The following is a 72,089-nucleotide window of genomic DNA, read 5'->3' as shown; positions in this document are numbered from 1 at the left end:
AGCTCACTGCAGCGTCAAACTCCTGGGCTTGATCAATCTTTCCACCTCAGCCTCCAAAATCGCTAGGACTACAGTCACGTGCCACAATGCCCAGCTAATATTTGTACTTTTATTTGTTGAGACAGGGTGTCCCTACGTTGCCCAGGATGGTCTCAAACTCCTGGCCTCAAGCAATTCTCCCACTTAAGCCTCCCAAATTTATGGAATTACAGTAATGAGCCACCGCTCCTGGCCTTATTTATCACTTCAGAGTTTGTCCTTCCTTTCTAGGTCTATGACATGAAATGACTTTGCCCGTTCTATAAAACATTCGTCTATCATGGTCATATGAAGCATTACAAAATTGTTTTTGATGTTTCTTCATGTTTTATGTTAAGTATTCTAACATGGTAGTGTGGCTTTTTTTAAAAAGGACAAAAAAAAAACCACAATAGATGGTTGACTAATCACAAACAGGACTTTAACGATCACAGTTGTGCTATCATTTATTATGATATATTAAAAAATCAGCACTTACTTGTAATGTGCCTTGAGACAAATCATATAGCAACTTGATTTCTCAGACCTCAGTTTCCTCCCCTGGGAAATACTAATATCAACTGTGTGTAGTCTATCTTGAAGAATTAGAAAACTTGTAATAAATACTTTATTACCAAGCATGATTGCTGTGGTTACTTTATCGTTGTTACTGTTGTAGCATCGAACCACTTACCACTTTAGATTATTTGTTGAAAGTCAAATATTATTAATTAATACATATTTCATAAACTAGTCTTTTCCATTTTATTTATTTATTCATTTATTTATTTATTAAAGGATGGAGCCTTGCTTTGTGGCCCAGCCTGGATTGCAGTGGCGTGGCACAATCTCAGCTCACTGTGACCTCTGCCTGCCGGGTTCAAGCAATTCTCCTGCCTCAGCCTCCTGAGTACCTGGGACAACAGACATGTGCCACCATGCCCGGCGAATTTTTTGTATTTTTAGTAGAGACTGCGTTTCACCATGCTTTCCAGGCTAGTCTCGAACTCCTAACCTCGTGATCCGCCAACCTTGGCCTCCCAAAATGCTGGGGTTACAGGCTTGAGCCACCATGCCTGGACATACTAGTCTTTAGAGTTGATTGAATGTGGAAGTTTAGTTGACAAGTGGCTGGTTCAAATTGTTAAATTAGAAATATTCGATGTTAGAATTGTAGAGTGCCCTTGTGTTTCTCTTCCATATCATTTGGGCAACTAGTAAACAGTATACTGTTTTATCAACAGGTATGTCATCTATGCTCCAAGCAGCCACAGCAAGTATTCAGGGGAGTCATTTCCAGGAATTTCTAACGCTCTGATATTGAAAGGAAAGTGGACCCATGCAAGGCTAAGGGAGAAGTGAAGAGAAAGCTTTGTTGCAGCCTTCACTGTGCAGGCAGCTTCAGAGGCTTTGAAACAAGTAGCCTAAGAGGATTCCTTAGAGAACCCATATTGAATTTGTGTGGTATGTCACTCAGAAAGAATGACGTTGGGTATATTGATGTATTTTAAAATTAGTATATTAGAAATAAAGATGGATAGTATAGACAGTTATGTGAGTGTTCATATATTTGTCTGTGTATATACTTTTTCTGTTATTTTCTCATTGTGGATTAAAAATAAAAAATCAAAATTTATAATTATACAAGGTTATTCTGAAGTGGAAGTCAGTATTAAATCCAAGGGGAATGGACAAATATCGTAAAACTCTCATCTGGCATTTTCGGGGAATCAAGTCTAATGTGTTCATGTCACTTCACACATGGGAAATCATCAGTTTGTCATAGAGCACACTGCGGAATATGGGCAACTGCTCCAAGCCAGAGGTCTCACACCCTGCCTGGCCTCCCAAGGCTGAGAGGATCACTATCTCAGCGCACTAGTTGGGACACTGATTAAATTACACTGTTAGTATATGTAATCACTCTATAGCATATGAAATCATTATTTTTTATTAAAATATTTTATTTATGTAAAAGACTATAATATAACACACAAGTATAGAGAAAAATAGTAACGAAATGAACATTTGTGAACCTACTAGCCGTATTAAGAAAATAACATTTCCAATATCTTTGGGTTCCCCATGCACTAGTGACAGTTGTGCTTTTTCACTTTCTTGAATTTTGTGTTTATCTTTATTTCCTCTGTTATTCTTTATAATTTTATCACACATGGCTATATTATTTACATGTTTCATGGTTTGGCTTTAGGTAGTTTTGAACTTTTTAAAATAAAATCATACCCTGTATAGTTGTATGGTACTTGATTTTTTTCCACTGGTCTTTAAGTGTTCAGATAGATAGATAGGTAAGTAGATAGATAGATAGATGGATAGCATTTATTCAAATGAAAGGAAGATTCAGGGTCTGTCAAGACAGAGAAAACATGTAATAATGTGAATAGGGAAAGTTAATATAAAGAATGATTAATTATAACAGCATTTGAGCAAGGAAATATTGTCTAGTAGAATGTAAGGAGAAGTCTAAATAATACGTGATGAGCACATATAAGGAATTGCCGTTGTTTCCAGGGTGAAGTTGGAGTAGCCCATGAAGAGTCCCCTCACCCCTTGGCCTCACTGAATGTTAAGAAGTCGCTGTGCTGTTGCACTTGAAAAACTTGCTTTAAATCCACACTTCAGAGCTCCCCGCAAACTTGGCTTCTGGGCCACTTGTAAAGCTGTTTACGAAGAAATGTCATGCCAGACAGGCTCCACTGCAAATTTGGCAAAGGGCAGTATCAGGAGAAGCTCGTGGCTGCTGAGTTCTCCTGGCCACCATGAACTTCAGGAAGTGGGTGCTACAGCAGCTGCCTGAACTACACAATCTGGGCATTGGTGTATCCCGGTATGCCCTCTGGGCCAGACACTGGAGGTGTCATTTCCAAAGCAGATTGGAAGCGCTTTTTTGGAATTTCTCTCCAATGCTTTCTCCTCACAAAGATTGACATCCTAACACGTGGCAAAGAAAAAAATATTTAAAGGGTCCAGATCTATTTATGTAAACAATCAAGAGTGAGTTTGTAGTGGAAAACCCAAAGTTGGATAAATGGTGCATAATAAAATATATTTGTTCATTTTCTGCTGTTGTACGTTTGGAATGATTTTTGTGTTTTGATTTTGTGAACATGTCTCCTAATGTAAATAGCCAATAGATTCTCTTTCCGGACAGTATCTTCCGATAGCTGGAATGTCTGGGTGATAAAATTTGTGGATCATCAATTCTACTGGGCAATGCCACAGCGCTTCAAAGTAATTTTATTTATTTATATTTCCACTGACAAGGTAATCATGTTATACAAAATAATAGAAGTATGGATGATTGTGGCAAGTTAAAGAAGTACAAGGAACTCACCCTTACTAGAATCCAAGGCATTTGTGGGAAGAACAATTCATACATGGAGCACCAAATACATCAAGTACGTTTTAGAAGACATCGAGAGGAGTGTAACTACTTTCTTGTAGTTTATCAAAATCCCATAATAAGGTTAAGCAGGTAGGAATATAGGCACATTTCCATTTCAGAAAGCATTCTGGCCTAGATAGAATAGAAGGATATCAACCCGGGAAGAGAACAGAACTAATATTTTGTGTGTGTGTGTGAGACAGGATCTCACTCTGTCACCCAGGCTAGAGTCAGTGGCACAATCCCTGCTCAATGCAACCTCTGCCTCCTGGGCTCAGGCAATCGTCCAGCCTAAGACTTAGCTGAGATTACAGGTGTGCACCCTCATGCCTGTCTAATGTTTGTACTTTTTGTGGAGACGGAGTTTCACCATGTTGCCTAGCCTGGTGTCAAACTTCTCAGCTTGACTGGTCAAGCCACCTAGGCCTCCCAAAGTGTTGGGATTACAGGCATGAGCCACCATGCCAGGCCCCAAAATCTTTTCTCACGACAACTGCTGTCACTTAGACTTTACTATCAGAAAAGATAAGACTACCCTCATCCTTTGGGTTTCAGCTTAGGTGTCATTTCTTTTAGGAAGACTTTTAGGATGACTGTCCCTTCCTTTGTATCAACTACTGGACCATGAGCTCCTTAAGGATATAGTCTTGGTTTTTTTTACACTTGTTTTAAAAATTTTACTTTAATTTTTGGGATACATGTGCAGAACGTGCAGGTTTGTTACAATTTTGGCTCCAATCTCTACCAGTAAGGAGAGTCCATAGCAGACAATTGTTTTGTGAGTAATCAGAGTAGCACACATAAGAGGACCTATGAGACATTCTGTGCTTTGAAAAGAAGAGCTGCGCTGCACACTAGGATTTCCACAATGCCTTTGTTATGGGGTTTGGCTGAGCATGCTCACAGGCTTTTTGTGATGTCATTGATAGAGGGTTGGACAGTATGGCAGATGTAGGACAGTGTGCATATTACTATTCAAAAAAGTGGACCAAAACCTGCACAATACTTGAAAGCTTTGTCAACTTTCAATCAATTTGGCCAGCATGCAAGAAGCATCCCCCCAAAATATTGTATGTAATTTGGTGGCTTAGGAACATACTTTGGCAACATATTTAATGTCACTGAAGGGAAAACAGTTTTCAGAGACAGACTGCCTGGTTTCAAACCCTAGTTCTCCTACTTAATTAGAGTATGCCTATGGGCAAATCATTGAAGTTTCCTGTTCTTACGTTTCTTAATCTTTAAATGAGTATAAAAGATTATTTATCTTATGGGGTTGCTGTAACAATTAAGTAAGCTAGAACATGTGAAGCTCTTAGAACAGTTTTTAGCATAGAATTGGTAATCAATAAAGTCTGAAATTTTCACTTGAATGACAGAGTATTTTTAGTTAGGTAAGGAAATACTGCTTTTTCTCTCTCACCTATCCTGCATGATAACACAGTTGTAGTAAAATAGATAATAACTTTTTCAGCTTCTAGCACTAAAATTTGCAACTATTTTTTATTCTTTTATATGCATCCCATAAGTTGCTTATTGTTTATTTCTGTCTAATACAGGGCAGTCTACAAAATGTAGAATTGAATTTTTACTGAGAAGTGAGAATGCTAGAAAGTCTTTCTTCTCTACACTTAGGTAGATAATATGCAACATTTTAAGAAGTGTTTGAATCTGTTTTCAAAGAACAACATTTGTGGAAAAATCTGCATATATATATATATATATATCTATGATTACCTATTCTTAACTTTATTGGATATAGTTTTTGAAGCATAATGCTGATTAAATGACACTTCAGAAAACATACTAATTTGCAATGCTGTGGACTGATTAAAAAGACAGCCACTTCATCTTTTTCTAGGCTATGCTGGCTTTTATGAATTTTATAATTTTTTAAATGTCTATTAATATGTAAATGGTGACTTTTATATAGATTTTTACTTTTTCAACTTCTAGCAAGGTTTGTTAATTTTAAGTTTAGAGAAGTGACCTAAATCCCCAAACATTAGATAATTTATGAACACAGCTATGTATAAACATTGGTGATTTATGAAATCATGGTAAACGACAACAAAATCTGTTAGTATGGCAACTGTGTTAAAAATAACTTTCAGGCACTATTAAAGATAATTATGCACATAATTATTGTGTAAATAGGAGCCAGGTGCCATGGCTCATGCCTGTAATCCCAGCACTTTGAGAGGCCGAGATGGGTGGATCACCTGAGGTCAGGAGTTCGATACCAGCCTGGCCAACTTGGTGAAACTTTATCTCTGCTAAAAATACCAAAATTAGCCGGTCACGGTGGCAGACACCTGTAATCCCAGCTACTCGGGAGGCTGAGGCAGGAGAATCACTTGAACCTGGGAGGCAGAGGTTGCAGTGAGCCGAGACCGTGCCATTGCACTCCAGCCTGGGTGACAGAGGGAGACTGCATGTCAAAAAAAAAAAAAGTAATAATAATTATTATTATTGTGTAAATAATTATTATATAATTTTAAAAATATGAATACATAACACTGTTATAGATAGTTATGTACATATATGTAAAGTTTCAGTTTTAAAATGCTTCAAAAAGTGGATAAATAAAAAACAGATTTATTTTCATATAAATCCATCATTAGGAAATAGTCATAAAATAGTAAAAATAAGAAAAACAGGCCGATACAGCTAATTCTATCAACCATTATATATACAATTTCATGAAACACAATTGAGTTCCTTGTTATACTTTTTTAAACAAGAGAGTTATACAGCACAGATGTGTTGGTAATCCATTAATGTTTTATCTTTGAACATATTCAGATAAATAACGGCTAGGCACTTAAGCAATTATAATTTTAAAACAGAGGGAGAAACAAAATCTTAAAGTTAGCATGTGGCCCGGTGCAGTGGCTCACGCTTGTAATCCCAGCACTTTGGGAGGCCAAGGTGGGCAGATTACCTGAGATCAGGAGTTTGAGACCAGCCTGAGCAACATGGTGAAACCCTGTCTCTACTAAAAATACAAAAATTAGTTGGGCGTAGTGGCGGGCGACTGTAATCCCAGCTACTTGGGAGCCTGAGGCAGGAGAATCGCTTGAACTCCAGAGGCAGAGGTTGCAGTGAGCTGAGACCGAGCCATTGCACTCCAGCCTTGGCAAGAGAGCAAGATACCGTCTCAAAAAAATAAATAAATAAATAAAAATTAGCATGTGATAATATTTAGTGAATTAATTGTTATACTTAAAATATTTCTTTGAACAAACTGTGTTAAGTCAACTTTCTAGCATCTCATTCCAAACTTGTCTGTTGAGCTTTGAGCCCTCAAGTGTGGTTTTCAATACTTTATAAACCTAATCAGCCCATTAACCCGTTTCTCTGCAATCTAATCAACCTCAGGAAGTGGGTGTGGTCTTTCGTGGGCCCATATACTTTAAAAGGATGCTTGCCCAGAGATTTCTCTCTCCTTCAGTAAGGACCCACTGGATTTGTGGCTGCTGGGCTTTGGAGCACCAGGAGTTACTTCTAATCTGGATATCTACAGAGCTTCTAGACTGAGACCATTCATAGTAGCCTTGTGAGTATAAAATGTGCAGCAAAACCATCATGCTCACTTTTACTCTTAAAAATACTTTAAATTTACCCGGCAGCATGCTTGGGTCTTTTCTAAACAAACAAATAACTGTCTTAGTGATTTTACAGAAAATCAATATAAAGTGTCTTCAATTTGTAAGATATGGTTTGTGTTCCCTTGCTATTTGATTCTTTTTATGTGACTGTTTTCTGTATTGTTAGGTTTTTCTTAAGTGTGAAAAGATACATTTCCATAGTTTCATGCAATGATGGAACCCATAGAATACCTAAAATGTTCACTAGAATGTGGGCATGTAGTAGTGGTTATAATGTACACCAACATGAATGTTAAAAACGTTGAATTACTTTGAAAATTCTCGTTGCAAAGGTCTTATTTGCTGTGTCTTCAAAATTTGCAGTTTGCAGACTAGATTTGAAAGCCGTTGAAAATAGATTTAATCGGCTGGGCATGATGGCTCATATTTGCAGCCTAGCACTTTGAGAGGCCAAGGCAGGCAGATCGCTTGAAGTCTAGAGTTAGACACCAGCCTGGCCAACATGGTGAAACCCGGTCTCTACTAAAAATACAAAAAAATTATCCTGGCGTGGTGGTGGGTGCCTGTAATACCAGCTACTCGGGAGGCTGCAGCAGGAGAATTGCTTGAACCTGGGAGGCGGAGGTTGCAGTAAGCTGAGATCGCGCCACTGCTCTCCAGCCTGGGGGACAGAGTGAGACTGCATCTCAACAACAGCAACAAAAAAAAGAAAGAAAGAAAATAGATCAATAGATCTAACCAACTGGCAAGGGCTCCCAAGAAGCTGCAACTTCCAAGTCACTAAGGGGAAAGGTGAATTAGTGGCCATGCTTCCATTAACTGCATTTCTGGATTTTCTACTGTAGAGTGGAAAACCTAATACATATCTCCACTTTTTTTGTTATTTTAGAAAATAATTAATTGTTGATTAATTCTGGTTAATTATAGTTGAAATATTGGCTATTTCCGAATGTGAAAGTGTTCTCTCTAATCATCTGAATTGACTATGGGAAAAAACTTTCCTAATTAAAAATAATAGATATTATTTACATTTAATGTATTGAAAGGAAGAGTTTCGATATTAAAGTTAAAAGGACAAATTTAATGATTGATAATTTTAGGAGTTGACAGTCCACTCTGATTTATCCATCTTAGATAAAAGCTACTTTATTTATAATTGTCTGAGCAAACTTCACAGGTGAGTTTGGAGGCAGGGAGTATAGGATAATACCAGAGATACCAAGTGTCTTTCATATATTATCATAATGGAATCATTGAGAGGGATAGAATGACAGAGACAGGATGACGTTCAGAATGTGCTTCTTTGTTAATTAGCTTATATAAGTGACTCAGAAATCATCCTAGCTTTTACCCTCCGCCCAGGCTTTAAGCTTGTCTAAGTAACTGGAAATGACTGAGAGCACGGCTTGCTTAACAAAAATGCCATGAGGACTGTCGTCTCATTTTCTCATTTGCATCATGGTTGTTCATACCCATAAGTTTCATACCCGCGGATTCAACTAATCTCAGATAAAAAATATTTACAGGGAGAAAAAAGCAGCTGTACTGAGCATGTACTTTTTTTTTGTTTGTTTGTTTGTTTTTTTGAGACAGAGTCTCACTCTATTACCCATGCTGGAGTGCAGTGGTGCAATCTCAGCTCACTGCAACCTCCGCCTCCTGGTTTCAAGCTATTCTCCTGCCTCAGCCTCCTGAATAGCTGGGACTACAGGCATGCGCCACCACGCCCTGCTAATTTTTTGTATTTTCAGTAGAAACTGGGTTTCACCGTGTTAGCCAGGATGGTCTCGATCTCCTGACCTCGTGATCCGCCCGCCTCGGCCTCCCGAAGTGCTGGGATTACAGGCATGAATGACCACGCCCTGCCAAACATGTATGTATTTTTAATCTTCTTGCTGTTCCTAAACAGTATGGCATTGCAAGTATTTACACAGCATTTACATTGTATTAGGCATTCAAAGTAATCTAGACATAAAGTATTCAGGAGGATAGGTTTAGGTTACATGCAAATCCCACACCATTTACTAAGAAGATACTTGAACATCTTCAGATCTTGGTATCTCAGGGAGTCCTGGACCGAATCTTCAATGGCTATTGAGGGAAAACTTTATAAATCCAGCATGTTTGCATTTACTATATCTCAGTTTGTACTGGAGCTAACTTATTAGACATATTGGACAGAGCTCAAGTAGATAAGGAAAATTGTCCACTGGCCTTTTTTTCCTTTTCATCAGGGCAAATAAAAATAAGAGAAAGAAATTCTCACTTTTTTTTATTTTAATTTTCAGAAAGATGGATTCAGATGCCCTGTGAGTCTTCCAGAATGAGCTCATCTGCTGCATTTGCATGAACTACTTCATAGACCCGGTCGCCATTGACTGTGGGCACAGCTTTTGCAGGCCCTGCCTCTGCCTCTGCTCAGAAGAAGGCAGAGCACCAATGCACTGCCCTATGTGCAGAAAAATCTCAGAGAAGCCCAACTTCAACACCAATGTGGCACTCAAAAAGCTGGCTTCCCTAGCCAGACAGACCAGACCTCAGAACATCAACAACTCAGACAATATCTGTGTGCTCCATGAGGAGACTAAGGAGCTCTTCTGTGAGGCTGACAAGAGATTGATCTGTGGGCCCTGCTCTGAGTCACCAGAGCACGCGGCTCACAGCCACAGCCCAATAGGATGGGCTGCTGAGGAATGCAGGGTACGTGATGCCTCTAAGGCAGTTTGAATTATACAGAATCCCAAATAAGAATGATGAGGGCCTATGATAATGATGGTGATGAGAATGCAGATGGTGGATGTGGTGATTATTCCATGTCAATCATAACACACAAATGTGTCCTTTCAATGTTGCTGACTAATTTGGCACTCTAATCATAGCTGTGTTGAGACTTCACTAAAGGAGGTTTCCTTAGAAAAATTGTTCAAACGTGTACAATGGAGCTGTGGAGCTGGTGGCCAGCACCAAGAACACTTTTCAAAGAAGTCAGGTTATATAAAAGCCAGTTTCTCAGAAAATTGATAATATTATCCAAAAGGTCCCTTAAAACTCTCTATTATGTTTCTATCACTTTTCACATCCAAGTTATTAGAACCAAATGGGTTTAACTTGGAAAAATCTGACCACTCCACTCTAACTTAATTTATGTTTCTTTCAATTACAGCCTTTCTTTATTGATAAGAGTATGAAATCTACTCTACTGTCTTCATTATTGCTAAGCTTCTTGCTTCTTTTGCAGGAGAAACTTATAAACGAAATGGACTATTTATGGAAAATCATTCAAGAGACATGAAACAATCTAAATCAGGAAACTAGAACATTTCATTCGTTAAAGGTAAGATGAAAATGTTTTCTTTGTTTTTACACGAATAAACACAATGTTAGCTTATACTTTTTAGCTAAATTCAAACTACCAGTTGAAAGATAGTGATTTCATTCCAAGAAAATATAGTGATTTCAATTGATATAATAGGAGTTGCAAACAGAGAAGCCCACACAAGCTAGATAAATTAATTCTAGTATATTGGATAAACGGCATGATGTGTATTCTAGTTGAAATTTGAAGGTTGGCATAAACCTTTTCAGACACTGCAGATGAGACAACCTTTCACTAAGATTGCGTGTGAGGAAGACGAAAGAAATAGAATAGTATATAGAGTAAAAATATGGTAAAAGTAAAAAAATTCTGCATAATATGGTGTATGGCTAAATGTTTTTTAACATGTAGGTGAATCAGACATGGAAAAATCCTAAAAGAGAGATTAATAGAGGAAACAATTGACTCAGTAACAACTGTGAAGAAGTGTCACAGTGACAGAAACCAGGAGTCTTTATATAGGTTTGATTTAAAAAGGGAGAGAAATAGGAACATTGAAAAAGATGGACAGAAGAAGATAGCCAATATTCAAGACTCCTTGCAAGAGTGAGGCAGAAAGTTTATAAGTTTCTTGATTACACCCAGCATATAATTATTTGAAGTTTTCTATTGAGAGTGAGAACATGTAATCCTTTTAACCAAACATCTCTGCAGGACTATGTGTCATTAAGGAAGAGGATAATCACTATTCATTATCAAAAGATGCATGTATTTCTCCATGAGGAGGAGCAACAGCATCTGCAGGCACTGGAAAGAGAAGCAAAAGAGCTTTTCCAACTACTACAAGACAGTCAAGTGAGAATGACCCAACATTTAGAAGGGATGAAAGACATGTACAGAGAGCTGTGGGAGGCATGCCACATGCCTGACGTGGAGCTGCTCCAGGTGAGGAGGGAAGGTCCACCCTCAGAGACAGGAAGCCTTTGCTGGACAATGCTGCCAGGACATGCAAATTTCACCAGCATATGTCACTGCTCTAAGCTAAGTGGCACATGCTGTCTGACTTCCACCATTACATTTCTCCATTCACTTATTACTGCACACTTTGGTAATGTTTGGGAAATTTTTGCCATTTTAGCAGATAATATGTAACAAAGTTCTCTTCAATATAATTTGGATTACTATCCACACAGAGAGATCATTTAACATCATTAGAACTCTAGGCCAGGGGAAGGTTAGTAATTCTCCATTTATATGCCCTAGTTCCTCCTCACTCTGATGTCCCACACAGCAGTGATTTGCTGAAGACATTGAGGGGTTTCCCCTTGCCTGGGCAAGGTTTGTCAAAGCTGCTCATCAATGTCCATGTGCTCTGTTTCTCATATGGTTCTCTGTTTTGTTTTAATAGTTGTCATGTGTGGTCAGACCTTTCCTTGGAAATAAGATTAGGAAATTAATGACACTGGAAACCTAGATATCTTTGCTTTACTCCACCATCTCTTGCTGAGCTCCTTTCTTCTTAATGCCCACTGATGAAGCTTTTCATTGTTTAGTTGAGGTTCTGTTATCAATGTAGCCTTCAATGATTCCTTAGCAGGAAATAAAAAGATACACATTATTAAAACACTAAAACAGAAAGAAACAAGAGGATGAGAAAAGATGCAGAAGGAAAAATCTCTCATAATTAACATTATCTTTCATTTTTTTGCAGGATGTGAGAAATGTATCAGCAAGGTGAGTTTACACTAAAAAAACGCTATTTCTGAAAAATTTGTTCTGTTGTGAAAGAAGGGGATGTATACATTTTGAGTACTAACATCGTTGTCAGTGGCTAATTCCAATTTTGTTTCAAAAGAGGGCCTGAGGTCTTCTTCTCTTTGGTCTGGAAAGTTTTCACCTCAAAATTTGTATGAATTAAAATATACATAAAAACAATTTGCCATTCGGAAGTTTGTTCTTCCCAATCCATCCATCCTGACCGGCCATACCCCACAGATCTTAATACAAAATTACTCTGAGGAATCATAGAGGTGTCTTCTACTCTAGAAGGGTGGGAGGTTAAAAAAAAAAATGACAGAGGGAGGAGAGAGATTCCCTAAGGATGGGCTGAGGAGGGATGTTTTGTTCCTAAAAGCGTCAATGACCCGGGTCTGCTCCATCACCATACACCCAGTTCTAGGAAAGACCTCAGGAAAATGGTTGCCTCGGGACCCTCAGTGGCAGGGTTCTCAGGCTGGAATTAGACTCCTTTGTTTTGCACGGAAGATTAAAGCCTTTTGTCTCAGTGAACATTCTCTGTTAGACACTGACTAGCATTAGTGACAACTGCAGGCTGAGGTCCCAGAAGTTTTTGCCTGAGTTTTCTGCTCTCTGAAATATTTCCAGGATTTCTGCATACCCTCAAGTGGTGTGATGGGCAGAGGGAGGCAATGACTTTTAATGACTTTAGAAGTTGTATAATGTCTGAGAATAACATATCTGGGGAAATTGGGTTTTTATGGAAGTAAAGTTTAGAAAAAGTAACATCCTTATGGCCCCTAGAGTGTGGAATAAAATGTACACCCAGTTAATCAAAACTGGCAGAATTCTGAGGAAACATCTTACATGAAAATATGATATCTTCGTATGACTATGTGATTAGCTCTGGGCCTGGAAATATAACTGAGGCCATTTTCTTTGCAGGACTGATTTGGCACAGATGCAAAAGCCCCAGCCAGTGAACCCAGAGCTCACTTCATGGCGCATAACTGGAGTCCTAGACATGCTCAACAACTTCAGAGGCAAGAGCCAGCTGCTTGGCAGTCCGGCCTCAAATTACTTCCTTATTGGGTCCCTTGGTTGAGGCTTTTCCCGTTTAAGTTTTATTAGGTTTGACATGTAGGTAATACATAGTTTTCCAAAACATGTGCATCTTCTCTACCTGCATAGTAATATTACAATGATCAAAGCTCAATTTCCTGACTTACAGTTTGATGAAAATGTAAAGCAAGATACATACTTTATCTGCAGAATAAGAGGACGAAGAATATTCAGATCATGTAGTTATGAAGACACTAGTTCTCATGGTGGCATCAGTATTTCGTGTTTGTTCGATTTAATTCAATTTTGAAGGCTTAGATTTGGCATAATGGTTTTTAATTTTTTCTATTCTTTGTGCATTTACATGCATTCTACAAGCACCCTTTATTATTTACAAAATCAGAACATTTTGATCAACAAAGAAAATGACTAAAATATCCATAACCAGGACAATTCTAATGCCATCAGAAACACCTTGTAACAAGTGAAAGGTGAGGGATCTGTGAACGTGGCTTAACCATGTTAGGCCCATTCTAGAGAGCAGGTCTAAGTAGCAGAGGGCAGGAACCCAGAGTGGATTGAATCAGGAGATAAACAGATAATGTAAAGCCAGAGTATTTTTTTTAAGAAACTTATAAATTTTACATGTGTTAATTTCTACCAAATTTTTGATGTTTGAGACTATAACAGGCATAACTTACATTCCAATAAATACTCACATCACAGCAAATTGATGTCTACCTGTTGATGATCTTAAAGACAAATAATACAAGAAGAGTTTTCTATTGAAGAAAAAAAACCATTTTGCATATGTCCTGAAACAAACTATGCAGATGTAGACATTAAATCATTATTTCCCCAGTGACATGGTCACATTTTTTCTCTATTATTTAAGGAATGATACATAATTGTATATGCTGTAGAGGTGTAATAACATTTCATCTTCATGGATGCATGGGGCTGAACTCTCTTGGCTTCCTTTTTTCTGTATTTTCTAGGAAGAAGAGCAAATGAAGTAAATAATTGGGCCACAGAGCCTCTGTCCCTCATAACACTCACTAATATAATATTTTTTCCTTGTCAGTGGATAATGCTCTGAGCACGGAAATGACTCCTTGCTATATAAGCCTTTCTGAGGATGTGAGACATGTGATATTTGGAGATGACCATCTCAGTGCACCCATGGATCTCCAGGGAGTGGAGAGCTTTGCTGTGTGGGGAGCGCAAGCATTCACCTCCGGCAAGCATTACTGGGAAGTGGATGTGACCCACTCCTCCAATTGGATTCTGGGAGTCTGTCGAGATTCCAGGACAGCAGATACCAGTATCGTTTTTGATTCTGATGAAACATTTTTTTCAATTTCCTCAAAGAGGAGCAATCACTATAGTCTCTCCACCAACTCTCCACCTTTAATTCAGTATGTGCAAAGGCCTCAGGGTCGGGTTGGGGTGTTTCTGGATTATGATAATGGATCTGTGAGTTTTTTTGATGTTTCTAAAGGTTCTCTTATCTATGATTTTCCTCCTTCCTCCTTCTCTTCCCCTCTGAGGCCTTTCTTTTGCTTTGGTTGTACATGAAAATTTGGTTTCATGATGATTTGTTGTGACCTCCCATATATGAGGCAAATAGCGTCCTAAGACCCTATGTGTGAGAGCCTGTGAGCTCATTGTAACTTCATGGAATGTAATTACTTTACGGTTATAAATGGGATAACCACCTTGAATGTGTACATTTGTTAATTAAGTTATTTTAATTAATAAATTATTGTGGAATCTTTACTAGAACATCAATAATGGTTTTTTTTTTGTACTAGTTTTTTTGAGATTCAGTCACTTACTGTGAAAGTCATGTTCTAATATATTTAATTCAGAGATTGTTAGTGTGTCACACTTGTGCAGGCATCAGAGCTCTCTACTGCCTGTGGACTTCTATCACTTCCAGAAGAATCCCAATACACATTAACACTTATTCTCCATTCACCTTCCCCCATTCCTTGACAGCACTTAATCTACTTTTTATGTTTTTGCATTCAGGTGAATAAAATCATACAATGTAAGCTCTTTTTTTTAATCTGATTTCTTTTTCAGAGAGTATGTTTTCAGTTTGTACACACTGTAAATCATTTGTCTTAGTTGTATATTTGAACCAGGCTGGGGTAGAATAATGAAGTGGTGGATATCTTATCTGACAGAGAATAAAAAGAGTGCTTATTTTCTTTCTAAGTCTAAACAAGTTAAGTTGACCTCACAGACTGTATTATTTCTCAGAATCCTAGTTATTAATCACATTTCAGCTCATACAACAGTTTTTCAGTGCTGGGTTGCTCTGCTATTACATCTTCTCTGAATATATTATATCAGATTAAAATATTCAGAAAACTCTTATACTTGTTACTACCAGATTGAAAATTCCAAGGGGGCAATGGCAGTATTTGCCTTCTTTGCTAATATATTACAATTATTCAATGCAATTTTTAGAATAGATTACACAGTAAATAAGATGAGTAAATGGATAAGTAGAGGAGTTAATATGTATAAATATTCTAACATTAAGTAACTTTTCCAAAATATAAGTAACGAAATAGGATAGAACATACTAATGAATATCTATCAAAAGATAAGAAATGAATTGATTTTCAGATTCATATCAAAGATAACACTATTATGTTAGGATTTAAAATAATTGTAGCATAATTTTTACAAGGTTGATTTCAATTGTCTTAGGTTTTTTAATATAAACTGTCGAAAGAGGAAAGTTCCTATATAAGATGATGGGAACAGGAAGAGGACTTATAATAACGGAGGCTGTCCTTATTTAAACTGACATATAAATTTAATTACTTGCTAAGAGTAAAGTGGTATAAACCTTCTTATGCAGTAGAAATAACAAACTTTGTTTACATTTTAAATAACAATCCAGATGATAGAGAATGGAAAATTCTATAACAGAATGTAATAGCTACGTCTCCTAGCACACCGGCTTATGTGCTCTAACAAAGACCACGAATTTGAAACGATTCAGAAGGTGCATTTCTCTCACATGTTTGTACCAATATAGGAGTTGGTCAAGAAGAAGACTGACATCTTCAATGGGTGAATTTCACCTCTGTGTGCAGGAAACTTCCATTTATTGCCATGTCCCATGCAGCAGGAAAGCTGGAAGAAAAGTAGGAGGGACAAGAGTATTTGGCTTTAAGGAAATCACCTGGTGTTTCTCACAATGCATTTATTCCCGTCCTATAGGTTCAAAATTAGGCAGGTGGGACACCAAGTTGTAATGTATCTGGGAATGCTGTTTACACTCTAAACCATATTTATTCTTATCATTTGATTCAGAAAACAAATTCAATGACTGGCACAACTGAAAATAACCCAAGAGATTTGTTCAATGAAACAAAGCTGAACCTCAACCAAATAGATAAGCTGCTGCCTAAGGTTAGCACCAGTTCTTAGTATTCAAGAGTGAGTAAACCCTGCTTTTTACCACTGTCGAGGTGTCCAGGGTTGTCCTTTTTAGAGCCTGGCTAGCTGAGGGTTACGTGGCAAGAAACATCTTATTTGTATTTTAGTCCCTTAAATGAATGATTTTGATAGGAATGATTCTCCAAATTTTGAAAATACTTATCAGAAATATTCTCTTATTCCTTCACTCTATACCACATAGACTATAATAAACTGTCTCTCTTCTGCCTCCACACATTTCATGCAGAACATTAGGAGTTAGCGGAGAGAAAGCTTACCACCAGCTTCTTTCGGACTCGCTGCTTTTTTCCAAGTGATCTGAGGTGATAAAATTACTCACCTTAGGGCTCCAACCTAGCACTCCTTTTTGATTTTCACCTATGTTTTGTGAGCTTTTCTGTTGATGCTAAAACTCTATGCAACAGTCAAAGCCTCATAATTTACTTACATTATTTGTTGCTAGATTTCAAGGAAAAATTTATTCCTGACATTCTTCTAATTTAGCTCAGATTCACTTTGGCAGAAAGACAGAATTAGCTACTTTACGATCACTTAGTATTTGACTCTGATTTTGGAAGATGAAAAAGTTTTTGCGTCTATTTACCATATTTTCTTAGCCATTTAACCAAGATATTTTTATTCTATTGATTCTCCTAGAAATATTCACTTTATTTATTCCCTTCACCTGTCAGAATTTATGTTAGAATATCACCAAGACTTACTTACAATTGAAATAAATCAAAGAGAGACCACTAAGAACATTGTCAATCATTAATATATAAATCTTGAACTTCCTGAAATTTTTATCCCTAAAAGAAGTTATTTATCAATAGCCTGGTTACAGTTTTTTTTAATACAAGGATTTTCACTCTTCTATAGTACAAAAAGTAAAAAATGATAAAGAGGATAACTTGAAAAAAAAAATCTAACAAAACTGAGACATATTCTTGACTAGCACCTTATTTCTGTACTAAATTTAGGAGACATGTAAATGGCAGGTTTCCTAAGTGAAATAAGACAGACACACAGAGAAATATACTTCATGGTCCCACTCATATTTGAAATCTATTTTTATAAGTTCAATACATTAAAAAAGGTGGTTACATTGGTGGGAAGGAAATACGTAAATGAAGGGCAAAAGTTGTAAAGGTGCAGTAATGTAGAATAAATGAATCTGATGTACAACCTGTAGGTATATTAGATAATCTTGTATTGTTTTTGGGAAATATTCTGAGGGACTAGATTTTTGGTGTCCTTATCATAAAAAGAAGCAGAGCTAAGTGATATGATCGATTTGTTAATTTTCTTCATTATACTAATCATTTCCTTATGCACATGTATCTCAAAACGACATATTGTGCACCTTGAAAATATAAAATAAAACAAATTAAAAAATAAAGGTAATATTGTTCTTGCATGTAAGCTGAAAATAAGTGAAGACTGGGTCAGTAATAACATTGCTTTGCTGAATTAAGAGAATTCTAATACGATATTTTCAGTTGGGAAGCTATCTGTATTAAATAAAATTGATCTAAAGCTGGTTACAGTGGCCATTCTTATAATCCCAGTGCTTTGGGAGGCCAAGGCAGAAAAATCAGTGGAGGCCAAGAGTTTGAGGTCAGCCTGGGCAACATAGTAAGACCTTATCTCTACCAAAAAATAAACAGAAAATTAGCCTTGAGTGGTGGTGTGCACCTGTTGTCCCAGCTTCTCAGGAGGCTGAGTTGGGAGGATTGCTTGAGTCCAGGAGTAGAAAACTGCAGTGAGTTCTGATTGTGCCGTTGCACTCCAGCCTCGGTGACAGTGTGAGAACTTGTCTCAAAAACAGCAACTAATTGTTTTTTGTAGCCATTTTATCTGAAAGGTATAATTCTTTCTTCTGCAATTAATAACTCTGCATATGTCTAGGCCAGCTATATCAGGTAGAGCTTGTCCTCTAGTGCTTATATCTATAAAACAAGTAAGACAATTATAAGGAGGCTCTAAGCAAAACAATTTTTTCTCATTCTGGACTTTGAGGTCTTAATTCTTTAGACTAATTTTCTGTCTCAATAGTGGATATCACCCTGAAACTTAATTTGTCCAAACACCTCACATAACCTGAGATTTTACAAAGCATATAGTTCACAGGATCAATACGTTCTTAGGCCTTAAAAGTCTCCAGGCATTCAAGGATGCTACTATGTGGAAACTCAGGCCTTCTACTGCATTATTGAAGGAGCACATTTGAGACTCACAGCACTGGTTACAGGAGTCTCTTTACAGGTCTGGACAATGAGTAATGTCAGTCCAGATAATTCTGAGGAAGGCTTTCTGCCTTGTTATGAGGAGGATAATCACTGGAGACTCTAGGCAAGTTCCCAGTCATCATTCCAGCATGTAGTTGCTGTTTTTGTAATCCCAGCATTTTGGGAGGCCTAGGCAGCTGGATCACTTGAGGTCAAGAGTTCATCAGTATTTTGTGTTTATTTAATTTAATTCAATTTTGAAGGCTTAGATTTGGCATAATGGTTTTTAATTATTTCTATTCTTTGTGCATTTACATGCATTTTATAAGTAATTTTTATTATTTACAAAATCAGAACATTTTGATCAACAAAGAAAATGACTAAAATATCCATAATCAGGATAATTCTAATGCCATCAGAAACATCTTGTAACAAGTGAAAGGTGAGGGATCTGTGAACATGGCCTAACTATGTTAGGCCCATTCTAGAGAGCAGGTCTAGGTAGCAGAGGGCAGGAATCCAGAGTAGATTGAATCAGGGCCTAAACAGAAAACGTAAAGCCAGAGTATTTTTTTTGGAAACTTATAAACTTTACATGTGTTAATTTCTACCAAATTTTTGATGTTTGAGACTATAACAGGCATAACTTACATTCCAATAAATACTCACATCACAGCAAATTGATGTCTACCTGTTGATGATCTTAAAGACAAATAATACAAGAAGATTTTTCTATTGAAGAAAAAAACATTTTAGATATGTTCTGAAACAAACTATGCAGAGATAGACATTAAATCATTACTTTGCCCAGTGATATGGTCACATTTTTTCTCTATTATTTAAGGAATGATACATAATTGTATATGCTGTAGAGGTGTAATAATATTTCATCCTCATGGATGCATGGGGCTGAAATCTCTTGGTTTCCTTTTTTCTGTATTTTCTTGGAAGAAGAGCAAATGAAGTGAATAATTGGGCCACAGAGCCTCTGTCCCTCATGGTACTCACTAATATATTTTTTTCCTTGTCAGTGGATAATGCTCTGAGCACGGAAATGACTCCTTGCTATATAAGCCTTTCTGAGGATGTGAGACATGTGATATTTGGAGATGACCATCTCAGTGCACCCATGGATCTCCAGGGAGTGGAGAGCTTTGCTGTGTGGGGAGCGCAAGCATTCACCTCCGGCAAGCATTACTGGGAAGTGGATGTGACCCACTCCTCCAATTGGATTCTGGGAGTCTGTCGAGATTCCAGGACAGCAGATACCAGTATCGTTTTTGATTCTGATGAAACATTTTTTTCAATTTCCTCAAAGAGGAGCAATCACTATAGTCTCTCCACCAACTCTCCACCTTTAATTCAGTATGTGCAAAGGCCTCAGGGTCGGGTTGGGGTGTTTCTGGATTATGATAATGGATCTGTGAGTTTTTTTGATGTTTCTAAAGGTTCTCTTATCTATGATTTTCCTCCTTCCTCCTTCTCTTCCCCTCTGAGGCCTTTCTTTTGCTTTGGTTGTACATGAAAAGTTGGTTTCATGATGATTTGTTGTGACCTCCCATATATGAGGCAAATAGCGTCCTAAGACCCTATGTGTGAGAGCCTGTGAGCTCATTGTAACTTCATGGAATGTAATTACTTTACGGTTATAAATGGGATAACCACCTTGAATGTGTACATTTGTTAATTAAGTTATTTTAATTAATAAATTATTGTGGAATCTTTACTAGAACATCAATAATGGTTTTTTTTTTGTACTAGTTTTTTTGAGATTCAGTCACTTACTGTGAAAGTCATGTTCTAATGTACTTAATTCAGAGATTGTTAGTACATCACACTTGAGCAGCCATCAGAACTCTCTTACCACCTGGGCGCTTTTATCACTTCCAGAAGAATCCCAATACCCATTAACATTTATTCTCCATTCACCTTCCCCCATTCCTTCAGAACACTTAATCTACTTTTTATGTTTTTGCATTCAGGTAAATAAAATCATACAATATAAGTTCTTTTTTAAATCTGATTTCTTTTTCAGAGAGTATGTTTTCAGTTTGTATATACTAAACCATTTGTCTTACTTGTATATTTGAACCAGGCTGGGGTAGAAAAATGAACTGGTGGATATCTTATCTTACAAAGAATAAAGAAGTGTGCTTATTTTCTTTCTAAGTCTGAGCACGTTAAGTTGACCTCACAGACTTTATTATTTCTCAACATCCTAGTTATTAATCGCATTTCAGCTCATGCAACAGTTTTTCAGTGCTGGGTTGCTCTGCTATTACATCTTCTCGAGTATATTATATCAGATTATAACATTCAGAAAACTCTTACACTTATTACTACAAGATTGAAAATTCCAAGGGGGCAATGGCAGTATTTGTCTTCTTTGCTAATATATTACCATTATCGAATGCAATTTTTAGAATAGATTACACAATAAATAAAATGAATTAATGGATAAGTAGAGGAGTTAATATGTATAAATATTATTCTAACATTGAGAAACTTTTCCAAAATGTAAGTAACAAAATAGGATAGAACATACTAATGAATAGCTATCAAAAGATAAGAAATAAATTGATTTTCAGATTGATATCAAAGATAACACTATTATGTTAGGGTTTAAAATAATTGTAGCATAATTTTTATAGGGTTGATTTCAATTGTCTTAGGTTTTTTAATATAAACCATTGAAAATGAAGGTTCCTATATAAGATGATGGGGAACAGGAGCAGGACTTAGAATAGTGGAGACTGGCCTTAAACTGACATATAAATTTAATTACTAAGCATAAAGTGGTATAAACCTTCTTATGCAGTAGAAAGAACAAAATTAGTTTACACTTTAAATAAGAATCCAGATGATACAGAATGGAAAATTCTATAATAGAATGTAATAGCTACGTCTCCTAGGGCACCGGCTTATCTGCTCTAACAAAGACCACAAATTTGAAACGATTCAGAAGGTGCATTTCTCTCACATGTTTGGACCAATATAGGAGTTAGTCAAGAAGAAGACTGACATCTTCAAAAAGTGCATTTTATCTCTGTGTGCAGGAAACTCCCATTTATTGCCATGTCCCATGCAGCAGGAAAGCCAGAAGAAAAGTAGGAGGGACAAGAGTATTTGGCTTTAAGGAAATCACCTGGTGTTTTTCACAATGCATTTATTCCCACCTATGGGTTCAAAATTAGGCAGATGGCACACCAAGTTGTAAGATATATCTGGGAATGCTGTTTACACTCAAAACCATATTTATTCTTATCATTTGATTCAGAAAACAAATTAATTGACTGGCACAACTGAAAATAACCCAAGAGATTTGTTCAATGAAACAAAGCTGAACCTCAACCAAATAGATAAGCTGCTGCCTAAGGTTAGCACCAGTTCTTAGTATTCAAGAGTGAGTCAACCCTGCTTTTTATCACAGTCGAGGTGTCCAGCGTTGTCCTTTTTAGAGCCTGGCTAACTGACGGTTAGGTAGCAAGAAACCTCATACTTGTATTTTAGTCCCTTAAATGAATGATTTAGATAGGAATGATTCTCCAAATTTTGAAAATACTTATCAGAATTGTTCTCTTATTACTTCACTCTATACCCCATAGACTGTAATAAACTGTCTCTCTTCTGCCTTCACACATTTCATGCAGAACATTAGGTGTTAGCGGAGAGAAAGCTTATCATCAGCTTCTTTTAGACTCGCTGCTTGTTTCCAAGTGATCTGAGATGATAAAATTATTCATCTTAGGGCTCCAACCCAGCACTCCTTTTTGATTTTCACCTATGTTTTGTGAGCTTTTCTGTTGATGCTAAAACTCTATGCAACAGTCAAAGCCTCATAATTTAATTACATTATTTGTTCCTAGTTTTCAAGGAAAAATTTATTTCTGACATTCTTTTAATTTAGCTCAGATTCATTTTGCAGAAAGACAGTATTAGCTACTTTATGATCATGTAGTATTTGACTCTGATTTTGGAAGACGAAAAAGTTTTTGTGTCTATTTACCATATTTTCTCAACCATTTAACCAAGATAATCTTATTCTATTGATTCTCCTAGAGATACTTAATTCATTTATTCTCTTCACCTGACAGAATTTACATTAGAATATCACCAAGAATTACTTACAATTGAAATAAATCAAAGAGAGACCACTAAAAACATTGTAAATCATCAATCCAGAAATCCTGAATTTTCTGAGTTTTTTATCCCTAAAAGAAGTTATTTATCAATAGCCTGGTTACAGATTTTTTTATGGAGGCTGAGGCAGGATAATCACTTGAACCAGGAGGCAAAGATAGCAGTGAACAGAGATCATGCCACTGCACTCTAGCCTCAGTGACAGACTGAGTGAGACTCTGTCTCAGTGAATAAATAAATAAATAAATAAATAAATAAAATCACCTCCTGAATGGAGGGTGAAAATGGACTATAACATGAGGACTTGGGGGAAAAACATGCATTAGAAGAACATACTTAACATGCCAGTGGAAGGTGAAATTCTAAATATCTGAGAATATTTTTGAGAACTATGTTTAATTCTCACTATAGAAAGATGTACCCTTTGAATGACATTAAAAATTCACTAGAAGAGTGAAGAATAATAGTTAAAATGTCACATAAGTAACAAGAGTCTCAAAACATAAAATGTTCTAAAAGTTTAAAGTCCGTATTTGAGATAGAGGAGAGAATAAATAATAGTTAATTAATTAGACTTTAATATGTGAAAAGACTTTTCTAAAATTCTTCCATAATAATTGAAGATATAAATTACAGTAATTAAAATTTACAAACGAATAAAAGCATTAAAATGAATTGTGACAATTTTAAAAAAAGGTAAAGTTGAAAATTATTTAATTTTTAATCCCAATTATCCGAAAGTGATTTTATCAATGTCCTAAGAAAATTAAAATAAAAACAAACTTAACAATGTAAAAGAAGGGAAGTTTCCGCCGGGCTGGGGGCGGGAGCTAGGGCTTCTCTGGGGACTCAGTAGTGAGAAGCAGGGACCTTGGTGTTCGCCAGGCTTTCTGGGACAGTGCCGCGATCCCCCGCCCACGCCTCCAGCATGGTGCTGCTGGCTGGGACCTGGCCGCAGGGTGGCGGGGCGCGCTGCATGATCCCACCACCACCATCCCCACTCCTAGGCGCACAGGTCGAGGAGGACCGCACTGACTCCAAAGAGTTCCAGGACTTCTCCAGTCTGCCGGACACCCACAGCATCGCCTCTGATGACTCTTTGTACCCTTTCCAGGACGAGGAGGAGCACGGCGTCGAGGGCATGGAGAGCGTCCTGGAGGAGGGCATCCTGGAGGCGTGGGGCAGCTGCAGACGCTGGTGCGGTGTGGGGTGAGCTTTAAGAAGGTGCAGGAGACATACCATAATGGCTGGACCGGCCTTATTGTCGCCTGCTACCACGACTTTGTGGATATACCGTGATGGCCTTAGCTGAGTACCCCCACATTGATGTCAACTGGCAGGACAGGGAGGGGAACGCAGCCCTAATCATAGCTGCACAGGCAGGAGCTGCCTCTGGCCCCATGGGTACAGTTGCCTTAGACACTGGCTCTCAGCCCTGCCCTTCCTGCGTCAGCATCCCCTGGGCTGGTTGGTTCATTTGAGCTTTAACACAGATCTGGTGGAAACACAGGCTGCCAAGCCCTGCCCCTGGAGTCTTTCTTTGAATAGGCCTGGGGTGGGGCCCAAGAATGAGCAGAAGAACAGGTTTCCTGGTGAGGCTGATGCCGCTGGCCCAGGGATCCCACGTTGAGGACAGAGGGCTTTGAGGTTTTCATGGCTGATGATGGCCAGGAACCCTTCTCAGTAGGCATTGAAGACCAGCAGAGTCCCAGACCCCAGGAGAGATGTCGTCAGACGGACACAGAGGCATCACGGAATTAAAGTGAAAATGAAGAAAGGAGCTGAGCATCTGTTTCATGACTTTCCTGCGCTGTTTTACTAAAGAGCCTGCTCTGGCCCAGTCAGGGCACGCTATCATCACCAACTACTTGTTGAACTATGTCCTGGGTCTTGACCTTGAAGGAGGGATGCGTTTGGGTTGAAAGCCGCCATGCAGGGTCGAACCGAAAACATCGGAGCCCTGAGCTAGCAGGGGCGGGTGTTCACACGAGGGTCCTCGCCGTGGGATGTCGCCAGATGAGTGGCCACTTACACGTCGCCTCATGCAGAGGCTCCTGGAGCGCCCCTGCCAGGAGCGGTTGGGGGAAAAGTACCAACTGTAGCTGCCTCCGCTCCACGAGAGGGCGCTGAAGCCCGAGGGCTCCAAAAACTACCTGCAGAGGGTCAGGGACTGCGAGCTGTCCGCGCTGACGCCGCGCTCCGTGCGGGGCCCAGAGGACCCAGGCGCCCTGGACCCCATGGTCAGGATGACCACGAGCCTCTAACAGCCCCGCCCGTGGCCCTCGCGTGCCAGACCGTGTATCCCGAGAGCACCCTGTGCGTGGGAAGAGGCGGCTGGCGGTGCAGGAAATCCTGGCGGCGCAGGAAATCCTGGCAGCGCAGGAAATTCTGGGGGCGAGGCGTAGGGGTCGGTGGGGCGCAGGGGTCGGCGGGGCGCAGGGGTCGGCGGGGCGCAGGGGGCGGCGGGGCGCAGGGGGCGGCGGGGCGCAGGGGGCGGCGGGGCGCAGGGGGCGGGGGAAACGGAGTGCGCAGAGCTGCTCAAGCGGCCTGGCCTAGGGGCGCCGGGCTCCCGGGAGGGCTCCCCAAGAGCCTGCCTCCCACCTGCCCCGCTGCCGGGGTCCTGGGGCTCTGCCGAACCCGCCGCGTGGAAGGCCAGCCTCCTGCCCCTGCAGCGCCTGCGGCGGAGCAGCTGGCGGCCAGGCATGGTGGTGCCCCGGGTCCGCGTCAGCAAGGCACCCGCGCCCACCTTCCAGCCCAAGAGGCCAGCTCGGAAGTGCAACACCAAGGACAGCGGCCATATGCGGATACCCAGGTGGCCTAACAAGGTGGCCAAGGAGGAGAAACCGGAGGCGGAGGAGGCCGAGAAGAAGCGCCAGGCCAAGGTGCAGGAGAAGCGCCCGCTGCCCTGGTAGAAGAGGACGTGAGAATCCGCGGGTGCTTGACACGGGGTTTGAGGGCAGGGCGAGGCCGCGTGGCTGGGCACCATGGCAGCTCCCGGGACCACCGGGCCGCGTGTATTTCCACGCTGTCTCTCTAGGATGCTCCCAGGAAGGGCCTGGGGGAGCCACATCGATTCGCCTGACACCAGCCACCCTAGCAATCAGTACACCTAGAGGGCATGTTGCCTAAAAGGCTCCCTTTAGAGAACCTCCATTAAGATGTTTTTGAAGATCAATTTATTAGGCCGGAGGCGGTGGCTCACGCCTGTAAACCCAGCACTTTGGGAGGCCAAGGCAGGCGGATCTCCTGTGGTTGGGAGTTTGAGACTAGTGTGACCAACATGGAGAAACCCTGTCTCTACTAAAAATACAAAATTAGCCGAGCATGGTGGCACAACTACTCGGGAGGCTGAGGTAGGAGAATCGCTTGAACCCTGGAGGCAGAGGTGGCAGGCAGCCAAGATCGCGCCGTTGCACTCCGGCCTGGGCAACGAGAGCCAAACTCTGTCTCAATTTAAAAAAATAAATTTATTAAAGGGTATTTTCTGTGTAATTTTGTATTTTTAATCGTTATCCAATTTGCCAATTTTTACAAGTTGTAGGACCCCTTGTATCCAAGGCAGTTTTAATACACTTGCCTGAAGACCTTTTATTTAAAATACTGTTTCTAGCAATAAATGTTTATGATATCTGTAGGAGTTTACACAGAAATCATGGGATTCTCTCCTTTTGGGCTGTTTGCTTTGGTCTTTTCTTCTCATCATGGGTGCACGTGCACACTGCATGTTTTTATTAATTAGATTAAGTGATGCCGGATATTTCTATTTGTTGGAGGGATTGACTAGTTCAGCCACATGATCAAGTGAGACAGAGAGATCAGATTTTATTGTATCTTTTTAAAAAGTATTATCCATACAGTCATATATTGGGGAAAAACTTTTATCATCAAATTATAAAACAATGCAAAAATAAGCATGTATGTATTGCTAGAATTAAACTCATTTTAAGCAAGGAGTTTTAGATAAACTGGATACAAACTCTTTAACATATTTAAAAAAAGAGGTGAGAAAAACGTGTCATTTGATAAAATGGGGGTAATGTAATAAATGATTACCAGAAATACAAAATTAAGCCATATATGCTCTTAAGTAAATCGAATCCAGGCATCCTTAAAATGTAATAAAGGATGCAACAAGAGTAAGGATCCCAGAATGATGCAAATTACAGGAATGAGGAGGAGGTGATGTTTAGAACAAGCAAAGAGAATGCAATGGGAAGCAAACTTGTTTTAGGCAAATTCTCCTGGAGTGGACCAGGCAGCCCTCTCTTCCAGACTCAGTTCCAAAGAGTCCCTTATGTGGATATTTCTTTTATTTTTCCTTTGAGGACTGCACTTGGTGTTTAGTTCAACCTCATGCAGACCTCATGGAATTTCCAAGATGTGTGGCCTTGGCATTGTGGCACCTTCCTGCTACATGTACCTAATTCACAGCATTACCAAGTCACCATGAGCCCTACCCTCACCTCTGTCAGCTGAGGACCCAGCCAGGCAGTGCCACATGGTCTCCCAGGCACGCTTCTCCAAGCCGGCTATCCCTTCTGCGAAAGTTCTCAAGGCACTGGTCCAGGGAGATGAGCCCTGGGCCTGTCCTAAAGCTCCATAGGTGACTGCACTGCAGCCCACATGGAGAGCTGCAGCTCTAACACAGGGATTTTGAGAGGCCTCAGTCACCTTTAAGTGGCCACTTTGTGGAGCTCCCACAAAGGGCTCCACCTTCCCAAGAACGTCTAATTGTCATTGGAACAGCCAGGGTTAGGCAGCTTCTGCTCTGGTTGATGTGGCATCTGACCCTTTGTGGGTTGCCAGGCATTCCTTCCTGTTTCCGCCATGGGAAGTTAAAAATCATTTAAAAATCACACTCGGGTTCCAAGGTGGCCGAATAGGAACAGCTCCAGTCTACAGCTCCCAGCATGAGCGACGCAGAAGATGAGTGATTACTACATTTCCAACTGAGGTACCAGATTCATCTCAGTGGGGCTTGTCGGACAGTGGGTGCAGGACAGTGGGTGCAGCCCACCCAGCGTGAGCCAAAGAAGCATGAGGCATCGCCTCACCCAGGAAGTGCAAGGGGTCAGGGAATTCCCTTTCCTAGCCAAAGGAATCTGTGAAAGATGGCACCTGGAAAATCGGGTCACCCCCACCCTAATACTGCGCTTTTCCAATGATCTCAGCAAACGGCACACCAGGAGATTATATCCTGTGTCTGGTTCAGAGGGTCCTATGCCAACAGAGCCTCACTCATTGCTAGCACAGCAGTCTGAGATCCAACTGCAAGGCAGCAGTGAGGCTGGGGGAGGGGCGCCCGCCATTTCTGTGGCTTCAGTATGTAAACAAAGCGGGCTGGAAGCTCAAACTGGGTGGAGCCCACTGCAGCTCAAGGAGGCCTGCCTGCCTCTGTAGATTCCACCTCTGGGGGCAGGGCATAGCTGAACAAAAGGCAGCAGAAACCTCTGCAGACTTAAATGTCCCTGTCTGACAGCTCTGAAGAGAGTAGTGGTTCTCCCAGCACAGAGTTCGAGATCTGAGAACAGACAGACTGCCTCCTCAAGTCGGTCCCTGAGTAGCCTAACCAGGAGGCACCCCCCAGTAGGAGCAGACTGACACCTCACACGGCCACTTACCCCTCTGAGATGAAGCTTCTAGAGGAATGATCAGGCAGCAACATTTGCTGTTCAGCAATATTCACTGTTCTGCAGCCTCCGCTGCTGATACCCAGGCAAATAGGGTCTGGATTGGACCTCCAGCAAACTCCAACAGACCTGCAGCTGAGGGTCCTGACTGTTAGAAGGAAAACTAACAAACAGAAAGGACATCCACACCAAAACCCCATCTGTACGTCACCATCATCAAAGCCCAAAGGTAGATAAAACCACAAAGATGGGGAAAAAGCAGAACAGAAAAACTGAAAATTCTAAAAATCAGAGCATGTCTCCCCCTCCAAAGGAATGCAGATCCTCACCAGCAATGGAACAAAGCTGGATGGAGAATGATTTTGACAAGATGAGAGAAGAAGGCTTCAGACGATCAAACTTCTCCCTGCTAAAGGAGGAAGTTCCAATCCGTTGCAAAGAAGCTAAAAACCTTGAAAAAAGATCAGATGAATGGCTAACTAGAATAACCAATGTAGAGAAGTCCTTAAATGACCTGATGGAGGTGAAAACCATGGCCCGAGAACTATGTGATGAATGCACAAGTTTCAGTAGCCGATTCAATCAACTGGAAGAAAGGGTATCAGTGATTGAAGATCAAATGAATGAAAGGAAGTGAGAAGAGAAGTTTAGAGAGAAAGGAGTAAAAAGAAATGAACAAAGCCTCCAAGAAATATGGGACTATGTGAAAAAATTGGTGATGAAAGTGATGGGAAGTATGGAACTGAGTTGGAAAACACTCTGCAGGATATTTTGCAGGAGAACTTCCCCAACCTAGCAAGGCAGGCAAACATTCAAATTGAGGAAATACAGAGAATAGTACAAAGATACTCCTCAAGAAGAACAACTCCCAGACACATAATTGTCAGATTCATGAAAGTTGAAATGAAGGAAAAAATGTTACAGGCAACCAGACAGAAAGGTCAGGTTACCCATAAAGGGAAGCCCATGAGACTAACAGCAGATCTCTCAGCAGAAACTCTACAAGCCAGAAGAGAGTGGGGGCCGATATTCAACATTCTTAAAGAAAAGAATTTTCAACCCAGAATATCATATCCAGCCAAACTAAGCTTCAAAAGTGAAGGAGAAATAAAATCCTATATAGACAAGCAAATGCTGAGAGATTTTGTCACCATCAGGCCTGCCCTACAAGAGCTCCTGAAGGAAGCACTAAACATGGAAAGGAAGAATCAGTACCAGCCACTGCAAAAACATGCCGAATTGTAAAGACCATCAATGCTAGGAAGAAACTGCATCAACTATTGAGCAAAATAACCAGCTAACATCATAATGACAGGATGAAATTCACACATGACAATATTAACATTAAATGTAAAAGGGCTAAATGCTCCAATTAAAAGACACAGACTGGCAAATTCGATAAAGAGTCAAGACCCATCAGTGTGCTGTATTCAGGAGACCCATCTCACATGCAGAGACACACATAGGCTCAAAATAAAGGAATGGAGGAAGATCTACTAAGCAAATGGAAAACAAAAAGAGGCAGGGGTTGCAATCCTATTCTCTGATAAAACAGACTTTAAACCAACAAAGATCAAAAGAGACAAAGAAGGCCATTACATAATGGTAAAGGGATCAATTCAACAAGAAGAACTAACCTAAATATATTTGCACCCAATACAGGAGCACCCAGATTCATAAAGCAAGTTGTTAGAGACCTACAAAGAGAATTAGACTCCCACACAACAATAATGGGAGACTTTAATACCCCACTGTCAATATTAGACTGATCACTGAGACAGAAAATTAACAAGGATATCCAGGAATTGAACTCAGCTCTGCACCAAGCGGACCTAATAGACGTCTACAGACCTCTCCGCCCCAAATCAGGAGAATATACATTCTCCTCAGCACCACATCACACTTATTCCAACATTGACCACATAGTTGGAAGTAAAGCACTCCTCAGCAAATGTAAAAGAACAGAAATTATAACAAACTGTCTCTGAGACCACAGTGCAATCAAACTAGAACTCAGGATTAAGAAACTCACTCAAAACTGCTCAACTACATGGAAACTGAACAACCTGCTCCTGAATGACTACTGGGTACATAACGAAATGAAGGCAGAAATAAAGATGTTCTTTGAAACCAATGAGAACAAAGACACAACATACCGGAATCTCTGGGACACAAAGCAGTGTGTAGAGGGAAATTTATAACACTAAATGCCCACAAGGGAAAGCAGGAAAGATCTAAAATTGACACCCTAACATCACAATTAAAAGAACTAGAGAAGCAAGAGCAAACACATTCAAAAGCTATCAGAAGGCAAGAAATAACAAAGATCAGAGCAGAACTGAAGGAGATAGAGATACAATGAAACCTTCAAAAAATCAATGAATCCAGGAGCTGGTTTTTTGAAAAAAATCAACAAAATGGATAGACTGCTAGCAAGACTAATAAAGAAGAAAAGAGAGAAGAATCAAATAGACACAATAAAAAATGATAAAGGGTATATCACCACTGATCACACAGAAATACAAACCACCATCAGAGAATACTATAAACACCTCTATGCAAATAAACTAGAAAATCTAGAAGAAATGGATAAATTATTAGACACATACATGCTCCCAAGACTAAACCAGGAAGAAGCTGAATCCCTGAATAGACCAATAACAGGCTCTGAAATTGAGGCAATAATTATGAGCCTACCAACCAAAGAAAGTCCAAGACCAGCGGATTCACAGCCAAATTCTACTAGAGGTACAAGGAGGAGATGGTAACATTCTTTCTGAAACTATTCCAATCAATAGAAAAAGAGGGAATACTCCCTAACTCATTTTATGAGGTCAGCATCATCCTGATACCAAAGTCTGGCAGAGACACAACAAAAAAGAATTTTAGACCAATATCCCTGATGAACATCGATGCAAAAATTCTCAGTAAAATACTGACAAACCGAATCCAGCAGCACATCAAAAATCTTATCTGCCAAGAGCAAGTGGGCTTCATCCCTGGGATCCAAGTCTGGTTCAACATATGCAAATCAATAAACGTAATCCAGCATATAAACAGAACCAAAGACAAAAAGCACATGATTATCTCAATAGATGCAGAAAAGTCCTTTGACAAAATTCAACAGCCCTTCATGCTAAAAACTCTCAATAAATTAGGTATTGATGGGACATATCTCAAAATAATAAGAGCTATTTATGACAAAGCCACAGCCAATATCATATTGAATGGGCAAAAACTGGAAGCATTCCCTTTGAAAACTGGCACAAGACAGGGATACCCTCTCTCACCACTCCTATCCAACACAGTGTTGGAAGTTCTGGCCAGAGCAATCAGGCAGGAGAAAGAAATAAAGGGTATTCAATTAGGAAAAGAGGAAGTCAAATTGTCCCTGTTTGCAGATGACATGATTGAATGTTTAGAAAACCCCATCGTCTCAGCCCAAAATTTCCTTAAGCTAATAAGCAACTTCAGCAAAGTCACAGAGTACAAAATTAATGTGCAAAAATCACAAGCATTCTTATACACCAATAAAAGACAGAGAGACAAATCATGAGTGAACTCCCGTTCACAATTGCTTTGAAGAGAATAAAATACCTAGGAATCCAACTTAAAGGGATGTGAAGGACCTCTTCAAGGAGAACTACAAACCACTGCTCAATGAAATAAAAGAGGACACAAACAAATGGAAGATCATTCCATGCTCATGGATAAGAAGAATCAACTTCGTGAAAAAGGCCATACTGTCCAAGGTAATTTATAGATTCAATGCCATCCCCATCAAGCTATCAATGACTTTCTTCACAGAATTGGAAAATACTACTTTAAAGTTCATATGGAACCAAAAAAGAGCCCACATCGCCAAGTCAATCCTCAGCCAAAAGAACAAAGCTGGAGGCATCACGCTATCTGACTTCAAACTATACTACAAGGCTACAGTAACCAAAACAGCATCATACTGTACCGAAACAGAGACATAGACCAATGGAATAGAACAGAGCCCTCAGAAATAATGCCACATATCTACAACCATCTGATCTTTGACAAACCTGACAAAAACAAGCAATGGGGAAAGGATTCCCTATTTAATAAATGGTGCTGGGAAAACTGGCTAGCCACAGGTAGAAAGCTGAAACTGGATCCCTTCCTTACACCTTATACAAAAATTAATTCAAGATGGATCAAAGACTTAAATGTTAGACCTAAAACCATAAAAATCCTAGAAGAAAACATAGGCAATACCATTCAGGACATAGGCATGGGCAAGGACTTCATGTCTAAAACACCAAAAGCAATGGCAATAAAAGCCAAAATTGACCAATGGGATCTAATTAAATGAAAGAGCTCCTGCACAGCAAAAGAAACTATCATCAGAGTGAACAGGCAACCTACAGAATGGGAGAAAATTTTTGCAATCTACTCATCTGACAAAGGGCTAATATCCAGAATCTACAAAGAACTCAAACAAATTTACAAGAAAAAAACAAACAACCCCATCAAAAAGTGGGCGAAGGACATGAACAGACACTTCTGAAAAGAAGACATTTATGCAGCCAAAAAACACATGAGAAAATGCTCACCATCACTGGTCATCAGAGAAATGCAAATCAAAACCACAGTGAGATACCGTCTCACACCAGTTAGAATGGCAATCATTAAAAAGTCAGGAAACAACAGGTGCTGGAGAGGATGTGGAGAAATAGGAACACTTTTACACTGTTGGTGGGACTGTAAACTAGTTCAACCACTGTGGAAGAGAGTGTGGCGATTCCTCAGGGATCTAGAACTAGAAATATCATTTGACCCAGCCATCCCATTACTGGGTATAGACCCAAAGGATAAAGACACATGCACACGTATGTTTATTGTGGCACTATTCACAATAGCAAAGACTTGGAACCAACCAAAATGTCCAACAATGATAGAATGGATTAAGAAAATGTGGCACATATACAACATGGAATACTATGCAGCTGTAAAAAAGGATGAGTTCATGTCCTTTGTAGGGACATAGATGAAGCTGGAAACCATCATTCTCAGCAAACTATTGCAAGGACAAAAAACGAACACCTCATGTTCTCACTCATAGGTGGGAACTGGACAATGAGATCACTTGGAAACAGGAAGGGGAACATCACACATTGGGGCCTGTTGTGGGGTGGGGGGAGGGGGAGGGATAGCATTAGGAGATATACCTAATGTAAATGACGAGTTAATGGGTGCAGCACACCAACATGGCACATGTATACATATGTAACAAACCTGTATGTTGTGCACATGTACCCTAGAACTTAAAGTATAATAAAAAACAAATCAAAATTTCCAGAGAAGACATCTCCAGAGAAGACACACTGAGTATGCACCTTGTAGGCTTCAGGCACCCAAGAATTACTGCTTACCTAGATATCCACAAATCCTCTAGACATGAGACTATTCATAGCAGATTCTGGTGTGTATCACATTTGTAGTAAAGCACTTCATCCTCACTTGCTCTAATAAAAATACTTTAAACTTACTTCCCAGGGCACTTTTGTCTGGTCTAAGCAAACATGTAGCTATCCCAGCTTTCTCAGTTATTTTAAATAAATCAATATTTAAAATACCTATAATTAGAGCATTTATAATATATTGGTTTGTGTTATATCAAGTAATTATAGTTGGTTTTATTATTGAGACAGACTGTCATTCTGTCACAGGCTGGACTGCAGGGCACCACCATGGCTCACTGCAGCCTGGATCTTCCGGGCACGAGCCATCCTGCTGCATCAGCCCCCTGAGTAGCTGGGACTATAGCATGTGCCATCATGCCAGGCTGATTTCTAAAGGAATGTTTAGTAGACATGAGGTCTGACTATTTTGCCTCCACTGGTCTGGAACTCCTGGCCACAAGCCATTCTCACACCTTGGTCTCCCCAAGCGCTGGGATTAGAGGTGTGTGCCACCATGCCTGGGCTTCTTTTTTATTCTACTACCTTATGCATTATTTGACATTTTGGATCTTAAAAGTTATAATTCCACAGTGTTCATGTAATTGTGGAACCCATAAAGAGCTTACAATTACCAATATATTATATACATGGAAGAGTCTTTTCTTAACTTCAATTTTATTGTTTAATTTATTAACCTGTTTCTGAGATTCATTAGCTTTGTTGCATTCAGTGAGTTATTTATTCTGTTTTATAGGATTATTTTGCATAAATACACCCAATTTATTTAGCTATTCTACAGTTGAAGAATATTTGGGGTCTAATTTGGAGCTACTATAAAAGTTGATACAGTGAACAATATTGTGTATGTTGAAGTATATGTAGGCAATCAGTTGACTATATTTTAGAATTAGAATATCTAGCCCATAAGAAATGCTAATAGTCAGTTTCCCAAAAGGGATTTCCATTTACATCTCTCCAGCCATGAATAAATTTCATTTATTCTGTATCTTTGACAACACACAATATTGTGTGTCTTTAAATTGTGGTTATTTATTTTTATGGGGGCCTGTGGTACAACTGGTGGATTAATTCTTACTTTTGTAAGGCTAATGAAAATGAGCACTTTTTTATATTTGGCTAGTTATTTATGTATCCAATTCTGTAAAGTGTCTGTTCAAATATTTTAGCCAATCTTCTATTGAGTTCACTGTCTTTCATTTATCACAATTTAAGTATTCATCATATACATGTATTATATTTTACTATATGTATGTTGGGGTGAATATCTTTCTCCACTACTAGTTTGCATAATGTTTTTTGAAACACAGAAGTCAACATTATCAATATAAATGAACTGATTGTTTTAATTATTAATTTGTGCCCTGGTTAAGAAATGAGAATATTGTATCAGGTTCCCCTTCCTTTCAGGACTTGAATCTATCTGGAAATGACTGCATATGGTTTGAGGTAGGAGTCAATATTTAGTTACTTTTTTTCCAATATTTAATTAATCCAGCATTGGTCTGATCACCTTGTGTATTTCAATGTAGACGAGCACACTAATAATGAAGGATTATTCATATCTGTGGTGAGAACTGCAAAATAAAGCCCAGCATAGAAGGTCAAATAATATTACCTCAAAGGATAGATTAATACAATGAAACATGATGGATAAGTGTAATATAGTTAGATAAAGAGGAAGAGAAACATTTCCCAGTTATCACTGAGACTTCACTCCAAGTTTTTTGCATGAAGCAAAAGATCCTGACTGTCTTCCATTGATTTTAACTTCATTCAGACATGTCTGTCATCTATTATTTTGCTCAGTGACAGTCAGAAATAAAGAAAAAAAGAGAGAATATACTGTATGCCATGACCATGAATAATGATTTTTCAAAAATTATTTAATAAAGAACCAATACATATACTTTTAGCGTTTTCAGCATATTTAATAGTAACACAATAAATGAGTTTTGATAATATTAGAAGGCAATTCAAGACATAAAATAGAGCCTATTTGTCCTGTATGTTAAGGCACAAGGAAGAGGACTTCCTGGGATAAAGGGGTTCCCACAGCATGTGAATACATTTCTGATTTGTCTCTGGTCAGAAGTGAATACAGCAAAAGATAGGCCTGAGAGGAGGTGAGAAAGAGCAATTAGGGATGGTGTATATTAGGGAGCTTTGATTAACATCAACAAAGCTCACAGCCTTAGCCTCATAATCCAGGAATAATCCTACTCGGCTGGTAGGTTTTGGGATATATTGCAGCATAAGTGGGGAGGTGGTAAAGAGACAGCGTTGAATGTCATTCTTAACACACCCAAGAAGAAAGAGTCCCTCCTTTCCATCTATCTTCTCATGCTGATTCTTCTCTTTCCAATACATATTACAGACACCAAAAGCCCAATTCCAGGAGTCCCCTACATGGACCTCCCAGTAATATTTGCCGGAGGTGAAAGTCTGAGCACCCCATGCAAGAAAACTTCTAGGTGTTGCAGTGATATAGGGTACATCTTGGTGGTCACATCCAATACACAAGCTTCTCAGAATTTCATACAGAAAGATATGACTGTTGGCTTCTTCATGCTGCAGAGTAATATGCACTGCAAAAAAAAGAAAAAGAAAACATGCATAGACATGTGTAAATAAGAAAAAAATAATTGTTCTATCAAGAAGTTACTGTACCAGGAAATGTAAAGTCATAAAGACAGTTTTGCTTGTAACTTCTAGTAAAGTATAGAGATGATTAATATTATATACAAGACAAACAAAACCCTAACCACAGATATTATATTTTTTTTGAAAACTTACATACTGAGAGCCAAATGTGAGACCAACTTTTTCAATCCAATCTTCAAAGTAAAATTTACACATTGTATGCCCTAAATGCTATGCTGTTATCAAGATCATTATTTAGAAATGTTTCTTATTCTTAAAAACTAGTGCTATCATTTTGGAAAGAATGTGAAGATTGTCACTTACTCAAGAACTGCTCTAGATATCTGGATAAAAATCCATATGTACATGTTATAAATGATAATTTAAGGAGATCTCTGCAAAATCTTCGACCATTCTCTCTGCGGTCCTCCATGCTAGCTCTGGGCTGAAGCTGGATTTTAGACTTAACATGTAGCTCTTCATATTGCAATTAAACTGAACTTATTTTCATTTGTAATTTTACTTATACTCACAAAATGATTTCTTCCTTTTAGCTTTTCCCATTAATTCAAATGTTTGCAATATATGAATAATACATACACATTAAAAAAATACAAAACCCGCAAGGATCTCCAGAAAACTATATTCCCCCAAAGAACAGTTCTTAGCAGTTCAAATGAACACACTAAAGAAATGTACAATTTTGTATTTAACATTAAATAATTCACCATTCTGAGCATTATTTCATTTGCTCCTTTTTAAAATTTTCTACCCTACTCCTTTTTCCCATTATGTAACTCAGTACATATTACGCCAGAAAGTATTTCTTTTTCACTATCTTTCAAACTTAATGCTATAAATCTGACTATAAATACAGACACAGATACCAAAGGGTTGCATGGTTATATTGTTCACTTATGTCTTAAAAGAAGTAAAATATTTGATAAAATAGGAAATATTACCTATGTGATCCTAACAATAATAATATTTAGAGAAAGTGGGAGTGCTGCCTATGGGTGGAGACTTACCTAGAAATTGGTTGAGCCTGTCCATCAGTCCAGTGATGGGACCTGCACTGAGCTCTGGATTCAGAGGCTGGGGCATGTGCAGCAGCACGGACTCACTCCTGCAAGGAAAAACCTGCAGTTACAACATCTACAGCCATAAAATAAATAAAAATCACTATTTGTATGTAAAAGACATTTCATGAGAATCCTTTGAATCTACACATTTGATAATTCAAAAATTATTACTACTTTTTGCAAATTAATTCTTTACAGTTTCTAAATTTTAAAGCATGATGGAAGAGTCTAAGTCAGAATTCAATCTGATCCTTCTTTTTTTTTTTTTTTTGCCCCAGATGTGTAAGGTTCCTTAGCCTTATGGCCTTGAGAATATTTAGAAACGAAATTCTGAGTTCTACTTCTTGGCAGACTCCCCTGACATCTTTGTCTGAAATAGTGGGGTTCTGGGGAGAACTGATGCATCCACTGCTTCCTTCTCAAGATAAAGAATGGAAACTTGTTCTAGGCAGGGAGATCTGCCTTTTAGCAAAGAACTTCCCTAGAGACGTATACAGTTCTAACACTCCACAGTTTTTTTCAATCTATTTTTCAGAACTGTTAACTGATATGAATATATGTGTAAAAAACAAAACATCAACACTTTTTCACTGCTAAAATACTTCCTCCTCTTCTCTCCTGCTTCCTCTGGTGACTTTCTCACCATCCACAAAACAAAACTCTTATCTTTCTCCTGTGCAGGCTTTCAAGCAATAAAACAAAATCAGGGGCCGGGCGCGGTGGTTCACGCCTCTAATCCCAGCACTTTGGGAGGCCGAGGCGGGCAGATCACAGGGTCAGGAGATAGAGACCATCCTGGCTAACATGGTGAAACCCCGTCTCTACTAAAAATACAAAAAATTAGCCGGGTTTGGTGGCGGGTGCCTGTAGTCCCGGGTCCTGGGGAGGCTGAGGCAGGGGAATGGTGTGAACCCGGGAGGCGGAGCTTGCAGTGAGCCGAGATAGTGCCATCGCACTCCAGCCTGGGCGACAGAGGGAGACACCGTCTCAAAAAAAAAAAAAAAAAAAAAAAATCAGTAATCAAATTGTTTCTTTTAGTTCACTCTTCTTTTATTAATTTATTTACTTTGTGGCCTTGTCTTTTAAGGCGTGAACGAAAGTAGATGCAAAAAAAAAAGTGGTATCAATATCTTAATTATTTATGCCATGACTTTAATAGAGCCTTCTTTGATATTCGTGGAATCTTAAAGAACATATGCTAAAATCTAGGTACACACTCACCTGTGTAATATGTCTCCAAAAGCCTGGAAAAAAACAGAAAAAGAAGAAACATTTAGTGCATTTCACAAGATGCATCTTTCACTAAGTTCAGTGTGAGATTTGTACTCAGTTTCTGAAGATATTGTTCCCCTACTATCTTCTCTTCTGGAAAGCATTTTCTATTTCTTCTGTAATGAAAAACCAAGTCAGTTGTATTGTTATTAATTAACGTCGTGGGAAAGGCTGAGTCTTGAAGACATTCTCTAAACAAGTGAAGGGAGAAGAGGCCCAGAGGGTCTACCCTCTGTGGTAACCACGAAGAACCTACTCAGTCATCTTCAGCTGAACCTGTTACCAAATGAGTGGACCCCAAAATAATGTTAATGCGAACCTAGATTCCCAAAACTTCTGATTTTGCCATGTTTCTAAACATTTCCATAACCTAAATGTAAATGAATCACTCACTATTTTATACATGTTTAACAACCCAAAGCATATTATCGAATTAGATGGGGAATATTTCTTGGGGCTGTTACCTTGACCATTCTACAAAGTTTTGTGGCTGGTGGATAAAGTAGGAGGGACCTTTGGCCTGGTAGAATCCCTTGGGGGGGCTATACTCTCCCAATAAAGTAGCATTAGTTATGTGAATGTGTTTTTGGAAACACATCATGGAAATAAAAGTAGGGAGATGGAGTTCAGCCATGAGGAAAATACTTATACATGTAAATAGTCAAAAACCTGAAACCACATTGTGAGTTTGTACCTGAAGTAGCTCCACGTCTGGTTTATGGCACATTTCCTTCAGCTCCTCATACGTTCCTCTTAAAATCTCCATCCTATGAGCCATTTTGGCTTTACTTAAATGAAGTTGATGAAAAATATCTTTCCCCTTCTTTTTCAGCATCTCCAAATTAAGTTTTTCTTCTTCATGGTGAAATGCAGGCATCTTCTGATACTCAGCTCTAATAGCTTCTAGCCTTAAATTCACATAACCCTGCAGTGATAATGGGTTAGTCAAAAGAGAAATGTATTTATTCATCTCCTATTAAATCTCACTGATTCCTTTTGTCTCTCAAACATCCAATAGTTTAAACCTCTGTCTTGCCAGTTCTTAGAATCTGTTCCTTTCCTTTCTTTCTGCATAAAGATCAACATAGCTGTATCTGACCAATTACATTACATTTATTCAAGATAATGTGTTTTCTAAGATAGTTGGAAATAAAAAAACACAATTTGAATTTCTCTATTCCAACCCATATTTATGGAAAAGTAAGAACACTTCGTGCTTAAGAGTTGGAGTATAGAGTTATAGTTACTAGAAAGGAAACAATTATTTCTATTTCTGACATACGCAACAAGTTGCTTAAACTCATTATATGTAAAATGACCTTAGACTAGCATGTCCAGCTAAGTGCATTTCGCCCAGCAAAACCTATCCTACTAAGGCTGTGTTGATGATTTGGCCATCTTTGTCTCTCTGAATTCATTTCCTTCCATTCTTTTTCTAAGTCATCCCAATCTGAAACATAGACTTCTCTGTGGTTCCTCAGGCCTCCAAATATACACAAACTCAAAATTACTGCATATGCTGTTCTCTCCAACTAGAATTACATATATATATATATATATATATATAAATAAAATATGTATGTATACAAACACACACACACATACATACATACATACATACATATATATACACACACAACCACACACACATACATACATATACATATATATTCACACTCATGGTCCACATATATATCCACACACACATTTGTGTTCCCCCTCCTCTTCTAAACTTTGTTTCAATTTGAATTTTTCAGTGAGTCTTTTTTCTGACCACCCTATTTAAAACTCAAACACTAATCTCCAGTTTCTGGCCTCTATTGTCCTTTTCTACTTCCCTGCTTGATTATTCTCCATCAAAAAACCTACCACACTCAAATACATCATGTATTGCATATATTTGTGTATTGACCATTTGACTCTCTTATTTGGATTGTATGATTTGTGAGGACAAAGGTGCTTCCTTTCTTCTTTACTAGTATATTTTCTAATTTAATATTCAACATAGACTAGGTTCTCATGAAATACTTTTCAACAAACTAATATTAGCTATCATACCCTCAAAATATACATCCAGAAAGAGAAAATTATTTTTAGTATTTTTCTGAAGTTCTCAGAGTTCTCCTTATATTTAGATACTAGTTCCCATATTTCTGGCATGTTTACATGTCTCCCTCAAGACACAAATCCGTATTTCTCACCGCTTTTCTCTTCATATATTATGTATTATTCAATATTAATTAGATGAGATTCTTAATTTCATGGTTTCCCTAGATTTGCCCTGTCACATTTTCTGCCTCAAATTTTCCATACAATTCCAAATACTACTTGCACACCAGCATTCAGATTAATGCTGACGGACACTCAGAAGTTTCAGTTGAGCATTCCATGACTGCCAAATAACCCTTTTGCCCAGCATTTATCCAACCAGCACATATAGAATGCTGTGAGATGGCCCAGTTTCTTGGATCTGTTGGTGTATAACTATAGGTTTGTATGAAACAAACCAGCATGCTTTGGGTGACATCAGTAGTTTTCTTAGAAATCCTACCTAACAGGCATACTATTCTATATAAAAATGAGGCCACTTTTTCTCAATGTTTTCTCTCGCTTTTTTTTTTTTTAAACTGAATCCCAAAAACATTACAGTTTGATATCAAGTTCCTATTTTAAGAGTCACCCATTTGCCCACCATAAGTTCCTGGAGAAGGTAGAGTAGTACAGGACTAACCTTCCAGTGTCTGGTTCTTGTGGTTTCCACATTCAGGTTTCTGTGATTTTCACAGGCTTTTTCCCATAAAGACTGCATTCTCTGTAAAAGCTTCTCCTGCAAAAGAGCCATAAATTGAAGCACCAGTGCAGACTATGACATATGGAGGGAGCCCAGAATCAGAGACAAATAAGCCCCTAGTAAATGGCGTTTCCCTTGTTTCCCTTCATGTTTGTCAAAGCCCAGAGGTTGGAAATTAAGAAAGCCCAAACAGAGCTGCTTAAAGGGACTCAGAGTTGGCTTTATCCAATCTCCAAGAAAATAGACCCACAGGAATTTTATGCATCCTTTACAGAAATCGATCTTCAGAGGCATCACTTACCCGGTGTTCCTCAGCAGCCGACTCAATGGGACAGTGTCTGTGATCCCGGTGCTCCTGAGAGCTGGAGCACAGCAAACAGAGCAGGCTCTTGTCCACTTCACAGAACATCTTCTTTGTCTCCCTGTGAGTGCCACACATTTGCTCCTCAGAACTCAGGAATAGCCAGAGACTGACTTTTCTGGCAAGAGAAGCCATCTTCTTCAAATGAATGTTGGTTTTGAGGTTTATCTGCTCTGTTGACTTTGTGCATTCAGAGCACTGGACAAGAACTGGGATGTCTTGCCAGTTGAGGTAGAAACAGGGCCTGCAAAAGCTGTGCCCACAATCTATGGTGACCGGGTCTATGAAGTAGTTCATGCAGATGGGGCAGGTGAGTTCCCTCTGGAAGACCTGTAAGATTCCAGAATTCATGTTTCTGAGGAACAAAGAGAAACATGTCATTTTGGGGCCTGGGTTGATGAAAAGCTTCTAAACATGTGGAGATATGTGATAGTTATATTTTCTTCTCTTGACAATGTTCATTAAAGTATAACAAACTATTTCTTCTGTTACGAACTTAAAAATTCACACGTAGGGGGAGTCTCCTGGCTTTATAGCAGATATTACTAACTAGAGGACTCACAGTCCCTTCTACTCCTAGTTCCTGTCTGTAGCATAATACGAATCTATTCAACTACCCATTTTCTGAATGTAGATCTGGAAATTGGGTTTTGATTCTAAGTGGTCAGAATAAATCATAGTTGTCCCTATTCTTCTTTCAATAACTGATGAATGACTATGAAAGAGTGGGAAAAAACTACCTGGGCCAAAGAAATTTGAGAAGATGGCCAAATAAATATGAGAAGATGGTTCTATGACATATTTTTATAGAGGTTCACAAAAGCCGGTCAGCAAACCACCATGGCACAAGTTTACCTACATAACAAGCCTGCATGTCCTGCAGTTATCCCAGGACTTAAAATTAAATTAAATTAAATTAAAAACAAAGACGCAAATCAAAGCAAAATAAAAAAATAAATAACCAACCAACCAAATAAACAAAGAAAAATGCTTCAATTAAACCAATCAGGGTTCACTAGTAGAGAAAAGAAAAATTATTAAAGATATTGGGTCTTTTTATTTTCTTGTAGATTAAATTAACTTCCCCTAGGGATGTGCAAACTCTGAACTAACATATAGGAGGTTTTTATTAAACTCAAAGAGGTGTAATTATATTTCCATGGTGTGATGGTGAATTTTAGGTATCAGTCTGACTGGATTAACCAATACCTAGGGAACTAGTGAAGCATTGTTTGTGGGTGAGTCTGTGAGGGTGTTTCTAGAGGAGAGAGACATGTGAGTTGGTGAGCTGAGTAGGAGCCTCATCTCTCAATGTGTGTGGGCACCATCCAATCAGCTGATACCTCAGATATAAAGAAAAAGGCAGAAAAAAGACAACTTCCTCCGTCTCTCTCCTGAAACTTGTTCTGAGGCTTTCAGACTTGAGCTTAGCCAGGATACCAGTATTCTCAGGACACCAGCTTGGAGACAGCCTATATTGGAACTCTCTAGACTCCATAATCAAGCAAATTAATTTTCCTGATGAATTCTGTCCCATGTAGAATCATGTATAGCTTGTGGACACATGTTTGTTCTGAGAAATGTGTCAGGTGTTTTTAGTTTAGTTTTTTTTTTTTTTTTTTGAGACAGAGATTCCCTCTGTCATGCAGGCTGAAATGCAGTGGCGTGATCTCGGCTCACTGTAACCTCCGCCTCCAGGTCCAAAGCGATTCTCTTGCCTCAGGTTCCCGAGTACCTGGGATTACAGGAACCTGACACTAGGCCTGGCTAATTTTTGTATTTTTTTAGTAGAGACGGGGTTATGCCATCTTGGCCAGGCTGCACTTGAACTCCTGGCCTCAAGTGATCTGCCTGCCTTGGCTTTCCAAAGTGCTGGGATTATAGGCACGCGCCACAGTGCCCAGCCAGGCAGTTTTATTGTTTTAATATGATAGAATATACCACACAAATCTAGGTGGCATAGCCTACTACACACCTATGGTATACACTATAGCCTGTTGTTCCTACAATAGGCTACAAACCTGTACAGTATGTTCTGTACTGCATACTGTAGGCAACTGTAACACAATGATAACTATTTGTGTATCTAAACATATTTGAATACAGAAAAGGTACAGTAAACATATTGGTATTATAATCTTACGGGACCACCATATGTGCTCTGTGGCTGACTCAAATGGCCCATGAATGTATCTGCAAACATATATGTATACATCCTATGGTTCTGTCTGGAGAACCCTGACTAATATAAAAACTATAATCTTTGTTTTGCAATTTTAAGTCCTTTATGCTGCTAGTTTGATATCACTTCTGAATTTAAGTGAAAGCAGTGAAAAATCTTAGAATTGCAAATATTTTCCCAAGCTCATCTAAGACATTTTAAGAAATCTTTCACAGTTTAATGAGATTGAGACTCAAGTGAGATGACAATCACAATCACATACCAAATTAGGTCTTATAAATTTACTTGTTTGAAAAATTGTGTTTTGATTTCTAAAGTAGGATATTTTGGGGAGTTTTCTCACTGTCTTAGTTTCACTATTTTGCATCGCTCATCATTACCTTACTAATTTAAAATCATGTCTAAAACCTGAATGTTATGGAAGCAAATAACTTCATCATTCATTAATGTCTTCTCAATTCAAGTGGACAATATTAATACACTCATTACACACATATACACACACACCTATGTGTACATATATGTATCAACTCCATATATTCATGATGAATACATATCTGTTGCAGCAAACACTAGATATTTTAAGTTTTTCAGAACTATATTAAACAATCATAGAAAACACAAAATAACAACAATTAGTATCCTTATAATTCATAAAATCTATATTAAGAACATGAGTTACAAATGGTATCATTGTGTAGATTTAAGATAATGAGATATTTTTAACACTAATTTATTATTGTGTAAAGGAAAGATGATATAATTTTATCAGGTTTCACTTACCCCTGAGTTCTTTTAATGGTTCCCACAACGATTCTTCCAAAAATAATTTTGTTAAGTTCACCTCAAGGTCAGGAGCTCATTCACTGCAGTGCTGAATTTCAGAGGTCACCAAAATGCAGTTCTAGGTGCAGTCCTTCTCCTTCAGAGAAAACTGAGCTTGTCTCTTCTGTGTCCTTTTATAAGAATCTGTGAAGACCACACCCACCTCTTTATGGGTATTTAGAGCATTCAGAAAGGTGGAGACAAAGATGATTAGGTTTATGCAGTATTTAGAACACACCTTTGCAGCTCTGATTAAATTATCATCACACTTTCATTCTGAACACCAGTGCCTGAAAGAATCATATGTAACATAAATCCTGTTAGAGCATACATAGGCTAGAAATTAACTAAGATGCATTTTATACTGTTTATTGAGTTTCTTCCATGATACAGGCATTCCTCTAAGTGCACATTTACTTATTCTAGAGAAAGGGTCTCCTTCTGTAGTGCAGTAGCATAATCATAGCTCCCTGCAGCCTTGAAATCCAAGTAATCCTCCTGCTTCAGCCTTCCAAGTAGCTAAGACTTTAGGCTCACACTATATCACCTGGCTAATTTTTTTTGTTGAAATTTTTGGTAAATTCAGTTTATGACTCTGTAGCCCAGGCTGTTCTCCAACTCCTGGCTTCAAGTGATCCTCTGGTCTCGGCCTTCCAAAGTGCTAAGAGTACAGGTATAAACCACCTCATCCAGCTTAAATGCTGCTTTAGTACATTTATAGGATATTTCCAGAGAAGTCCAATGGAAGATAAAACTTTCCTTTTTGTTTTCTGTTTTCTACCACTCTAAGAGAAATCACTGATTAACCAAATAAACCTGCTAACCTGGGGTCTCTCATTGAATTTACAAAACTTCACCAGTGTCATGGGTGAAAGATGAGTTATTATTTTAACCCTTTTCTCCACATAGTGCATGATGTCCTACAATGACTAGGACTGCACCATGGGAATTATTTTGGGGATTATACATAACTTTTAGGATATAGGCAAATTCACAAATACAGAATCCAAATGATAGGGATGGACTATGTTTTTCTTTCTATACCAAATCTTTTTGTTGTTATAGGAAAATTATTTTTTTAAAAAGAAAGAGATTTCAGAAGGGACTACTCAAATATCTTCTGACAGAGGAATTCTTTGCCAATGGTCCAGAAGACTTATGGTCAAGACTGTCAAAACAGTGAAGACAAACCTTTCAGACCCATGTCTGTCCAGGTTCAAAGACAAAAGCAGAACCCATAAGATATATGTATAGTTAGGGAGATTCACATATGAATAAAGTGCAAAGACTTGGCTTACACAATTGTTGGGGCTGCTTAAGCATATGTGAGAGCCTGGGTACAGTCCATCAGGAAAAGAAATCCCCTGCTGGCTGGATCCCAGTGGTCATGAATCAAAGCTTTGGTTTAAAGTCAATAGGGTGCAATTGGAAGATTAGAGTCCCATTTGCTGTTTAAAATGTTGTTCGAGGAATGCCTATGTATTTCTTTAAAGGACTTTCACTGATGAAGTCAGGCTTGCTTGGATACACGTCCTAGTCACAGGATTAGGACCTTTGCTTGCATCTGCAAAATGCCTTTCCAGCAGGTCCTAAGTAAGTGTTTCATTGAATAATAATAAGGTATGTCTATGCCACAAAATGGCTACTGCCCTCATTTCCCTCTTTGTACATACATGTACTCAAGTTGACACATCATAAAATCATCCAGAGTTTATATTTCATTAAATACAAGGATTTGGACACTAGATTTTCTTGTTCTATTGTCAGTTTACTGTCCAAGACCACCAACTGACTGACCACCCTGTATGCACATTCTGTACCTCAATAAATCTAAGTAATTAATCAAAGTGTCCGCACAGAAGTAAGATCTGCGCTGGTTGTGTGTGGGGGCCCTGTTGGCTCAGTCCTGGACTCCAGGGTGGGAAACTTGTGAAACCCTCGATCATGGAGTGGATCCTGCGGACATTCTCTGCTGAAATTCTGGAGCTCCGTGGCGGGGACCTGGTACTCCATTACAAGGTCTGATGATGCTGTGTATCAGGAAGGAATTAGGGCAAGGAGAGAAAGGAAGGTAGGTAGCTTCTGATTTTATTTCAACCACTGTTTGCACCACATCATTCACTTATTCAAACACTCAGCTTTAGGCAGCTGAAGCCTAGAGCACTGGAAATTAGGAGCTTTCAATTACAGACCTACCTCTGTCTACTGTGGCGTTATCAAGGAAACAACCTATTTTCTTACTCGAGTCTCAGACCATGAAACAAATATAAGAAAGTAATTCTATTTAGAGTTGGCATTTTGTAGGTTCTAAAAGTCCTACCCAATCCAGAAGAGAGAGTAGAGGTGGGTATAGGCAAGAACAATCCATGATGTGGATAAAGGACACTCCAGCCAATTTGGAATATTTGCTTATTTCCCAGTGCTTCTCCTTTTAATAAAAAAGATACTTTTTTGTACATGAGACTGTTTTCATTCTAGCATCTGAAACCTACCTCTACCACAAAGTTTTCTGTTGAATTACAAATTTATTTTTGAGAATCTGCTAATAGACTCTTTTTTTCATCTGGGTTCTATAACTCATGGGAAAATCTTTGTATGAAAGTTGGTGATCTATTTCTGCTTCTTTAACATATGTAGAAATCTGACTTTATTTAATTCTGGAAATTTTTTAATTTTTATAAAAATGTCATTCTATGATAAATACCATTTAAAACCTACGTATTATAACTCCTTTGACATTTTGTTTGTTTTATTTGCACACATGGAGAGAATTCTGCATATTTTTTCTCATGCTAACAAAATTTACTAATTTTCCAAAAAGTTATATTTCGCTTTCTGGACCCTGAATGTCCAGGGCTATCTTTTCTTTAACACATTTTGTTTGCATTTCTTCTCAATTGTTTTACCCGTTTATTGTCTATTTTTCTACAAACCCCAGTCATTTGCTCTTGAAACCTCTTATCTATTTGAGCGGAGAGAAATATGTTAGAAAAAGGAAGGGGACAATGTGATACATGGGCTATGATGTACCAGTTACTGTGCTGTCTCCATGCACACATTGTTCCTAATCTCCACAGAAAATATGCAATATGTGTAGCATTGTCCCAACTTTACATATGAGCACATAAAAGGTAAGCCTTTTTTTTTGTTTTTGTTGTTGTTGAGACCGAGTCTCGCTCTGTCGCCCACGCTGGAGTGCAGTGGCGGCGTGATCTTGGCTCACTGCAAGATCCACATCCTGGGTTCACTCCATTCTCCTGCCTCAGCCTCCCGAGTAGCTGGGATTACAGGCGCCCGCCACCATGCCAGGCTAATTTTTTTGTATTTTTAGTAGAGACGGGATTACACTGCTGTTAGCCAAGATGGTCTCGATCTCCCGACCTCGTGATCCGCCCGCCTCAGACTCCCAAAGTGCTGGGATTACAGGCGTGAGCCACCACTCCCGGTCGTAAGCAATCTTTTTATGGTCCTGTTTCCTGTATGGGATGGATTCAGGGATCAATCCCATGTCGTCAACTCCATAAATCCTCAAATCTCTCAATGTATAGTCGCACTTAGAGCCACAGGAAACACAAATGATTCCTTCTGTGCTTGTGTGTTCAGGTGAGGTTCAGCCTACATTCTGAAGTTTCTTTCTCTGACGAATGAAACATTCAGTTCTTGAATATTGCTACGTTATCATTAGGCTGTAGAAATCAGAATCAAATAGGTTTTCTTCCTTGAGAAAATAATGGAGGCAACAATTACAACCAGCACCCTAGGTTTTAGATTTCAATCATGTTTTTCCTTTTCTATTCTTTTTTCTTTTCTTAGAGACAAGGTCCCACTCTGTCACCCAGACTATAGTGCAGTTGCTGGATCATAGCTACTGCAGCCTCAGCCTCCTAGGCTCAAGAGATCCTCAACCTCGGCCTCCTGAGTAGCTCTGACTACAGGCAGACACCCCCACTTCAGGTTAGTTTTTAAATTGTTTGTGGAGATATGGCCTTATGCTGTTCTGGCTGGTCTCAAACTCCTGCACTCAAACAATCCTGCTTCAACCTTCCAAGGCACTGGGATTACAGGTGTGAGCCACTGTTCCCAGCCTCAAAGCATTTTCATAGCAAAGAGTTAACAGAATATTTTCTTCTCTAGATTCAGTAGACACAAGGTTCTTGTATTTTATTCTTCCCATATCTGGCCGTGTATCCTGTTCTCAGACATTACATTGCCAAATTTATTTTCCATTCATCTTTCCTAGCACAGTATAGAAAAATGAGCACTGCGGAGTAGAGTTTTCACATTCTTTCCTGAACCCTGCCAGTTCTAATGGTGCTCATGGACTTAGCCATTTCCCTTCACTGGAATCCATTGTTGTTTATAAACAACAGTAAGTGTTGTTTATAAAATGTCCAAGGAACAGAGCAGAATGTAAGGTTAGCATGTCTTGTGTTTTTACCTACCTTAAGCCCAAAGGATCACGAGTACTACATATAGAAATCTTTCCTCCTTACCCCTGTCACATTCTACTTGGATGCTGTGGAGAAATAAACCCAGTGTATCCCCTTCTGCTATACAAAATAATACTATTTGGCTTAAACTGATGTTTGTAAAATTTCATCCATAGATTTCAGTCACGTTTTCAAATAAATCCATTATAAAACCATGTAATACAAGTTGACTGTTTGTTTTTCACGATGTTAGGGCCAGAAGAATTTCAGGTTTTGGATATTTGTGGATTGCAGAATATTTGCGTGTACATAATAAGATGTCTTGTGTATCAACCCAAGTATAAACACAAAATTTATGTTTCATATACACCTTATACAGATAGGCTAAAGATAATTTTAGACAATATTTTTAATAATTTTATTCATGAAGCAAAGTTTGTGTACACATGCCATTTTATTACCCTTTGTGAGTGCTCTTGCTTGAGGGCATCTAGGTGGACACAGAAAGATATATTGCAACTGAAGGGGCTGGGAGAGTCTTTTGTCCACTGAGAATATATTTTGACTGTAACTTCTCATATGAGGTCACGTGTGGGATATTTCAATTTTGGTGACATTTCATAGCTCAAAACATTTGAGATTTTGGAGTACTTTGGATTTTTAGATATTTTGATTAGTGGTGCTCAACCTGTATGTTATTTCATCTTTTTTTTCTCCAGGTAGGAATGCAAAATGCATTTTTGTTTCTACTTGTATTACACATTATTTCCAACTCAAATTCATTATGCATATTGTTAGATCTCTTCAAATTTTGATGAAAATTCTCAAGTTATATCAATTACTATTTTCAAAAATTTTTTATAATAGGTAGATTAAATACCATGATAATCCACAGTTAAAAAAATAAACATAAATTCATGTGCTTGTATTCCAGTTGGGTTTTTTTTTCCAAACGATGAGCATTAATGAAATACTATGCCTTAAAGCCTTTTTCTAAATATATTTGAGAATATTGTTTGAAAGTAAAAAATTGAAAAAGACTGAACGTACCATAGTAAATCACATTTGTGCTTAAGAAGGCTGTTTTTTTCAGAGATTATTTATAAAATAAAAATACACATTTCTAACCTCGTCTCAGTTAAGAGCTTGTTACTGATGTGCTACTTATGATGTTGAATGTTGTTAGGCTAACAGGATGCACTGGTAATAGGATCCTGTCAAGCTGAACTTTCCCGATTTAAAAGCTATCTCACCATTCCTGTGCAGTATGTTTTTATTAGAATTCTAGCAGTATATATTTTAATATTGTGACCTAAATAACAAGCACACACAAAAAATGATTTCACACTGTGTATGCCGATGTATTCTAAAGTCTATGAAAAATATTGTAGGTATCAGCAAGTAGAACAGTGCTTCATGCATAGAAAGGGACCAATTAATGCTAAGTAAATGTTATTAGTTACTTAAAGAACTTTGTATTATGTAAATACATCCAAACCAATTATTATTTGGATGGTAATATGATAGCAAACCTAGATGCAGAGTTAAGAAGAATATTGAGCAAGAAAGGGTTAGGAGGGTGTGAGGAGTAGGCCACAGAGAAAGTTAATACCTATGATTTGCTGAGTCAGAGTTGAAAGCACCCATAGGCTGAGTAGATACCTCTCATTCTGACCCATTTCAGCAAAGTATTTGAATCTTCCGTGTTTCTCATAATTCTGGGAGTTTAGAAAATGCTTTAGAGAAGTGAATGAGCCACTATACTTTTATATTCATTTATTTATTGTGTTTGGTGATTTGAGAATTTCTCTAAGTCACTAGAGATAGAGCTTCAGAATATTATTGTTAGGATACAAATCTGTTTTTCAATTTTATACCCATAACCCATTCTCCAAAGATGACCCCTCTGTTAAGTAATAGTAAATTATCTTCAATGACATTTAAGTTCACCAGTTTCTTGTGAAATGTTTTTAACTTTAAAAAGTTTAAAAACACAAAAAACCATTCTTTAAAACTAAACATGTATAAATCAAGTTCTTAAAAACCAATCCAGTCTGGGCATGGTGGCTGAGTCCCAACACTTTGGGAAGCCGAGGAGGGCAGATCCCTTGAGGTCAGGAGTTCGAGACAAGTCTGAACAACATGGCAAAACCCTATATCTAATAAAAATACAAAAATTAGGCTGGCATAGTTGTACAGACCTGTAGTTCCAGCTACTCAGTAGGCTGTGGCAGGAGAATCACCTGAACCTGGGAGGCAGAGGATGCAGTGAACCCAGATGGTGCCACTGCAATTCAACCTGGGCAACAGAGCAAGACTACATTTCAAAAAATAAAAAAAAAAATGAAAAAAGTCTTCTACTCTTTAAAAATCATGGAAAATCTAGTATTGTAGATAAAAGTAGAAAACAAAATCGTTCTTCATATATTTTAGGTTTTAATAAGGAGTCATTAAAAGATAATTATAAAGTCACTTTATGTGGACTTAAAAAAGAAACATCAGGCCGCTGTGGCAGCTCATGCCTGTAATCCCAGCACTTTGGGAGGCCGAGGCGGGTGGATTACCTGAGGTCAGGAGTTCAAGACCAGCCTGGCAAACATGGTGAAACCCCCTCTCTACTAAAAATACAAAAATTAGCTGGGCAAGGTGGCAGGCACCTGTAATCCCAGCAGGAGATTTGCTTGAACTCCTGGGGTGGAGGTTGCAGTGAGCCGAGATCCTGCCACTTCACTCCAGCCTGGGTGAAAGAGCCAGACTTCATCTCAAAAGAAAAAAAAAAAAATGTAACATTGTATAATGACATCAGACAACTGATTTAGTTATCTATCATTGGAATGTATTTGTAGAAGGTTTTTTTAAATTTTAATTGATAAAGCAATTATACAATTAAATAGAGCCAATCAAAAGGACTAGGTTTTGCCTCTGAAACTGCAGAAACCTAATTTTCCATTAAGGGTGTATCCATGCATAGTTTAAATTTTAAAAAAAATACATAAATAAAAGGAATGTAGTGAAGTGTTTTAAGAAAAGTTTCTAACTTTGGAAATTCTACACAATGTACATGTAACAAAGTTCAGTCTTTCACATTATTAAAAAAAATAAAAACCCTCAGCGTTGGCCATTAGGATGCCAAGACATATCCAGCAAATGCTCAATTATAAAGCATCCAGCCTGGCTGACTTTGAAAACTTTTCTTCTAAAATTGTCTTCCTGGGGCCTTTAATACTTGACTCTAATTTATAGTTCTAGAAACTATTAAGTTTAGAGAAAGTAAATTCCAATCTACCCTTTTTTAAAAAAACCTAAGTAGGCTTAGGACATTCTTCCTAAAACGTATGAACATTATTGTTCAAGCCTGTCATCGCAGCACATTGAGAAGTGAACACAGGAAAGGAGTTTGAGAAAAGCCTAGGCAACATTGTGAAAACTCGTCTCTCTAAAAAAACAAAAATTAGCAGAGCATGGTGCCATGAACCTGTAGTCCCTGGTACTGGGGAAGCTGAGGTGAGAAGATTGCTATAGCCAGGGGGGTTGACACTGCAACTAGACAGGATCCGGCAACTGCACTCCAGCCTGGGTGACAAAGCCAGACCCTGTCTCAAAAAAAAAAAAAGAATATAAAATATCTCTCTAATATTTGTAATGTTTATTATGTTGAAAATATTTTGGATATATTGGGATATAATGTTTTATTAAAATTAATTTCAATTGTTTCTAATTGTTTTAAATATCATTTGAAAAATGCATTCCCTTATTATGTTATGCAAAGCAACATACTTTGCTTAACACTGAAAGCCCTCCACTCTGTGATCCTGGCTCTTTCTAGTTTTATTTCATGTTGTTTTTAGTATCTATGTATCATATTCAGCCAAACAATTGAATTTTCAAAGCCTGATTTCTTTCTACCTTTTTTTTTTTGTCATTACCTTTACATAGAGTTGCTTATTTCCACTTTCATCTGGCAAAATTCTATTCATCCAGAATAGCAATAATATGAGGCCATTAATTTTGAAAATGTTAAACATTTATGATTAATTTATGATTAATTCTGTGTAAAATCAAAAAAGTAGAACACAATTTCAACAACATTTGAAGATGGAAGGAAAAAATACTTGGTGAGAATACTAAGGTAATTTCTTTAAAGTAGAATTTTGAGGGTAAACATCTGTGTATTAAATAGAATATCATGATATAAATATCAAATCCTGGGAGCTGATGTAAGGATACATAGAAAGATAAGAGTAGATGACCCAGAAATAGGTTCAGTGATATACAAGCAAGTATTAGTAACAAAGAATACAGCAAAAATTGATGAGGAAAGATTATTCAACTATAGTATTGTATCAGCTATGTTATTACCTGCTATAAAAGTAAATTCAGAATTGCAGTTCACGTCGTATGCTAACATAAACAACAGGTGTAAAGAATCCCTTTATGCCAGGAGTTCCAGACCAGCCTGGGAGACATAGTAAAACACCATCTCTACAAAAAATAAAAAGAAAATTAGCCAGGCCTGGTGATGTACCCATGTTGTCCTAGCTACTTTGGAGGCTAAGGTGGAAGAATCACTTTATTCAAGGAGTTTGAGAATACAATGGGCTACAATTGCAATGCTGCTCTTCAGCTTGGGTGACGGAGTGAGACTTTGCCTCAAAAACAACAAAAAGCTTTAAGTAGCTTATTTTATTTTAAAAGTATAATTCTTCTACAATTAATAAATTTACATATGACTAGGCCAGATGTATCAGACAGAGATTGTTCTCTACTACTTATATCTCAAGAAAAGTGAAAGACACTTACAAGGAAGCTCTAAGAGAGACAATTTTTTTCATCATTCTGGACTTTGAGATTATAGTTCTTTAGACTGATTTCCTGTCTCGGTGGTGGATATCATCCTGGAACTTAATTTGTTCAAAAACCTCACATAATCTGATATTTAAAAAACATGAAATTCATAGGATCCATAAATTATTGTGCCTTAAAAGTCTTCAGAAATTCAAGGATAATTTCTGTGGGATCTAAGGCCTTCTGCATTGTTGGGACTGAGACTCACAGCACTGGGTTGCAGACATCTGTTAACAGGTCTGGACAAAGAATGATGTCAGCCCAGATAACTCTAAGGAAAGCTTTCTGCTTTGTTATAAGGAGAGTAATCATTGAAGTCTCTAGACAAGCTCACAATCATCATTCCAGCATATGCAAATACATCAGAACAGTTTCAGTATGCTCCTGGTTTATGAATCTTCCTCTGCCTCTTTTCCATGTTCCTTTTTTATTATTTATTTATTTATTTATTTTTTGAGATGGAATCTTGCTCAGTCGCCCAGGCTGGAGTGGAATAGCGCAATCTCGGCTCACTGCAACCTCTGCCTCCCAGGTTCAAGCACTTCTCCTGCCTCAGCCTCCTGAGTAGCTGGAGTTACAGGCACCCGCCACCATGCCCAGCTAATTTTCTGTATTTTTAGTAGGGAGGGGTTTCACCATGTTGGCCAGGCTAGTATCGAACTCCTGACCTTAGATGATCCACCCCCTCTGGACCTCCCAAAGTGCTGGGATTCCAGGCGTGAGCCAGCGCACCTAGCCCTTTTTCCCTATTCCTAAATGCTTTCTCATAATTTGTTCCTTACATACTTCTTTGCTGGAATACTCAGACCCTTCTTTGCCACTCATAAACTACAATGAGGGTCCAATTCAAGTATCATAGAAATGGTTCAAGTAAACTTTTCTATAACCAGCCAAGAAAATAAATTGTTAATACACAGGGACTAGGGAAGCCCAGAGGAAGTGCTGCTAGGTTAATCACGGGCCCCAGGGCAGACATTCCATGGGTTATACTTAAAAGACACTCTATTGACCCCAGACAGGGAGAGCTTTTCAGGCAGAGACTCACAGGTGCAATTGATGAGAGAGGATAGAACATGAAGTACATTGGAGGAATTGCCAGAAATTGGGTAAAATTGGATCAAAGGAATGTGACCTCGTGGTCTCCCCATGGGACTGAGAATGTTAGAGTGCTTGTTGGAAAGATGCTATTCTGAAGGCAGAAAGACATTTAGATACCTATTGTAGAAATCCAGATGAGAACATAGAAAATAAAAATAAGGCAATAGTCAAAAAAATTCATGAAAGATTTGTAAATCAAGAAAAACATGATTATGGAAATATTTTCTTATAGACAAGAATAAATAATTATTTAAGGTGATCTCCTATAATGTAACTTAAATCCGGGAAAGATGACCTCGTTCCTCAGGTTTTGAGATATGGAATAAATGATGAGATAAAACAGAACATGTTGAATGTAAATGATTATGGAATATACAGCTGATGATGATGTGAGATGATACGTTATCTACATGATGAATTGAAATGAGGTGAATGATGTAGGCACTGACATGAGCTTTAGGCTACTATTGACCTCCTGTTTTCCTGGATCTGTGTTACTGTCCTTACTTGCAGTAAATGGCTTAGTGTCACTTGTTTTGGGGGATCTTTTGGAAAATCATCATATAGGTTCAATGCTTTCTGAGGAAACATGTTGCCATCAATTGGAACAAATCTCTTGTTCATGCTTTGTACACACATTTAACGACCATTTTTTTAATCTTAAATAAGCACTTATTATATACTGTGGCTGTAACTTCTGCTGTTTGAAATGCAATGCAAAACTTGTTTGGATTTGTTTTTCTTCCTTCAAAATTTTATGAGTAAAAGATTCAGCCCACAACCTCAGCATATTTTTTTTTCATTTCTTTTTGAGTAGAAAACTTTTACCTTTTCATTTAAAAGAAGCACTTTATTATGGTTTCTCTTTAGCATATTTGAACGACCAGCATCACTACTTGTGTGATTTGGGGACATTATTGGGTAAGAAATGAATTACTTCAACACAAGCACTGCAATACCATGGCAGTTGAATAAATTGATATCTGAGAGGTTACTGATGATTGTGCTGGTATAAATCATGTCCTAGGTGGGACAAAGGAAGACTGAAAAAGATTTCATCATGCTATTCAGAACAGCAGGGAACTTAAAACTTAGAAACTGTTTATTTGTAGATTTTTTTAATTTAATATTTTTTGGCCGAGTTTTGATCCCTGGTAACTCAAACCTCAGAAAGAAAAACTGTGTTCTCATTGCACATGCACCCTAGAACTTTAAGTATAATAATATATGTATATATATATTTTATGTATATAAAAGAAAAAAAGAAAAACTGTGGATAAGGGGGACTATTGCACATAACCATAGATACATTTTCTCCATGATTTGTATGTGGATAAACATAAAATAAGCTGAGAAAATACAGAAGCACTCTTGACTGTAAGTCTCGTGGGGGCTATTGGCAAGGAATTCCTCTGTCAGAAAATGTTTGAGTAGCCGCTTCTGAAATCTCTTCTTTTTTTAATTGTCACATGACAACAAAAATATTTGTTATAGAAAGAAAAATATAATCCATCCCTATCATTTGGATTCTGTATTTGTAAATTAGCCTACATCCTAAAACTTGTTTATAATCCCCAAATTAATTACTATATTGCATTTCTAGTCATGGTAGAACATCATGCACCATGGGGAGAAAAGCATGAAAATAATAACTCATATTTCACCCATGAGATTGGCAAAGTTTTGTAAATTCAATAAGAGACCTCAAATTAGTAGAGTGATTTGGTTAGTCAGTGATTTCTCTTAGAGTGGTAGAAACCAAAACAAGTTTTATCTTCCTGTTGGACTTCTCTTCGAATATCCTATGAACGTACTAAAGCAACTTTTAAGGCTGGAAGAGGTGGTTTATGCCTGTACTCCCAAGCACTTTGGAAGTCCAAGACCAGAGGATCATTTGAAAACAGGAGTTGGAGAACAGCCTGGGCTACAGAGCCATACCCTGACTCTATGAAAAGTTTTAGAAAACATTAGCCAGGTGGGATGGTGTGAGCCTGTAGTCCTAGCTACTTGGGAGGGTGAAGCAGGAGGATCCCTTGAGCCTTGGAATTCAAGGCTGCAGTGAGCTATGATTGTACCACTGCACTCCACAAGGAGACAGTTTCTCTAGACTAAATAAATGTGCCCTTAGAGGAATGCCTGTATCTTGGATGAAAGTCAATAAACAGTTTAAAATGCATCTTAGTTAATTTCTAGTGTATGTCTAATCTCATAGGATTTATGTTACATATGATTCACTTCAGTCATGGTTTTTTGGAATGAAGGAGTGATGATAATTTAATCAGTGGTGCAAAGGTGTGTTCTAAATACTGCATAAACCTAATCATCTTATTCTCTACCTTTCTCAATACTCCACCCACTTAAAGAGGTGGGTGTGGTCTTCACAGATTCTTATAGAAGGACATAGAAGAGACAAGCTCAGTTTTCTCCAAAGGAGAAGGAGCGCACTTAGAGGGAGCTGTATTTTGGTGACCTCCAAAAGTCAGTACTGTGGTGAATGGGCTCCTGACCTTGAGGAGTACTTAACAGAACTATTTCTGGAAGAATCATTGTAGGAACCATTCAAAGAACCCAGCGGTGAGTGAAACTTATATTGATAAAATTATATCTTCTTTCCTTTATAAAATAATAAATTAGAGTGTTAAAAATATCTCATTATCTTTAATCTACACAATGATACCATTTGTAGTTCATATTCTTACTATAGATTTTATGAATTATGAGGATACCAATTGTTGTTATTTTGTGTTTTCTATCATTCTTCAATATTGTTTGGAAAAAATTGAAATATCTAGTGTTTGCTGCAACAGATATGTATGCATAATGAATATATGAAGTTGATATTAATACATATATGTACACATAAGTGTGTGTAAATATATGTGTAATGAGTGCATTAATATTAAACAATTGAATTGAGAAGACATTAATGAATGTTAATTCATTCATTCAGCTTTTAGACATAAGTTTAAATTAGTAAGGTAATGATGAGAGATGCAAAACAGTGAAACTGAAAAGAAATGAGAAAGCTCACCAAAACATCCTAGTTTGGAAATCAAAACACAATTTTTTGACCAAATAAATTTATAAGATATAATTTGATACGTGATGGTGGTTGCCATCTCACTTGAGTCTTAATCTTATTAAACTATGAAAAATTCCTTAAAATGAATTAGATGACCTCTGGAGACTATTTACAATTCTAAGATTTTTCATTTCTTTCACTAAAATTCAGCAATGTTATCAAATACGGGAGAGTAAAGTAAAGGACTTAAACTTGCCAAACAAAAACCACAGTTCATATATTACTCAGGGCTCTCCAGACAGACAGAATGTTAGGATGGGTATGTATATATGTAGAGATACATTCATGAGCCATTTCAGTCCACCACAAACCACACATTGTGGTCACATACGATTATAATACCAGTATGTTTACTGTACCTTTTCTGTATTTAAATATGTTTACATACTAAATAATTACCACTGTGTTACAATTGCCCACGGTATACAGTACAGAACATGCTGTACAATTTTGTAGCCTAGGAGCAACAGGCTGTACTGTATACCATAGGTGTGTAGCAGGCTATACCATCTAGGTTTCTGTAAGTATAGTCTATAATGTCAAAACAATAAAACCGCCCGGCTGGGCGCAGTGGCTCAAGCCTGTAATCCCAGCACTTTGGGAGGCTGTGGCAGGCAGATCACTTGAGGCCAGGTGTTCAAGTCCAGCCTGGCCAATATGGCGAAACCTCGTCTCTACTAAAAAAAGAACAAAAAAGAAAAAATTTACCAGGTGTAGTGAGGTGTTCCGGTAATCCCAGGTACTCAGGAGGCTAAGGCAGGAGACTCCCTTTGACCCTGGAGGCAGAGGTTGCAGTGAGCCGAGATTGCACCACTGCACTGCAGCCTGGGTGATAGAGTGAGACTCCATCTTGAAAATAAATAAATAAAACCTCCTTACACATTTCTCAGAACATATATCTGTCATCAAGCTACACATAACTCTACCTGAGAGGGAATTCATCAGGAAAATTTGTTTTCTTGATTATGGAGTCTGAGCAGTTCTAATATAGGCTGTCTTTAAGCTGATGTCCAGAGGATACCGGTATCTTGACTGAGCTCAAGGCTGAAAGCCTCAGAACCAGCTTCAGGAGAGAGAAAGAGGAAATTGCCTTTTCTCTGGCTTTTTCCTTTTATCTGCGCTACCAGACGATTGAATGGTGCCCACTCACATTGAGGGATGATGGTCCCACTCAGCTCAGCAACTCACATGTCTCTCTCCTCTGGAAACACCTTCCCAGACTCACCCAGAAACAATGCTGCACCAGTTTCCTAGGTATTGGTTAATCCAGTCAGACTGCTATCTAAAATTCAACATCACACCATAGAGATGTAATTACACCTCTCTGAGTTTAACAAAAATCCTACTATATGTTAGTTCAGAGTTTGGGTATCCCTAGGAGAAATTAATTTAATCCACGAGAAAATAAAAAGGCCTAATATCTTTAATTATGTTTTTCTCTTCTATTAAACCAAAATTGGTTTAACTGCCGGTTTTTTTTTTTTGTTTATTTGGTTGGTTGATTGGTTTCTCTAATTTGTTTTGGTTTGGTTTTTTATTTTACTTTAATTTTATATTATTTTAAGTCCTAAGATAAATGTGCAGGACGTGCAGGCTTATTGCGTCAGTAAACATGTGCCATGGTGGTTTGCTGCCCCACTGTTGTGTCTTTCAAAATATGTCATAGAACCCTCTAGCCATTTTCTCATATTTCCTTGGCCAAGGTAGTTTTTTCCAGTCTTTCACACTCAGCAGTTACCTGAAAGAAGGATAGGAACAACTACAATTTATTCTAGGTCACTTAGAATCAAACCCAATTTCCAGATCAACATTCAGAAAACGGGAAATTGAATAGATTGGTATTATGTTACATAAAGGGTTGTGAGTCATCTAGTCAGTAATATCTACTATAATGCTGAGAGACTCTGTGTGAGATTTTAATTTTTGTTACAGAATAGTGTGTTGTGCTTTAATGAATACTGTCAAGAGAAAAAAATAGGGCTATCAGGTATCTCCACATGTTCAGAAACTTTTCATCAACTCAGACCCCAAAATGAGATGTTGCTCTTTCTTCCTCAGAAACATGAATTCTGGAATCTTGCAAGACTTCCAGAGGGAACTCACCTGCCCCATCTGCATGAACTACTTCGTAGACCCGGTCACCATAGACTGTGGGCACAGCTTTTGCAGGCCCTGTTTCTACTTCAACTGGCAAGACATCCCAGTTCTTACTCAGTGCTTTGAATGCATGAAGACAACATGGCAGAGAAACCTCAAAACTAACATTTGTTTGAAGAACATGGCTTTCCTTGCCAGAAAAGCCAGTCTCTGGCTATTCCTGAGCTCTGAGGAGCAAATGTGTGGCACTCACAAGGAGACAAAGAAGATGTTCTGTGAAGTGGACAAGAGCCTGCTCTGTTTGCTGTGCTCCAGCTCTCAGGAGCACCGGTATCACAGACACAGTCCCGTTGAGTGGGCTGCTGAGAAACACCGGGTAAGCGATGCCTCTGAAGATCTATTTCTATAAAGGACAGATGAAATTCCTGTGGGTCTATTTTCTTGGAGATTGGGTAAAGCCAAACCTGAGTCCCTTTAAGCAGCTCACTTTTGGGTTTTCTTAGCTTCAAACCTCTGAGATTTGAGGAAGAAGAAGGGAAATAGAAGAAATGCCATTTCCTAGGGACTTATTTGTGTCTCATTCTTGGCCCCCTCCCTATGAAATGGTCTGCATATTACTTTATTGTTTTCACTGGTGCTTCAATTTATGGCTCTTTTGCAGGAGAAGCTTTTAAAGAAAATGCAGTCTTTATGGGAAAAAGCTTGTGAAAATCAGAGAAACCTGAACATGGAAACCACCAGAATCAGCCACTGGAAGGTTAGTCCTGTACTACCCTACTTCTACATTCTCCAGGAACTTATGGTGGGAAAATGGGTGACTCTTAAAATAGGAACTTGTTATCAAACTCTAATGTTTCTGGGAGTCAATAAAGAAAAAGAAAACATTGAGAAAAAGTGACCTCATATCTCATGTAGAATAGTATGACTGTTAGATACGATTTCTAAGAAAACTACTGAAGTCACCCAAAGCATGCTGGTTTGTTTTCATACAAACCTGTAGCTATACACCAACAGATACAAGAAACTGGGCCATCTCACAGCATTCTATATGTGCTGGTTGGATAAATGCTGGGCACAAGATTCATCTGGCAGTCATGGAAAGCTCAAGTGAACCTTCTGAGCCTGGGTCAGCATTCATCTGAATGCTGGTGGACAAGTAGTATTTGGAATTGCATGGAAAATTTGAGGCAGAAAGAGTGACAGGGGAAATCTAGGGCAACCATGAAATTAAGAATCTCAACTAATTAATACTGAATAATACATAACATATGATAAGAAAAGTGGTGAGAAATATGGATTTGTGTCTTGAGGGAGACAGGTAAAGATGCTCGAAATATGGGAACTAGTATCTAAATATAAGGAGAACTCTAAGGACTTCAGAGAAATATTAAAAATGATTTTCTCTTTGTGGATGTATACTTTGAGGGTATGATAGCTAATATTAGTGTTTTGAAAAGTATTTCATAAGAACCTGGTCTACGTTGAATATTAAATTAGAAAATTTGCTAGTATAGAAGAAAGAATGTATCTTTGTCCTCACAAATCGTATAATCCAAATGAGAGAGGAAAAATGGTCAACATGCAAATATGTGCAATACATGATGTGTTTGGGTGTGGTAGGTTCTTTGTTGGAGAATAATCAAGCAGGGAAGTAGAAAAGGACAACAGAGGCCAGAACCTGGAGATTAGTGTCTGATTTTTAAATAGGGTGTTTAGAAAAAGCCTCACTGAAAAATTCAATTTTACCGAAATTTTGAAGAGGAGAGGGAACACGAATGTGTGTATGTATATATATGTGGACCATGAATGTGTATGTATGTATATCTCTGTGTGTGTGTGTGCGTGTGTGTGTGTGTGTGTAATATTCTAGTTGGAGAGACCAGCATATGCAGTAATTTTGAGTTTGTGTATATTTGGAGGCCCGAGGAACCACAAAGAAGTCTATGTTTCAGAATGGGATAACTTAGAAAAAGAATGGAAGGAAATGAATTCAGAGAGATAAAGATAGCCAAGTCATAAGTGCAGCCTTATTAAGATAGGTTTTGCTGGGTGAAATACATTTAGCTGGACATGCTAGTCTAAGGTCATTTCACATATAATGAGTTTAAGCAACTTGTTGCGTATCTCAGAAATAGAAATAATTATTTCCATTCTAGTAAATATAGCTCTATACTCCAATTCTTCAGCATGAACTGTTCTTACTTTTCCATAAATATTGGCCAGGATAGTGAAATTCAAATTGTGTTTTTTTATTTCCAACTGCCTTAGAAAACACATTATCTTGAATAAATTTAATGTAATTGGTCAGATACATCTATGTTGATTTTTATACAGAAAGAAATGAAAGAAACAAAATTTTGTGGATTCTAAGAAATAGCAAGACTGAGGTTTAAATTATTGGATGTTCGAGAGACGAAAAGAATCAGTGGGATTTAATAGGAGATGAATAAATACACTTCTCTTTTGACTAACCCATTATCACTGCAGGATTACGTGAATGTAAGGCTAGAAGCAATTACAGCTGAGTATGAGAAGATGCCTGCATTTCACCATGAAGAAGAAAAACATAATTTGGAGATGCTGAAAAAGAAGTGGAAAGATATTTTTCATCAACTTCATTTAAGTAAAGCCAAAATGGCTCATAGGAGGGAAATTTTAAGAGGAATGTATGAGGAGCTGAAGGAAATGTGCCATAAACCAGATGTGGAGCTACTTCAGGTACAAACTCACAACGTGGTTTCAGTTTTTTGACTATTCACATGTGTAAGTATATTCCTCATGGCTGAAATCCATCTCCCTACCTTAATTCCATGATGTGTTTCCAAAAACACATTCGCATAACTAATGCTACTTTATTGGGAGAGTATAGCCCCGCCAAGGGATTCTACCAGGCCAAAGGTCCCTCCTACTTTATCCACCAGCCACAAAACTTTGGAATGGTCAAGGTAACAGCCCCAATAACTAGTCCGCATCTAAGTCAATAATATATTTTGGGTTGTTTAACATGTATAAAATAGTGAGTGATTCATTTACATTTAGCTTAATTTGAGGACATGGCAAGATCAGAAGTTTTGGGTATCTAGGCTCACTTTAATATTATTTTGAGGTCCACTCATTTGGGTAATAGGTTCTGGGAAAGATGACTGAGTAGGCTTTTCGAAGTTACCACAGAACATAGACTCTGGGCCTCTTCTCCATTCACTTCTGTAGAGAATGTCTTCAAGACTCAGACTTTACCAGGACATTAATTAATGACAAAATGACTAACTGGGTTTTTCATTACAGAAGAAATAGAAAATGCTTTCCAGATGGTAGGGAAATAATATCTTTAGAAAATGATTCCAAATTTCACACTGAACTGAGTGAAAGATGCATCTTGTGAAATGCCTACATATTTCTTTTTTTTTTTTTTTACAGGGTTTTGGAGACATATTACAGAGGTGAGTGTTTACCTAGATTTTAGCATGTATTCTTTCAGTTTCCACCAATATCAAAGCAGTCTCTACCAAAGTCATGGCATAGATGATTAAGATATTGATACTACCTTTTCTTTGCATCTGCTTTCACTCTCACACCAGAAAAGACAAGAACACTAAATAAATAAATCAATAGTGAAATAAAAAAATGTTTATTCCTGATTTTGTTTTATTGATTAAAAGCCTGCACAGATAAAAGATGAAGTTTTGTTTTGTGGATGGTGAGAAAGTCACCAGAGGAAGCAGGAGAGAAGAGGGGGAAGTATTTTAGCAGTGAAAAAGTTAATGATTTGTTGTTCATACCTATATACATATCAGTTAACAGTTCTGAAAAATAGATTGAAAAAACTGTGGAGTGTTAGAACTGTATAAGTTTCTAGGGAAGCTTGTTTCTAAAAGGCAGGTCTAGCTGCCTAGAACAAGTTTCACATTCTTTATCTTGAAAAGGAAGCAGCAGATGCAGCAGTCTCCCCAGAACCCCGCTATTTCAGACAAAGATGTCAGGGGAGTCTGCCAAGAAGTGGAACTCAGAATTTCCTTTCTAAATATTCTCAAGGCCATAAGGCTAAGGAACCTTACCCATTTGGGGCAAAAAATAAGAAAGATCAGACTGAATTCTGACTCAGACTCTCCCACTATGCTTTAAAATTCAGAAACTGTAAATAGAAATTAACTTCAAAAAGGAAGGAATAATTTTTGAATTATCAAATTTGTGGGTTCAAATGATTCTCATGAAATGTCGTTTAAATACAAGTAGTGATTTTTATTTATTTTATGGCTGTAGATGTTGTAACTGCAGGTTTTTCCTTGCAGGAGTGACTCCGTGCTGCTGCACATGCCCCAGCTTCTGAATCTAGAGCTCATGGCAGGGCCCATCACTGGACTGATGGACAGGCTCAGCCAATTCTGAGGTAAGTCTCCACCCACAGGCAGCACTCCCACTATCTTAATACTATTATTGTTAGGATCACATAGGTAATATTTCACCCTTTATCAAATATTTTACTACTTTATAGATAAAAGTGAACAATATAATCATGCAACCCTATTGTATCTGTGTCTGTATAGTCAGATTTATAGCATTAAGTTTAAAAGATAGCAAAAAACAAATACATTATGACCTCATATGTACTGAGTAATGTAATGGGAAAAAGGAGTAGTGTAGCAAATTTAAAAAAGGAGCAAATGGAACAATGCCCAGAATGAAGGTGAGTTATTTAATGTTAAATACAAAGTTTTACATTTCCTTAGTGTATTCATTTGAGCAGCTAAGAACTGTTCTTTAGGGGATTATGGTTTACTGGGAATTGCTGGGGGTTTTTAATTTTCTAAATGGATATGTATCATGTATTGCATAAAAAATTCGTTAATGGGTAAACATAAAAAGAAGAAATCATTTTGTGAATACAAGTAAAATTACAAACAAAAAGAAGTTCAGTTGTTGCAATATGAAAAGCTACAGGTTAAGTTTAAAATCCAGCTATAACTGCGAGCTAGCATGGAGGACCACAGAGAGACTGGTAAAAGATTTTGCAGAAATCTGCTTTAAATTGTCACTTATGACATGTACTTACGGATTTTTATCCAGTCATCAAGAGCAGTACTTGAGTAACTGAAAATCTTCACATTCTTTCCAAAATGATAGCACTAGTTTTTAAGAACAAGAAACATTTCTAAATAATGATCTTGATAACAACATAGTATTTAGGGCATATAATGTGCAAATTTTGCTTTGAAAATTGGATTGAAAGAAATTGATCTTACATTTGGCTCTCAATATGTAAGTTTTCAAAACATTTTTAATACTTGTGGTTAGTGTTTTGTTTGTCTTGTAGATAAATTAATCATCTCTATGCTTTATTAGAAGTTACAAGCAAAATTGTCCTTGTGACTTTACATTTCCTGGTAAATTAACTTCTTAATAGAACAATTTTTGCTTATTGACACGTCTATGCATGTTTTGTTTCTTTGTATTTTATTTATTTATTTATTTTTGCAGTGGATATTACTCCGCATCATGATGAGCCAACAGTCATATCTTTCGATGTGGAGATTTGAGAAGCATGTGTATTGGATGTGACCGTCAAAATGCGCCCCATATCACTGCAACACTACAAGTTTTCTTGCGTGGGGTGCTCAGACTTTCACCCCCGGCAAATATTACTGGGAGGTCCATGTGAGGGACTCTTGGAATTGGGCTTTTGGTGTCTGTAATAAGTATTGGAAAGGGAAGAATCAGAATGACAGTATATATGGAGAGGAGGGACTCTTGAGTCTTCGATGTGTCAAGAATGACATTCAGTGCAGTCTCTTTACCACCTCCCCACTTACACTGCATTATATCCCAAGACCTACCAGCTGCATAGGATTATTCCTGGATTGTGAAGCTAGAACTGTGAGCTTCATTGATGTTAATCAAAGCTGCCTTATATACACCATCCCGAATTGCTCCTTCTCACCTCCTCTCAGGCCTATCTTTTGCTGTGTTCACCTCTGACCAGAGATAAATCAGAAATGTGTTCATCTGCTGTGAGAACCTCTTTATTCCAGGAAGCCCTTTCCTTGTGCCTTATCAAACAGGACAAATAGGTTCTGTTTTATGTCTTGAATTGCATTCTAATGTTATTAATACTCATTTATTGTGTTACTATTAAAAATGGTAAAAACACTAAAAGCATATGTATTGGTTCTTTATTAATTTTTGAAAAATCATTATTCATGATCATGGCATCGAATATATTCTGTTTTTTTTTCTTTATTTCTGACTGCCACTGAGTGAAATAATAGATGACAGACATGTCTGAATGGAGTTAAAATCAATGAAAGAGAGTCGGGATCTTTTGCTTCATGCAAAAGCTTGGAGTGAAGTCTTAATGATAACTGGGAAATGTTGCTTTTCTTTCTCTTTACCTAACTATATTGCACTTATCCATCACATTTCATTTTACTAATCTATCCTTTGAGTTAACATTATTTGACCTTCCATGCTGGGCTTCATTTTGGAATTCTCACCACATATATAAATAATCCTGCATTATTAGTGTGCTCTTCTACATTGAAATACACAAGGTGGTCAGAACAATGCTGGATTAATTGAATTTTGTTTAAAAAAGTAACTAAATATTGACTCCTACCTCAAAACACACACAGTCATTTCCAAATAGATTCAAGTCCTGAAGGTAAGGGGAACATGATACAATATTCTCATAAGGATTTCTTAACCAGGACAAAAATTAACAATTAAAAAAAGTTAGTTGGTTTATATTAATGATGACTTCTGTGTTTCAAAAAACATGACACAAGAATTGAAATGCAAACCATTAGTGGAGAAAGATATTCACCCGAACATATATAAAATACAATACAATACATGTGCATGATGAATACTTAAAATGTATTTTAAGTATTTTTCCAGATTCTTCCAGAGTGGCATAGAATAAACTTGGATGGCAGAGTCAATGATGAGATTAGCTGTGGAAATGGGAAACCGTTTTTTGGAGGACAGTAGTAATGCTGTGAACTTATGAAAACAACCAAGTATTCAGTAGTAACTAAAATGTGTCTCCATAATGTCATTTTACAGATGCATATCTGAAATCTGAAATTTGGGAGAACATTCTACTAGCGTTCTCTCGTGAAAAAATACAGCTGGAAGGAAGAAGGGAGGGAAGAAGAAGGAGAGAGAAACAGAATGCATTTGAGAGAAAATGTTATTTGGACTAAAATAGAATACTGCAGATACCACGACAAAGTGGTTAAAGTGTGTCTTATGGAGCAGAAATGGCAGAAAATACCACAGTAAAGAGATTTACAATTGGATTGTTAGTTCTGGCTTTTATTCTGTCAATGTTGTGGCTTCTAAACACATCAGTGCTCTCCTTTGATCCATGTGCTAATTAACAACCTACACTCTGCCCCCTCTCCCGGATTCTTTCATCATTTTAAACCCAATCTAATTCTAATCCAGCTGGTCACTGTAACTCATGTAATCATCTAAGAATTTTAAAAATATTTTTGATGAATAAATGAAAAATTAGCTGGTGCAATGGCATAAACCTCTAGCCTTTTTTACTTTGAAAGCTGAAGTGGGAGGATTACTTGAGCTCTGGAATTCAAGGCTGCAGTGAGCTAAGATTGTGCCACTGCACTCCAGAGCGGGAAACTTTCTTTGGTATAAATAAATAAATAAATGTGCACTTAGAAGAATGCTTGTGCCTTGGAAGAAACTCAAGAAACAGTATTAATCAATTTTAGTTAATTTCTAGCATATGTTTACTCTGATAAGATTGATGATTGATATGCCTCATTCAGGCAGTGGTTTTTACAATGACAGTGTGGTTCTAATTTAATCAGTGATGAAAAGGTGTGTAGTAAATATTGCATAAACCTAATCGTCTCTGTCTCCACCTTTCTTAATACCATAAATATCACTAAAGAGGTGGGTGTGGTCTTCAAAGATTCACATAAAAGGATGTAGAAGAGACAAGCTCATATTTCTCCAGAGGAGGACAGCACTTAGAGTTAACTGCATTCAGGTGACCTCTGAAAGTCAACTCTGCAGGGAATGAGCTCCTGATCTTGGGGAGTACTTAACAGAATTTTTTCTTGGAAGAATTACTGCAGGAAACATTCATAGAACCTTGGGGTGAATGTAACTTATATGGAGAAAATTATTTCTCTCTTCCTTTAAAATAGTAAATTACAGTGATAAAAATATCTAACTGTCTAAACTTACTTAATGATCTTATTTGTAACTCATATTATTGCCATTCATTTTATGACATGAGGTTATTAATTGTTGTCATTTTGTGTGTTCCAAAAGTGTTTAATACATTTTTGAAAAATTTTAGATATCTAGTGTTTTTTGCAATAGATTTGTATGCATCATGAATATATGGAATTCACATTAAAACATATATATGTACTGCATGTACTAATACTGGTACACTTAATTAAGTAAAAAAGGATAATTATTGAATACTGTAAATGTTGTGCTTTCATAACCTTAAGTTCTTGGACATGATTTTAAGTTACTGAGGCAATAATGAATTAAAAATGGTGATACTAGAGGAAATAAGAATGCTCTCCAAAATACCCTAGCATAGAAATCAAAACACAATTGTTTAGCAGATAACTGTATAAGGAATGATTTGATACTTGATACTAGTTGTCATTTTAATTGAGGCTTACCTCAGGTGAAACTGTGAAAAATTCCTTGAAATGGCTCAGATGACCTCTGAAAAATACTTGCAATTCTTAAGTTTTCACTTTTGGCACTTAAATTCAGCAGTGTTTAGTAAAAGAGAGTAAGGTAAAGGACTTCAAACTGCCAAAGCATAGATTACAGTTTCTATTGGTCAGGGTTCTCCAGAGAGATAGAACCATAGGATGTGTACATAACTATATATATATATATATATATATATATATATATATATGCAAAAATACTTAGAATTGTGGTACAATTGCCTATCATATACCATACAGGTTTGTAGTCTAGGAAAAATATGCTATACTGTATACCATAGGTGTGTAGTAGGCTATACCATCTAGGTTTGTGTAAGTATACCATATGATGTTCAAACAATAACGAACTGTCTAATGTGTCCCTCAGATCATATATCTGTCCTCACTCTACACATGACACTGTACAGGAGAGGAAGTCCACTAGGGGAATTTGTTCCCTTGATTATGGAGTCTGAGAAGTTGAACATAGGCTGTCATTAAGCTAGTGTCCTGGAGATATCAATATCCTGGCTGAGTTAGAATCAGCTTCAGGAAAGAGAGAGGAAACTGCCTTCTCTCTGCCCTTTATCTTCAGTCTGACCTACCAGCTGGTTGGATAGTGTCCACCCACATTGAGGGCTGCTGTTCCCCACTCAGCTCACCAACTTACATGTCTCTCTGGAAACACCTTCACAGACTCACCCAGAAATAATGCTTTACCAATTTTCCATGTATTATTTAATCCAGTCAAGTCAACACCTAAAATTAACCATAATACCATATTAATATAATTATATATATTTCAGTTTTTAAAAAACTGACTATATGGCAGTTCATAGTTTGAGTAGCCCAAAGAAGAAGTTAATTTAAGCCATAAGAAAAATAAACCCAATATTTTTCATTATTTATTTTATCTCCTAGTGATCCTAGACTGGTTTAATTGCTGTCTTTTTGTTTATCTGGTGGGTTGGTTTGTTTTGGGGTTGTTTTTGTTTTAAAGAGCCAGCCTCTGGGTCCCTCTCTCTAAAAATATATCATAGCGCCCTCTGACCATCTTCTCATGTTTTGTTACCCAATGTAGATTTTCTACTCCTCTCCCATAGTCATTCAGTAGTTATTTGAAAGAGAAATAGGGACAACCATGTTTTATTCTAGACCACTTAAGGTTAAAACCCGAGTTTCATATCGACATCCAGGGAATAGGTTTTTGAACAGATTTGCATTATGTTATGGGCAGGAACTAGGAGTAGAAGAGGTTGTGAGTCATCTAGTCAGTAGTGTCTGCTATAAAGCCTAAAGTCTCTCTTTGTGTATGAGTTTTTCATTTCTGTTACAGAGGAAATCGTTTGTTCCGCTTTAATGAGCACTGTCAAGAAGAAAATATAGCTATCACATATCACCACATGTTCACAGGTTTTCACCAACCCAGACCCCAAAATGACATGCTGCTCTTTCTTCTTCAGAAACATGAATTCTGGAATCTTGCAAGTCTTCCAGAGGGAACTCACTTGTCCCATCTGCATGAACTACTTCATAGACCCAGTCACCATAGACTGTGGGCACAGCTTTTGCCAGCCCTGTTTCTACCTCAACTGGCAAGACACGGCAGTTCTTGCTCAGTGCTCTACATGCAAGAAGACAACACGACAGAGAAACCTCAAAACTAACATTTGTTTGAAGAACATGGCTTCCATTGCCAGAAAAGCCAGCCCCCGGCAATTCCTTAGCTCTGAGGAGCCAATATGTGGGACGCACAGAGAGACAAAGAAGATGTTCTGTGAAGTGGACAAGAGCCTGCTCTGTCTGCTGTGCTCCAACTCTCAGGAGCACCGGAATCACAGACACTGTTCCATTGAGTGGGCTGCTGAGGAACACCGGGTAAGCGATGCCTCTGAAGATCTATTTCTATACAGGACACGTGAAATTCTTGTAAGTCTATTTCCTTGGAGATTGGATGATGACATCTCTGTGTCACTTTAAGCATGTCTGTTATGAGGTTCCTTGACTTCACACCTCTCAGATTTGACAAACATGAGGAGAAACAAAGCAAACTCTATTTTCTGTGGGCTAATTCTACTCTCATTTTGGGTCCTTCATATATCAGAGTGTGAATGATACTTTATTGTCTTCACTTATGCTTCAATTCATGGTTCTTTTGCAGGAGGAGCTCCTAAAAAAAATGCTGTCTTTATGGGAAAAATCTTGTGAAAATCACAGAAACCTGAACATGGAAACCACCAGAACCAGATGCTGGAAGGTTAGTACCATATTACTCTGCCTTCTCCAGGAACTTATAGTGAACAAATGGGTGACTCTTAAAATAGGAACTTGATTTCAATCCATAATGTTTCTGGAATTCAATAAACAAGGAAAAAACACTTGAGAAAAAAACACCCTAATTTTTTATGTAATTTAGTGTGACTCTTCGGTAGGATTTCTAATCAGACCACAGATGTTACCCAAGCATTCTCATCTGTTTCCATACAAACCTATAGCAATACCCCAACAAATACAAGAAACTGGGCCATTTCACAGCTCCCAGTGGGCTGCCTGGATAAATTCTGGACACAAGAGTTATTTGTCAATCATGGAAATTTCAGGTGACCCTTCTAAGGCTGAGTC

The 72,089-nt window shown here is 38.0% G+C and overlaps 3 protein-coding genes and 3 pseudogenes across 4 annotated transcripts in view; 5 read left to right on the top strand and 1 right to left on the bottom strand.

The window, feature by feature from the left end:
* The first annotated feature begins 9,327 nt into the window (after positions 1-9,327).
* On the top strand, positions 9,328-14,728 carry LOC129048987 (tripartite motif-containing protein 64-like; annotated as a pseudogene).
* A 5,058-nt stretch (positions 14,729-19,786) lies between these two features.
* On the top strand, positions 19,787-20,393 carry LOC129048986 (tripartite motif-containing protein 64C-like). Its single transcript, XM_054526207.2, has one exon. It carries the CDS (start codon positions 19,838-19,840, stop codon positions 20,363-20,365), a length of 528 nt encoding a protein of 175 aa, XP_054382182.1. The 5' UTR covers positions 19,787-19,837; the 3' UTR covers positions 20,366-20,393.
* A 3,515-nt stretch (positions 20,394-23,908) lies between these two features.
* Positions 23,909-25,904, top strand: LOC129048985 (ankyrin repeat domain-containing protein 33B-like; annotated as a pseudogene).
* A 10,178-nt stretch (positions 25,905-36,082) lies between these two features.
* LOC129047269 (putative tripartite motif-containing protein 49B) lies at positions 36,083-42,561 on the bottom strand. Of its 2 annotated transcripts, XM_009246933.2 has the most exons (6): positions 42,147-42,557; positions 41,786-41,881; positions 39,749-39,979; positions 39,004-39,026; positions 37,729-37,826; positions 36,083-36,645 (listed from the first exon to the last, which is right to left on the bottom strand). In XM_009246933.2, exons 1-6 carry the CDS (start codon positions 42,555-42,557, stop codon positions 36,146-36,148), a joined length of 1,359 nt encoding a protein of 452 aa, XP_009245208.2. In that variant the 3' UTR covers positions 36,083-36,145. The 2 variants fall into 2 exon arrangements, with proteins under 2 accessions (XP_009245208.2, XP_054382180.1); XM_054526205.1 differs by lacking the exon at positions 39,749-39,979 and having other exon boundaries at positions 42,147-42,561.
* An 18,169-nt stretch (positions 42,562-60,730) lies between these two features.
* Positions 60,731-66,738, top strand: LOC129048984 (tripartite motif-containing protein 49D-like; annotated as a pseudogene).
* A 2,001-nt stretch (positions 66,739-68,739) lies between these two features.
* The window catches only part of LOC129048983 (tripartite motif-containing protein 51-like), an 8,407-nt gene continuing 5,057 nt past the window's right edge, over positions 68,740-72,089 (top strand). The window contains exons 1-3 of the mRNA XM_054526206.1: positions 68,740-68,886; positions 70,931-71,345; positions 71,629-71,724. Of these exons, the coding sequence (XP_054382181.1) occupies positions 70,935-71,345; positions 71,629-71,724 (507 nt within the window). The 5' untranslated portion in view covers positions 68,740-68,886; positions 70,931-70,934. The remainder of the gene's footprint in view (positions 68,887-70,930; positions 71,346-71,628; positions 71,725-72,089) is intronic.

Source organism: Pongo abelii, chromosome 9 (genome assembly GCF_028885655.2).
Source record: "Pongo abelii isolate AG06213 chromosome 9, NHGRI_mPonAbe1-v2.0_pri, whole genome shotgun sequence".
Taxonomy (NCBI): Eukaryota; Metazoa; Chordata; class Mammalia; order Primates; family Hominidae; genus Pongo; species Pongo abelii.
Note: the sequence above shows the minus strand (reverse complement) of the source record. Positions and strands in the feature narration are given on the sequence as shown.

Coding starts and splice junctions, on each gene's coding strand:
- LOC129047269 (XM_009246933.2), bottom strand. CDS start 42,557: ATGAATTCTGGAATCTTACAGGTCTTCCAGAGGGAACTCACCTGCCCC. Junction 39,027..39,748: donor CAGACGTGGAGCTACTTCAG/GTACAAACTCAC, acceptor GTTTTTTTCCAG/GCTTTTGGAGACATATTACA. Junction 36,646..37,728: donor CAGGCTCAACCAATTTCTAG/GTAAGTCTCCAC, acceptor TTTTTTTTGCAG/TGCATATTACTCTGCAGCAT.
- LOC129048986 (XM_054526207.2), top strand. CDS start 19,838: ATGGTACTCACTAATATATTTTTTTCCTTGTCAGTGGATAATGCTCTG.